We start from the raw sequence: 71,175 nt of genomic DNA, 5'->3' as shown, positions 1-71,175 counted from the left end.
GGCTTTGAAGTCAGAGGTCATCGGTTCAAATCCCGGCTCTGCCACTTGTCAGCTGTGTGACTTTGGACAAGTCACTTCACTTCTCTGGGCCTCAGTTACCTCCTCTGTGAAATGGGGATTAAGACTGTGAGCCACACGTGGGACAACCTGATCACCTTGTAAATTCCCCAGCGCTTAGAACAGTGCTTTGCACATAGTAAGCGCTTAATAAATGCCATTATTATTATTATTATTACTCACTCCCTTGGTGAACTCATTCACTCACACTGCTTCAACTATCATCTCTACACAGATGACACCCAAATCTACATCTTCTCCCCTGTTCTCTCTCCCTCCCTCCAGGCTCGTATCTTCTCCTGCCTTCAGGACATCTCCACCTGGATGTCCATCCACCACCTAAAACTCAACATGTCCAAAACTGAGTTCCTTACCTTCCCTCCCAAACCCTGTCCTCTCCCTGACTTTTCTGTTACAGTGGATGGCATTACCATCTTTCCCGTCTCACAAGCCCACAACCTTAGTGTCATCCTTGACTCTGCTCTCTCATTCGCCCCACACATCCAATCCGTCACCAAAACCTGCCAGTCTCACCTCCACAACATCGCCAAGATCTGCCCTTTCCTCTTCATCCAAACCACTACCTTGTTGGTACAATCTCTCATCCTATCCTGACTGGATTACTGCGTCAGCCTCCTTTCTGATCTCCCATCCTCCTGTTTCTCCCCGCTTCAGTCTATACTTCACTCTGCTGCTCGGATTATCTTCCTACAGTAGTGCTCTGGGCATGTTACTCCCCTCCTCAAAAATTATCCAGTGGTTGCCTATCAACCTTCGCATGAAGCAAAAACTCCTCACTATTATAGGCTTCAAAGCTCTCCATCTCCTTGCCCCTCCTACCTCACTTCCCTTCTCTCCTCCTACAGTCCAGCCCGCACACTCCGCTCCTCTGCAGCTAACCCCTTCAGTGTGCCTCGTTCTCGCTTGTCCCAACGTCGACCCCCGGCCCTCATCCTACCTCTGGCCTGGAATGCCCTCCCTCCTCACATCTGCCAAACTAGCTCTCTTCCCCTTTTCAAAGCTATACTGGGAGCTCACCTCCTCCAGCAGACCTTTCCAGACTGAGCCCCCCTTTTCCTCTCCTCCTCCTCCTCTCCCCATCACCTCTTCTCCCTCTCTCTGCTCTACCCCCTTCACCTTCCCACAGCACTTGTGTATATTTGTACATATTTATTACTCTATTAATGATATGTATATATCTATAATTCTGTTTATTTTGATGGTATTGACGCCTGTCTACTTGTTTTGTTTTGTTGTCTGTCTCCGCCTTCTAGACTGTAAGCCCGTTGCTGGGTAGGGATTGTCTCTATCTGTTGCCGAATTGTACTTTCCAAGTGCTTAGCACAGTGCTCTGCACACAATAAGCGCTCAATAAATACGATTGAATGAATGAATCAAAGGATTTACTCAGAAAAGGTGCATTTTTTAGATCCTGGGGAGTGACCACACAAAATCTATTTTTCACTCTGAGGGTCACTGTTGTGGGAGAAGATATTCACTCTTTTTTGGGTTCTGTGTCATGAGGTCAGAAACCTCAGATCTTAACAGGTCTTAACCTTAGTAGGTCAAACCTTAACCAGAAGTGGCGTGGCTTAGCGGATAGAGCAGAGGCCTGTTCTAGACCCAGCTTTGCTACTTGTTTGCGGTGTGACCTGGGGCAAATCACTTAACTTTTATGTGCCTCAGTTACTTCATCTGTAAAATGGGGATTAAGACTGCGAGATTCATGGAGGACATGGACAGTGTTAAATCTAATTAGCTTCTATCTTAAGCGCTTACAAATAGTACTCAGTGAATACGATTGATTGATCGATACGGTAAAAACAAAAAAATGGACTTCTAGGCGTGTCAGCTTGGGGTTAATTTTTTGGTTGACCAGCAGGGGTCGTAGCAACTCAAACCATAATTATTTTCCAAATTGTAAGGAAGCCGTATTTTTAAATTTTGATCTCCTTTGGAACTAATTTTGATCTCCTTTGGAACTACACACAATTTTTGAAAGTCTGAGAAAATCTAATGATTAACCTTATGCTTGTAGTCCTGTAGTACCGATAAAGCATATAGGAAATCTGTCCATATTTTTCTCTCTCTTTCTCAATTAATGATATTTATTGAATCTTTACTGACCTAAGGGATTGGTCGAGTACAACACGATAGAGTTGATAATAACGGTATTTGTTAAACGCTTACAATGTGTCAGGCACTGTACTAAGCACTGGGATGGCTACAAGCAAATCGAGTTGGCACAGTCTATATAGTAATAATAATGGTATTTGTTAAATGCTGACAACGTGTCAGGCACTGTACTAAGCACTGGGTCGGCTACAGGCAAATTGATTTGGACACAGTCTATATAATAATAATAATGGTATTTCTTAAGTGCTTACTATGTGCAAAGCACTGTTCTAAGCGCTGGGGGGATACAAGGTGATCAGGTTGCCCCATGTGGGGCTCACAATCTTAATCCCCATTTTACAGAAGAGGGAACTAGGCACAGAGAAGTAAAGTGACTTGCCCAAGGTCACATAGCAGACAAGTGGTGGACCTGGGACTAGAACCCATGACCTTCTGACTCCTAGGCCAATGATCTATCCACTAGGCCATGCTGCTTCTTGATAGACTTGTTCTGTGCCCAAAAGAGGCTCGTAGTCTAGAGGGGAAAGACAGACATTAAAATAAATAAATAAAATAATAAATTACAGCTATATACATATTTTTGGTAGTTCTTTTTTGGGTAGTTCTAAACTAAATATTTTTCACGTCATCTGTGGTGTACTTGCTGAACAAAGAACCTCATTGTTTTTACACCCTGCAGCTAGTTTCGGTGACCACTGGAGGTCTTCTGTCCACCACAGATATTGTGGAAATCCAGTACTGTGGAGGAGCGATTGCTTTTTTCTATTCTGCCCGTGTACTGCTTCATCAGAAGCAGGGAATCTTGAAAGGTCATCTCGTCCATTTCCCTGCCTCTGAACATTCCAGAGAGGTAGCTTCCTCCCTTTTACTACAAAATCCACGGAGTGGAGATCTCTGCTCATAGTTTACAGCCCCTCAATCAATGTCAGTCAATCAATGGGATTTATTGAGGACTTACTGTATGTAGAACACTGTACTAAGCACTTTGGAAGAGGGCAAGTGAGTTGGTAGACCTGATCCCTTCCCTCAAGAGCCTTACAATATTGTGTAGTAATAATCATAATAACGATGATAATGGTATTTACTAAGTGCCTACTACATGTCAAGCACTGTGCTAAGTGTTTGGATGGATACAAGATAATCAGAGTGGACACAGTACCAGTCTCACACAGGGCTCATAGGCTAAGAGGGAGAGAGAACAGGTCTTTCATCCCCACAGGTGTTTTGAGGCACAAACATGTTAAATGACTTGCCTAAGTTCTCAGGAGAGAAGAACATGTCTTCTAACTCCCACTAGTCTTTCCACTAGGCTCATGTCCTCATCTTAAAAAATTACATCTCTCCTGCTGTCAATTTCAGTCTTGCAATTAGCCCTGTCCTCAGTAAATTCAGAGACTCTCTGAACTTTTGCATGCCCGAAGACTGTTAAGGAGCACGCCCCTCCATTCCCTCTAGACCCATTTCCTCTAAATCCTGTCCCCTTGCATGATCTATTTCCTTCCAGATGAATCATTTCCACTGTCCCTGCCATGCCCTTCTCTTAATCCTCCATATCCCTCCTTGGTCATAGGCTGGCTGCCCAGAGAGCTACCCAGTGCTGAGTAGAAAGAAAGGATCTTGTCTGAACTGGCCATTGTTGCAACCGTTTGGTGCAGCCTAGCCAGTCAGCAGCATTGCCACCAACACCAAATGGAGTCTGGGCGAGGACAAGGCACGGGACTGAGCCTCACTCCTTGCCCAAATTCTACTTGGTTGGGTTACTATGAGCTCAAGTCTCTTGCTGTGTCATATTGACTGATTTAGAATATGGCCTAGTGGTCCACTCCCTTGGAAAGGGTTTCAGAGGAGACCCAGATTTTATTATTGTTATTAATAATAAACAATATTTTTTATTGTGGTGTATAAAAATTAAAACAATATTTTTATTTATTTATTTATGGTGGACAGAGGACCTCAAGTGGTCACTGAAACTAGCTGCAGGGTGTAAAAACAATGAGGTTCTCTGTTCAGCAAGTACACCACAAGTGACAGGGTATTTAATTATTGTTATTAACAATAACAATAATAACAATACCGGGGTATCTGTCTAGCATTTACTATGTGCCAGGCACTGCACTAAGCACTGTGATAGTTACAAAGAAATCAGGTTGGACATAGTCCCTGTCCCGCATGGGGTTCACAGTCTTATTCCCCATTTTACAGATGAGGTAACTGAGGCACAGAGAAGTGAAGGGACTTGCCCAAGATCACTCAGCAGATTAGTGACAGAGCCGGGATTAGAGCCCAGGTCTTTCTGAGTCCCAGGCCTGTGTTCTCTCCAGTAGGCCATGCTGCTTCCCCAAAATGCATATTTCCTCTCCTTATCAGCTTCCTCACCGCTTCCTGTTGTGAACCATATTTATTCTATAGCTCTCTTCCTTCCTCTCTAGCTGACCTACCCACTCACTGTGCCTTGTTCTCATGCTTTGGCTTTTCATGTGCTCCTTCCTACATATTTCTGGCTCGACCTCTTTAATATTCTCTTTGCTGTCAGCAGCCATCTCTTTCCAAAGCTTCAAAAGACACTGGATTGGCTTTGAGATCTTGAAGCCGCTCTCGCCCCGTCCACACCATAGCCTCATCCGATTTTCTCTGTCGCTTTGCTGATCTTGGCTCAGAGATGCCCTTTCAGAATAAACTTCATGAAGGTTTCCATCATTCTTCTGAAATCACATTGACTGATTCATCATCTGTCCCTGCGAGCTGGGATTCCTTCTGAAAAATGATAGCCAGGACTTGCTGCCGCTACGCTGAGTTGATCCCTGAGTGAAAGAAGTTGCCTTGACTTGATTCCTTTTCTTTATTAAACTTTGATCTACTTAACATTCACACTAGAGTTTCACATGGCTGAGCTTGAAAATTTAATTCAAACTGCATCACCTGCTGAATCCTCTCAACAAGCCTAGCTCAAAAATATTCTTTAGCAACTTAGCTTGTCTCATCCGTCCAGCTGGCAGACAAGCACATGACCTGGGGAGAGAACATTCCTATCAATCAATCAAACAATCAGTGGTATTTGTTGAGCACTACTCTGTGCAGAGCACAGGACTAAGTGCTTGGGAGAGTGCAATACAGTAGTTTGTAGACTAAAATCCCTCCTTGTGTCATGTTTCCTCATTTTGTCTTGTGGCAGGAAAAGGAAATGAAGGTATTTCAGCTTAACCCCATTTAAAAATAACCTCCTTATACGGATGAGGAAACGAAGGCAACGATGAATTTGACTAATGCTGTTAAAAACATTACATCCCCATGTGACCCCTGTCCTGTGCCTCCTAGCCCTAATTTCCCTGGGAGAAGTGTCAATTACAGTTTGTCTTGGAAACACTGAAGCCAAGGCAGCTGCCCCTCCTCCTCGAAATGCTTTCCTGTCTTTGGTGGATGTGGGATTAGAACGCAGGCCTCGTCATTGGCAGAGGCGGAACTGGAATCCAGGTCCCATCATTGGGGCAGAACTAGAACCCAGGCCCCATATTTGGGGGAGGTGGGACTAAACCCCAGGTTTCTTGACTTTTAGTCCAATGGACTCCTGGTGCTTTGCCACACAGACACCACCCAGGAAGCAGAAGGAACCAGGTGTGTGAATGTCAGACCCACCAGAATCAAGTGTCTGCTGTTCCTTTTCAAACTTTCTCCCCTGGCACTTCTCCATTTCTCCTTTTCTCCTGTTAGCCGGTGTTTTCTTTTGAAAAAGCAAGCTCCTCTTTCTACAAGCTCTTCAGTCTTGGCCACTCCCCCTTCATCTGCCTGTTCTGGAACAATGAGTGATTGTCCCCAGGCATCGGGCCTCAGGGCCACGCCTGCCTTGGCCCTGTCCCTTGGGCTGCCATCCATGGGGCTCAGCTAGGCCAAATGACCGGACCCGATCCCCTGGCCCCCTCACAGATTTGGTTGTAAATGGGTCGTCATTCAGGTTTGGGCAGATGATACCTAGCCCTACACTTTGCCCCTCCCCCTATCTGCAATTAATATTGATACCTGTCTCCCCCACCAGACTGTATGCCCCTCTACGGCAGGGATTGTCTACCAACTGTATTGCATTGTATTCTTTGAAGCGCTTAGGACAGTCCCTTGCCCACAGTAAACACTCAGCACATACCATTGACTGATTGACTACCTCCCTTATTTCTGGCCTCATGCTCATTACCAAGACTAATAACTACGGGCAGGGCAGCTTTTGGGCGATGAGTAAATTCCTTTCCTATGCAGCCGCCGCTTTAGATTTTATTATTGGTGCTCTGCCGCTGGCATTTCTATCAGTCAATCAATCAATCAATGAATGGCATTTATTGAGCACCTTTGTTCAGAGCTGTGTACTAAGCACTTGAGAGATTACAATACAGCAGAATTGTTAGACACATTCCCTGCCCACAATGAGTTTACAGTCTAGAGGACATTTCTAGTCGGGTAAATGATCTGCGGTCCCGAAGCGCTGACAAAATCTGAACCAAGGTCACAGTTAACTTGGGAATCAAAGGAGCCTCCCCAAAATCTTTAGTTTTTTAATGCTCACGTATTCTCAGAAAGCTTATTGAAATTAATAACAAGCACAGTAAACTCATTTTTTGATGGTATTTGTTAAGCGCTTATTATGTGCAAAGCACTGTTCTAAGCGCTGGGCACTGTTCTAAGCATTGATCTGTGCTAAGCGCTAGGAAGATACATGATAACCAAATTGGACCCAGTTCCTGATCCCACATAGGACTCATGGTCTAAGAGACAGAGAGCAGAAATCTCATCCACATTTTACATATGAGAAAACTGAGTCACAGAGATGGTAAGTGACTTGCCTAAGGTCATCCAGCAGGCCAGGGGTGGAACTGGGATTAGAACCTGGATCTTCTGACTCCCAGACATTGGGCTCTTTCCACTCCATCACACTATATCTCTTAAATCTTAAAATCCGAGTTTATCATATACCAAATATATTTGGTACTTTCCTATTTCTATCCAATGAACAGTGCTCTGCACATAGTAAGCGCTTAACAAATGCCATCATTGTTATTATTATTATGTATAGGTATACAAATTATTTATTATTCTTCAGAATGATTCCTTGAATTTGTTTATTATTTTTTATTTTCCCAAAGCATTGTCAGCTCAGACTCTGCTTGTAATATTTGCATTATCCTTGACTCACCTCTCTCATTCAACCCACATATTCAATCTGTCACCAAATCCTGTCAGTTCTACTTTCACAACATCACTAAAATCCACCTTTTTCTCTCCATCCAAACTGTTACTATGCTGACCCAGGGGCATTTATCTTGTCTCACCTGGACTCTACTGAATCAATCAATCAATCGTATTTATTGAGCGCTTACTATGTGCAGAGCACTGTACGAATCAGCCTCCCCTCTGATCTCCCTGCATCCTGTCTCTCCCCACTCCAGCCTTACTTCACTCTATTGCCTAGATCATTTTTCTAAAAAAAACAACTACTCAGTCCTGTCTTCCCACTCCCAAACCTCAAGTGGTTCACCTCCGCGTCAAACAGAAACTCCATTCCATTGGCTTTAAAACACTCACCCAGTTCACTCCTTCCTATCTTACCTCCCTGATTTCCTTCTACCACCCAACCCACACACTTTGCTCCTCCAACACCAACCTACTCACTGTACCTCGCTCGATCTTGTCTACCTCACGCAGACCCCCTAGCCCATGTCCTGCCTCTGGTCTGGAACTCCCTCCCCCTTCATAATCCGACAGACCATCACTCTCCCCAGCTTCAAAGCCTTATTAAAATCATATCTCCAAGAGGCCTTTCTCAACTAAGCCCTCTCTTCCCCTGCTTCCTCTCCCTACTGTCATCTATGTGTGCACTTGGATCTGTACCTTTAAGCACTTGGTATTGATCCCCAATTCAGCCCCACAGTACTTATGTACATATTCTTAATTTATTTGTATGCCTGCCGCCGTAAGCTCCTGTGGGCAGGAGATTTGTCTACCAACTCAGTTGTCCCAAGCACTTAGTACAGTGCTTGGCACACAGTAAATACCATTGATTGGTTGATTTTAATCTTCCCCAAATATATGTGACATAAGGAGAGGTGAGCTATAGTATTCCCATTTTATAGATGAGGAAACTGAGACAAAGAAAGGTTGAGTGCCTTGACCCACAGTCGCTCAACGGCAAAGCTGGATTTAAGATCCAGGTCTTCTGACTCCCAGACCACAAGACTGCCTTGCCTCCCCCCGGGGACCTTTAGTGTAATAATAATAATAGTATTATTTAAATGCTGTGCAAAGCAATGTACTAAGCACTGAGAAAGAATATACAGGTGGGGATACAGGGTGTACCTCTGTGGTGTACTTCTGTCTTGTCCCACTCCCACACCCTTCTGCGTCACCCTGACTCACTCACTTTATTCACCACCCCCAACCCTAGCACTGCAGCACTTAAATACAAATACTTTATTTATTTTACATTAATATCTGTCTCCCCCTCTAGACTGTAAGCTTACTGTGGGCAGGGAATATGGGACTGTCTCTATATTTTGCCAACTTGTACTTCCCAAGCGCTTAGTACAGTGCTCTGCACACAGTAAGCGCTCAATAAATACGATTGATTGATTGATCGATTGATGTATTCTCCCAGGAGCTTAGTACAGTGCCCTGCACACAGTAAGTGCTCAATAAATTCAATTGATTGGTTGGGCATTAGACATGATCCCTATCCCTTGTGGGGGAGGGCTCTCAGTCTAGAAGGTTAAGTGACTTATTGCTGGCAAGGCTTTTGCATGTATTTACAGTAGGCATGATGAAGTCATTTTCCTGGCATTAGGAAGTTAACTGGGAGATCTAGGAGTGCCTTTTTAGCTTCTAAGGTCTCTACTGTCCTCTGCTGTGGGCGGTTGCCACTCCTTGCTGTCGCTTCCCTTCCCCACAAGCCTCCACTTCTCAATCAATCTATGGATTTATTGAGTCATACTGTGTGCCGAGCACTGTACTAAGCACTAGGGATCATACAGCCTACTTCTCTCCTCCTCCATGTCCCCTTCCGAGACCTTCATTCTCCAGTTTCAATGTCATAACTTTAGACACTGGAAAATAAGCAAACACACACAGATATAACTAAGGGCAGGTCTGTAGATACCTGGTTATCTCCCTCCCCATCCCTGTCTTTGGCTTCCTCTCTGTGCCTATATAACTCAGTCTCTCTCCCCTTCTATGTTGTACTTCAGGAAATTCATTTTCATTTAGACCAAATTAATGCTTCAAAAATGGTTTTAAACTGGTGGGTCTGTGCATGCCTGTGTTCCCTACATTTTTCTGGCTGGCAGAAACGGAGTGGGGTCAGTGGAGACTTTGACCTTTGCTCCGTTGTTTCCCCAGTTTGCACAGTGCCAACCCAGCCTCATGTGGCAAATCCACGTCTGTGGGGCTGCTGTACGGAGGCACAGGGAGTGGTTTTATAGGCATATGTACACTCCTTGAGACTGGCATGTACACACACACACACACACACACACACACACACACACACACACCACACACGCGCACACACACACAGGGTGATCTTCAAACCAAAGAACTACCACACAGACAATTTGTACAGTATATGGCTAGTACCTGCAGAGAGAACTCCAATCACTACATGTTAGCTCCCCTTTGTGTAAAGAGATCACATTTAAATCCCTCTGGTGGCTGTTCCATTGAAGCTCACACTCCCTTAATCTTGTATTTGATGCTAAACTAAACAGCCCCGTAGGGAGGTATTATGAATAAGCCAGCTGCTATAGAATGCTCATTTTGACAAAGTTGAAGAGCCGTTGATGGATAACACTTAAACAGGACAGTGACTTTTGGTGTTAGGTAAGAAGAAGGTCTAAAATACCCATACAATAAAATGAACTTACACCCTTAAAATGGAATTTATATTTTTTATTATATTACTGTCACCCAGTGTTTACCTATTCTATCAGTCAGACCAGGGTATTTTTGAGTGTCTTCCTAGTACAGAGCACTGCACTAGGTGCCCAATGTCTGCAAAGCACTGTCCTGGGTTCCTGTGTAGAGAAGCAGCGTGGCTCAGTGGAAAGAGCACGGGCTTTGGAGTCAGAGGTCATGGGTTCTAATCCCGGCTCTGCCAATTGTCAGCTGTGTGACTTTGGGCAAGTCACTTCACTTCTCTGTGCCTCAGTTACCTCATCTGTAAAATGAGGATTAGGACTGTGAGCCCCCCGTGGGACAACCTGGTCACCTTGTAACCTCCCCAGCGCTTAGAACAGTGCTTTGCACATAGTAAGCGCTTAATAAATGTCATCATCATCATCATTGTGTGCAGAGCACTGTACTGGATGCTTGTTCTTTGCAGAGGCACTGTACTGGGGACCAGCTGCTGCATGCAGAGTGATGTGCTGGGTGCCCACTGTCTTGCCAAGTGCCATATGGTACGTGTTGCGTGCAAAGTACTTCACTGGGCACTCTTTTGGGCAGAGCACTGTCTGGACACCCACTGTCTGCAGAGCACTCTACTGGGCACCCACTGTACTAAGAATTAGAAGCTTTGAAGCCCAAATGCAGTGCAGTTGAATAGATAGGGCCACTATACCGATATCAGTTTCATTGCCATCAGAAGAATGGATTCACTCATTCATTCAATCGTATTTATTGAGTGCTTACTGTGTGCAGAGCACTGTACTAAGCACTTCGGAAGTACAATTCAGCAATATATAGAGACAATCCCTGCCTAACAACGGACTCACAGTCTAGAAGGGGGGAAACAGAAATCAAAACAAGTAAACAGGCATCAATAGCATGAATATAAATAAATAGAATTACAGATATATACACATTATTAATAAAATGCATAGAATAATAAATACATACATTATATACACAAGTGCTGTGGGGTGGGGAGAGGGATAGAATGGAAGTCCGTTCACTTACCTTGAGCCAAAACCCAAGTGAAATTCCCTTTTCCACTTGGATTGTGGCCCCAGAACCCTCCTTACTTTGTATGGAAAGCAGGAAATCAAAAACCTAAATCAGCAAAAAGACAAAGCTTTATGGGAAGCAAAACTCCAACCCTAATTCCCCAAGACACACATTCTAGCTTTGAGACATGGGCTTCTCCCTCCAAACCAGCACCCTTCAGTTGCTAGCAAAAATTGTCAGTTTTTGTTTTGTATTCTATGAGAAGCAGCATGGCCGAGTGGAAAGAGTACGGGCCTGGGAGTCGGAAGACCCGAGTTCTAGTCCTGATTCTGTCAATTGGCTACTGTGTGACCTTGGGCAAGTAACTAAAATTCTCTGTGCCTCAGTTTCCTCAATTGTAAAATGGGGATTAAATTCTACTCTCTCTGACTTAGACTGTGAGCCCCACGCAAATTCGTGAAGCGTTCCACATTTTTTCCTCCCTTCAAAGCCCTACTGAGAGCTCACCTCCTCCAGGAGGCCTTCCCAGACTGAGCCCCCTCTTTTCCCTCCCCCTACTCCCCCTTCCCCCTGCTTTACCTTCTTTCACTCCCCACAAGACCTGTATATATGTATATATGTTTGTACATATTTATTACTCTATTTATTTATTTATTTTACTTGTACATATCTATTCTATTTATTTTATTTGGTTAATATGTTTTGTTTTGTTGTCTTTCTCCCCCTTCTAGACTGTGAGCCCATTGTTAGGTAGGGACCGTCTCTATATGTTGCCAACTTGTACTTTCCAAGCGCTTAGTACAGTGCTCTGCACACAGTAAGCACTCAATAAATATGATTGAATGAATGAATGAATGAACAGGGATTGTGTTCAACTTGATAAACGTGTATCTATTCCAGCACTTGGCCCATAGTAAATACTTAACAAATACCATTTAAAAAAAAACTCTTGGTGATGTTTCTAGAACAGCATTGTAATAATAATAATGATGGCATTTATTAAGCGCTATGTGCAAAGCACTGTTCTAAGCACTGGGGAGGATACAGGGTGATCAGGTTGTCCCACGTGGTGCTCATAGTCTTCATCCCCATTTTACAGATGAGGTAACTGAGGCCCAGAGAAGTTAAGTGACTTGCCCAAAGTCACACAGCTGACAAACAGTGGAGTGGGGATTAGAACCCATGACCTCTGTCTCCCGAGCCCGTGCTCTTTCCATTGAGCCAAGCTGCTTCTCAGGTTATGGTCTCTGGACTCATGAGCCCGCTGTTGGGTAGGGACCATCTCTATATGTTGCCAACTTGTACTTCCCAAGCGCTTAGTACAGTGTTCTGCACACAGTAAGCACTCAATAAATATGATTGAACAAATGAATGAATGTAACCTCGAATCATCTCACTCATTCAACCCACACACTCAATCTGCCACCAAATCCTGTTGGTTTTACCTTCACTACATAACTAAAATCTACCCTATCCTTTCCACACAAACTGCTACTACGCTGATCCAAGCACGTATCCTCTCCTACCTTGACTACTGCACCTGCCTCCTTGCTGAACTTCCTTCCTCCCGTCGCTCCCCACTCCAGCATTATTTCATTCCATTGTTTGGATCATTCTTCTAAAAAACAGTTCAGTCCATGTCTCCCCACTCTGCAAGAACCTTCAGTGGTTGCCCATCCACTTCCATATCAAAGAGAATATCCTTGCCATCAGCTTTAAAGCACTGGTTCGGCTCTCCCCCTCCTACAGCCCCTCACTGATTTCCTATTACAACGCAACCTGTACATTTTGCTCCTCTGAAAGCAACCTACTCACTGTACTTCGATCTTGTCTATCTCACCACAAACCTCTCTCCCACATCCTGCCTCTGGCCTTGAACTCCTTCCCCCTTCCTATGTGACAGATCACCACACTCTCCCCCTTCAAAGCCTCATGTAAGTCACATCCCCAAGAGCCCTCCCCTCAGCGAACCCTCATTTCCCCTCTTCCTTCTCCCTTCTTGCACTTGAACTTGTACCCTTTAATTCACGCTGTCCTCAGCCCCACGACACCTATGTACATATTTTAATCACTGTCTCCCCCTCTAATTGGAAAGCTCTTTGTGGTCAGGGAATGTGTCCACCAAACAGTGAGTAATCCGTAAATATGACTGATTGATTCAAGCCACACCCAACAGAGGTGCAAACAGAAACCACCCCGGTCCTAGAAGGATGAGAACATGATGGTTGTAGAGGGGTTAATGATGTCATTTCAAATGCTTACTATGTGCTAAGCACTGTGCCTAGCACTGGGGTAGATACAAAAATATTCAGTTCTGATTGCAGCCCTTATCCCACTCAGGGCTTGTAGGTTAACAGGGAGGGCGAGCAGGGATCTTATTTCCATTTTATAGATGAGGAAACAAAAAAAGAGAGGCAACAGACCAGAGAGGTAAAGTAACTTATCCAAGGTCATACAGCTGGCCAGTTTTGGAGCTAGAACTAAAATCTGGGTCTCAGTATTCCTGGTCCCATGCTCCTACCGGGCCATGCTGCCTCCTCAATAAGTACAAGGTTTTCTCTGATACAATCAATCATATTTATTTGAGTGCCTGCTGTGTGCAGAGCACTGTATTAACCACTTGGGAGAGTACAGTGCAACAGAGTTGGTGGACGCATTCCCTGCTCACAACAAGCTTACAGTCTAGAGAGTGAGACAGATATTAATATAAACAAATAAATTACAAATATGTATATAAGTCTTGTGGGGCTGGGAGTTGGGGATGAATAAAGTTAGGGCAACACAGAAGGGAGTGGGAGAAGAGGAAATGAAGACCTAGATGGAGAAGCCCTGTTGAAGGAGATGTGCCTTCAACAAGGCTTTGAAGGTGGGGAGAGCAATAGTCTGTTAAATGCAGAGGGAGGGTGTTTCAGACCAGAGGCACAACTTGGGCAAGAGGTCAGAGGCAAGCTAGACAAATACTGGTCAGCCAGTTACATAGAGGAATAATTAAATCAGTGGTTGAAGACCTTGTGTCCATTCTGCTGAGCACAGCAGAGTTGTACAAGGTTTGGAAGGAGGTTAGTCCCTGAAAACTTTCCTAATGGCACCTCTCTCCTCTCTTATTCTAAGTGCTCTTGGAAACAGGAACATGACAAACAGGGACCTGTTATAAGGTCACACTGCTGCGCTTTTGGAAGGGAGTGAGTCCAGCCTCTTTTCATTTCTCACCTTGCTCTGATCCCTCGAGGCTTTTCAATCCTTCGCCTCTACTTCCTTAGGTTAGTCACTGTATGTTATAGCTTCCGCAGGTGATCTAACTCTACAGGCTGTTTCTCTTTTCTGAGTTTCTCAACTTCTTGTTTGAGGGTTTCCCTTTAAAATAGCCTTCCTGCTTTTGTTCTGCACCTGTGTGGGATATTTCTGTCACGGCCATCTCTTAGACCTCACTGGTCGCTCATTTTAGCCAATTGAGCCCAGGGGGTGGGGCTCCAGCAGGAAGTGGTGGGCCTGCCGTGGGGGCTGGAGGAAAGGTTACTCAAGGAGTGGGGTTCTTCTGTTCAAAGATGACACTGCCAAAACTATGAGCAGGGAAACCATTTCCTAAGCACCCACTGTGGGCAGAGCACCATACTGAGCACAACAGTCTAGAAGGGGAGATACCCCTTGGGCATTAGGCTCAATCTCTGGCCCCCAAAGGACTCCACAATCTAAGAATAAGTGTGTGTGTTGGGGAGGGGGAGGTTGGTGATGGACACATGGGAAAAAATGAAATGATGAACATGCACAAACAGAAAAGATGGCAACCAGCTACATGTGCCTTTGAGAGAAGCACTTGTATGGTGGCGTCTTCTTCAAGTACAAAGGACACCAGTGTGTGCATTTATGCGCATGTGTTTGTATACATTCATATGTATGTACTCAAGCACACACATATGCCTGAGTGAACCCAGTGACAACTGCTAAAACTCCTGCCCCTAACAGGAACTATAGACATCAGGTATTACCACAACCTTCCTCACCCTCCAGCCAACTCCCACCCACCCAAGCCCCTCACACTCTCCCTGCCCGATGTGGACGTCTTGTCTTTGCTCAGATTCTTCCCCAGTTCAGGCTCTGCAAAGGTTAATAATAATCCCCATGTCTGGTCACTTTGAGGGCTTGGTAGCCACTTTCTACACCAGGCCCGGCCAGCAAGCCTGTGGGACCCACCCCAAATTCAGGAACTCTGGGTGACAACCTGGGGCTGAAGGCCCTGCTCCTGAGCCCCCTGGAATCTGGCCAAGGGGGGAAATCCACCACAGTTCTCACCCCTTGTCTGTGTGTGGCTGTGGGCAGTACTCTCCCCTGGTCGTGTCCATTCCTGCCTTCCTGGAGGAAGTAATTGTCCCCTGAGCAAGAGGGAGCCTCAGTCATACAGAGCAGAGAGATATGGGCCAATGCTGACCACTGAAGGCCTGACAATTCCCTCAGAGACCTGCCCTGCACCCCCTGGACTCTGGGTGGCCATGGTGTGCACACGTGTGTGCATGTGTTCATGTGTGAGTGTGTGCGTGTATGATGTTGGGGGATGGACAGATAGGAAGACAGGTGGACATTGCAGCATTAGAGATGGTCAGGAAAAACTTCAAGGACAGAGCCTCCAAGCACAGACTCCTCTTGGCCTCCGGTTTCTCACCGAGAACAGCTCAGGCCTGTGATGGGCTCGATGCCATGGCAAGGCAGGACCCTACCCTCCCTTCCCCAGGAGAAGCGTCCAGAGGTCCAGGCAGCTCTTCTTGCTGAAGGCAGGGCTGGCGACAGTGAGACGGTGCCCCAGGTGAGAGGGCCGTGTCGGCTATGTCTTGCCTGCTGGGCCAAAAGAGATGGTCAGCACTGTCCCACACCTCAGCTGGCCATTCAGGTGGGCATGGCACAAACTCGCTGCTTCACAGGGACTGGGGGTATCCCCACCAGCAAGCCCACACTGGAGTTGGATCTTCCTCAGGGAGGGAGGGTGTGGAACGACAGTGTTGGATGGGGTTGTTCTCTGCCCTCCCTCTGGCCCAGCCCCATCCCTCCAACCTCCTCTTCCCCTACCCTGGGTGATAACGTTCCACACCTTCACACGACACCAGTGCCCGAGATGTTGCTGGGGCCAAGCAAGTTCTCCCAGCTTGTTGGCATCTCTGAACTGCTGGCACCAAGAGCAGAATGCGTAGGAGGCAGCAGTGCTGCCAGGGAAATGCAGCCTCAAACCCAGATCCCCACTGGAAAATGAAGAGAGCGTGCAACCATTTATCAACTGCGCCCCACAGAACATTTGTTGTCTGCCAGAGTGTTTGGGTGCTGGGAGAGGCAGGATGTAGCCTCACAAGGAGAAGCCCCACCCCCTTTTGAGGGAAAGCTCTGTCAGTGTTGGACTAGCCAATCTCCTCCTTCTGAGCCCGTCCCACCTCTGCACGTTCCTCCTCCCGATTTTCCAGGGGGTGATGTCTGGATGCCTGGAAATGGAAGTTTAGAGTTTGCACGTACAAGACAGCCTCTTGGGGAGTCTGGAAGCCTAGCAAAGGGACCAGCTGAGTAGCTGTTTTACAGGTATCTGGACTGACTGCTGATGCCTGGGATCCTCTGCGGGCACCAGACGCCTGGATTTCTAGCCTTGCTGATTGTACAAGGAAGTCGGACTTCTGCCTAGCTAAAGCAACATTCTTCTAGGGTGCAGAGGAGTAAGGGCACCCACCCCTTTACTGCGCCCCACCCAGGTCCTGCTGCTCCAGCCCTTCTACACGGCCCTGGTACAGCTGTTCTAGCCTGCGTGCATCCGGCTCTGCTTCTCCAACCTGCCTGCATCTCCCCAGACAGGCCATTCCAGCCTAAGCGCACCTCCCCGATCCAGTTGTTCCAGCCCGATCGGCCCTCCATCGATTTGGGTCTGTCCATGCCCCCTCTTGAAGCACTGTAGCGGCCTCCACTTGGCCTGGTTCCTTTTGCCCATCAAGTTGAGCGCACGGCCAGGCCATGGGACAGACCTCTAGCTGATAATGGACTTCGGTCTTTTGCCACCCATGACCACTGGGCACTCTCCCCACTGGACAAAAGTGACAGTGAGGGACAAGGGCAGCGGGTGGAAGTCAAGGCTGGGGCTGCTGGGGCTCCAGGGAGGACAGCCAGTGATCCAGGTTCATCTTGCTGGGAATTTCCCCTGTCCCTTTGTGACCGTCCACTGTTTCCACTTCTAGCACTCAATCTCCTTCCACCACGGCCCCCGTTGTTGAGTCCCACAGCAGCTCCGGAGCAAAGCCCCTGAGTATTTTACTGTCTCTCTCCCCTACTAGACCTGGGCTTGGGAGTCGGAGGTCATGGGTTCAAATCCTGGCTCCACCACTTGTCAGCTGTGTGACTTTGGGCAAGTCACTTGACTTCTCTGGGCCTCAGTTACCTCATCTGTAAAATGGGGATGAAGACTGTGAGCCCCCCCGTGGGACAACCTGGTCACCTTGTAACCTCCCCAGCGCTTAGAACAGTGCTTTGCACATAGTAGGCACTTAATAAATGCTATTATTATTATTATTATTATTATTATTATTATTATTATTATTATTATTATATGCTCCTTGAGGGCAGGGATCCTGTCTCCTAACTCTTTTTTTTTTAATGGCATCTGTTAAGTGATTAGTATGTGCCAGGCACTGTACTAAGTGCTGGGGTAATAATAATAATAATGATGGCATTTATTAAGCGCTTACTATGTGCAAAGCACTGTTCTAAGCACTGGGGAGTTTACAAGGTCATCAGGTTGTCCCACCTGGGGCTCACAGTCTTAATCCCCATTTTGCAGATGAGGTAACTGAGGCACAGAGAAGTGACTTGCCCAAAGGCACACAGCTGACAAGTGGCAGATCCGGGATTTGAACTGATGACCTCTGACTCCAAAGCCCGTGCTCTTTCCACTGAGCCGTGCTGCTTCCCCAATAATAATGACATTTATTAAGCACTTACTATGTGCAAAGTACTGTTCTAAGTGCTGGGGAGGTTACAAGGTGATCAAGTTGTCCCACGGGGGGCTCACAGTCTTAGTCCCCCATTTTACAGATGAGGTAACTGAGGCACAGAGAAGGTAAGTGACTTCCCCAAAGTCACACAGCTGACAATTGGCAGAGCCGGGATTTGAACCCTTGACCTCTGACTCCAAAGCCCAGGCTCTTTCCACTGAGCCACGCTGAGACACAAATTGTTCAGGTTGAACACAGTCCATGTCCCCATGGGGCTCACAGTCTTAATTCCCATTTTATAGATGAGGTAACTGAGGCACAGAGAAGTGAAGTGACTTGCCCAAGGTCACAGCAGGCACGTGGCAGGGCAGGGATTAGAACCCAGGCCCTTCTGACTCCCAAGCCTGTGCTCTCTCTACTAGGCCATGCTGCTTCTCATAACTCTATTGTACACTCCCAAGTGCTCGGTGTAGCATTCTGAATACAGCAGACTGTAAGCTCCTTGAAGACAGGGCTCGTGTCTTTTAAATTTAACTGTACACTCCCAAATGCTCAGTACAGAGTTCTGCACGCAGCAGGAGATGCTCAGTCCATACTGTTGATTGATTAAGTGATTGGATGCCGTGGAACCACAAGGAGCTGAGCCGGGCAGGGGTGGAAGTGATCCTTCACTTAAGAATTTCCCCTCAGAACTCTCCCTGCTCCCGGCCCTTCCTCCTCTTACTGGGTTGGGACCATGATGCCCACAGGGAGACCTTGTCACATGGCTGGCTCTTCTCCAGTCGAGCTGTTGGCGCACGGAGGCGGATGGGGATGTTTGCAGCAGGCAGAGGCAGGAGCCTCCTTCCCCAGAGAGGATACGGTGATGTGCTGAGTCCACCACCTTGCTGGACCAGTCCCCTCCCAGCTCCCACACCCCCACTCCCGATCCCAGGTTCCCCTTTATCCCCTCTGCCCCCTCACCATGCCCAGGGCCCACCTGGGGTCAGCGTCGCTACTGCCCCGGAAGGGTGTTTGCTTGGCCGCCAACACGTCGGAAATGAACACAGCTGGCTGTCAGCCAATGAGAAATGGTTGTCCGTTTAATCATTTGACAGGATGTAAGGGTGATCACAACGGTGGTGGGGAGGGGAGCGGGGCAGCAGGGCCCAGATTCCCATCCTGTTCCTGGTGGGCAAAGCCCAGGAATGGGCTATGCTGAGCTGGCAGCTGAGCTGGGAGCTGAGTTGGGAGGCGGGGGGACCCTACTGCCTCCAGACCACGGGGAGGAGGGGAAGGACGAGAAGTCTCTATATACGTATTTATCTCTATTCATATATTATATCCACGGGGTGGCCCAGCCACTGTACCGTTTCCCACAGAGACTTCAGGCTGCTCAGAGATCTTGGTGGCCTGCGGCCTGGCAACCAGGAGAGGGAGTGGAGGGCAGCCTGGGGAGCGGGTCAGCGCCTGGGAGACTCAGAGGATCTGCAGCAGCCGCAGGGTCTGGCAGAGGGAGGTAGGCTCGGCCACCGCCAGGTACTGGCAGCACAGCCAGTCCTCCAGCTCGACGCCGCGCTGACCATCCACCACCCTCTCCGCCAACCTCATCATCATCAGCGCCCGTTTCACATCTACCCAGTTCTGCAGGACGTCCCGCAGGGTCTCTTCCCGGTGGGGCGGCGGGCCCAGCAGGTCTCGGCGGGGGCCCCACAGCAGGCACTGCAGCGCCTGCTTGGCCTCGCCGATGCCGACGCGCTTGGTGGGATCGGCTTCGAGCAGCAGGCTGGCCAGCCGCTGCAGGCCCCGCGAGTAGGGGGAGAGCCGAGGCAAGCCGGGCAGGTCCTTCGGCTGGTAGTCGTGCCCCCGGAGCTGGGGCCTCACCTCGAAGGGGTTGGGCTGGTGGAGGAACTCGTAGATGAGGATCCCGGCCTGGAACTCGTCGAACCTGCGGTACTGCGAGGCCGACACGATCTCGGGGGCCAGCCGGGCCTGGCTCTTCCTGTGCTGCCAGTTGTCCGTGCCGCCCGGCATCTGCTTGGCCTTGAGGAAGTTGCTGATGATGAGCCGGGGGAGAGGCCCCTCGTCGGGGGTGGAGGGGGTGGTGGCATTGGCACAGGAGGGGGTGGCGGAGGTGGCGGTGGCAGCCTCGTCGGCAGAGGGGGAAGAGGGAGTGGTGGAGGCGGAGGGGGAGAGCGAGGCCTCACAGGCGGGGGAGCGCCCGGAGCAGTCAGTCAGCAGCAGGTTCTCCAGGCACAGGTCTCGATGAACGACCCCGTGTGCCTTCAAGTGCTCAAGCCCATTGCACAGCTGCAGAAGCAGGAAGCACACACGCCGCTCGTATGCCTCGGGCCGGGCGCTGTGGGCCGAGTTCGAGGCGCGGACGAAGTTGGCCGCGGTCTGGTGGGGGACCTCTCGGGTGATGACCACCACGCAGTTGTGCTCCTGGGTGGGGGCCCGAGGGGCGGAGGGGGCCTGTGGGGCGACCAACATGCTGGCAGGCACAGAGGCAACAAAGTGGCCGCAGTCCTGCTGGACGTTGAAGTGTGCGGGGCCAGGCGGGCCACAGTAGGAGGCTGTCCCTTTGGACTCTGGCGTCTTGCAGATCTGGAAGACAGAGAAGCAAGATTAGCGCACATTCTCGCTCCAGAACCGTTGGGCCAGGGGCTCGGGGACTGCTGGAGCCTGGAGGACAGGTGGCCAGCCTGACTACTCTGCTAGCCCTCCCTCCCACCTCCTAGGTCTGCCAGACCTCTGCTCTCTCCATTGTTGGAGTCTCCTGAAAACCTACCTTCTCCTCCTCCAGGGAGCCTTCCCTGACTTGGGTACCTCAGCCCAGCTGCGGCAACCCAACACCATCACCTCGGCCTGGATGTGCATGTGCTTCTTAGCTTGTGTGCTCAGTTAATTAGTCACAGTCTGGATCCTGCTCCCTCAGTTTGTAAACAACCGTATATCTGTCCCCACCACTGGATTATAAACTCCTCCCAGCCAGGGAGCACCCTCTGCTGCTGCTACTGCTGCTACCACTAGCCTTGCCCAAGTACTTGCACTGCGCGAGCAGGTGCTCAATAACTGTCACTGACTGATTCAATTAATCAATAAATGTGATCAACTGATTGTGCCAAGTCTCTGACTCCCCTCAGCTGCTGCCCCACAGAGGGCAGAGGCAGCTGACCTTGAACAGATCACCTTCAACCGATCACCCAGCCCTATGGGTCCAGTGGACCTGTTTTGGGGTCTGTCAGCACTTACTCTGTACCAAGCATTATACTAAGCCCTGGGGTAGAACCAAAATAATCAGGTTAGGTCCAATCCTGTCCCACACAGGGCTCGCAGTCTACAAGGCAGGGAGAATAACTACTGAACCCCCATTTTACAGATGGAGGAACTGAGGCACAGTGAAGTTAAGTAGCTTGCTCAAGGTCACAGGGCAGGCAAGTGGCAGAGCTGGCGTGGGAACCATGTCCTCTGACTCCCAAGCCTGAGCTTTTTCCACTAAACCATGATATCTCCCAAGGGATACTGGGGTTGTGGGGGGGGTGGGGGTGATCACATGAGATGGTTGAAGTTATCCCCTCTGGATACAGATGTCAAAGATTGGAATGACCTCAGGTCTTAAAGCGGGTGTCTGGGGAGTGTGGGGGATGGGGCCTGCCCTCCCCAACAGCCTGTCAACCTGCAGAGCACATAGTGTGAGGCCACATGAGGCTATCAAGTAGGGAAGCAGCATGGCCTAGTGGATAAATCCAAGACCTGGAAGCTAAAGGACCTGGGTCCTAATCCCAGCTTTGCCACTTACCTGCTGTGTGACCTTAGCCAAGAATTCTCTGTGCTCAGTTTCCTCAAATGCAAAATGGGGATTCAATACCTGCTCTCCCTCCTACCTTGACTATGAGGCCCATGTGGGACAGGGACTGTATCTGGCCTGATTTACTTGCATCTACCCCAGCGCCTAGAAGAAACCTTGTCACATAGTAAGTGTTTTACAAATACCATTGGAAAAAAATGGCCTCATACTGATAACCAGAGTCCTCAAACAAGGCCTTGTCACTTGGCTTCCCACCTGCTCCCCCAGAGTGGGGCTCATGGCCTCTTACCCCAGAGCCCGTCACACAGATGGAAATGGCCGCAGCAGTGACCAATGCTAATGGACAACAACAGTTGGGATAGGAGGGGTCAGGAAGCCCCTGGACACTGGATCAACACTGGGTCTGCTAGGATCCCTTCTCTATAATGGGGTTGGGGCAGGGGGCTGGGAACCACCCAAAGTGATCACGGTTGTCCCGTTGTGGAAAGGGGAAGCCAGTGTTCAGCCAGGGACAGGGACACCAAGTGTTTAGTACAGTGTTCTGCACGCAGTAAGCACTCAATAAATGATTGATTGACTGACTGATTGACATAGAGGATCAAGGGCCATCTTCGGACGCTTGGCTCGATCACTTGCTGGACTGGCTGCTCAAGGGGGAGCACCAGCATCTGGGCCGATCGTCCCCCAGGAGCAATATTCTGACAGCATGGGGGCTGGACCCTGGGCCCAGACTGGTGCCTGCACTGACTAAAGGGCCCAGCCCTGTGGCCTCGGGTGAAGGACCACTGGCATACTTATCCCAAGCCCGAGAATCCCACAGTCGGGTGCCTGGCTTGTTCACCGTCGGGAGAAAAATGACCACACCGATGATGCCTGGGGGCTTCACATGGCCATCAGGTCACTCCCGCCTCTCCTTCTCTGCTCCCTACTCTGACTCTGGCCACTTTAAATCACCCCATTCATCTCCTCCCTCAGTGCAGCCTTTAAATTGTCTACCTGTTTCCCTCTTAGCTCCTGCCGCTAGCCCCTCCCCTCGCCCCACCCCACCCTAACATTGGTGACATGAAGCCAAAGCAGATGCATCATGAAGTTGAAATGTGGTGACTTTGGAAACCAAATCAGTTTTGTTGGCCAAGGTGAGAAATGTTCTGGGGTCAAGGACAGCCCGTGTACTGTGCCATCACAACGACGGCAGCCGCCTGGCGCTTCCGGGTGGGATGGACCTCCTGATCCCTGCATGGTCGGGGGCTGGGGGTGATGGGATGGGGGCCAGGGAGGGCGGGCTGGGGGCCGGGACATAGGTGGGACAGGGGTCAGGAAAGACAGAAAGGACTGTGGACGCACCTTCACAGCATATGGGCCTGCTGGGTCCTCGGCGCAGCTGGCACAGTAATAAATGGCATCTCCAGAGTCACAGCAGGGCTTGTTGCACGTCAGCTGGAAGAGTGACCAGCTGCTCTCATTGAAGCGCAGCCCTTCCTTCTGGACACGCATGAAGAGGTCCTCACACCTGGAGGCCAGACGGAGCATGGCCTGGCCGTACAGCAACCGGAGCCTGGAGTTCTCGCCTTCTGGACCACCGGGGACACGGGATGACTGCGTGGGGGTGCTCCCGGAAGGCTGGGGGCTGGGGAAACCCGACCACCCCCGGACCTGGAGGCTGCCTCCTCGGCTCAGAGATCCCGCTGACCCTGGGGCTCCCGCTGACCCTGGGGCTGAGGCCCAGAGACCGCTGACCGCGACACTCTTCTCCAAGGACTCGGGGGCGGGGGACTCGGAAGAGGAGGAGGAGGAGCAGGAAGAAGAGGAGGAGGAGGAGGAGGAGGAGGAAGAGAAGAGTGAGGGGCGCTGAGGCCCCGGGCTGGCAGGGAGACGAGAGTGGCCTGCCTCGTGTGAGCAGAAGCTGCTGTCTGAGTGACTGAGAGGCAGCTGGGCATTTGCTGTCCTCCGGCCAGGAGATCCCTGGCCCCAGAAAAAGCCATCGGGTGAAGAGGCCGTTCGACTGACGGTCTTCTTCTGGGGCAGTGGTGGGGGCTCCAGGGTCTGGTTGGCTGGCCTGGCCTCCGGGGGGGCCTCAGCAGGCATGTCTGCAGCCAAGAGATTCTTCCTGCTGGATGCAGGCGAGGGAGTGGGCTCGGATGACTGTGCTGAAACACAGAGAGCGCAGTAGGTTACAGATCACCCCCACGCCCCTGCAAGGCCCACAGAGACATCACCAGGTTATGGAGCTGACCCCTATCCCTACCTTGACTGCCCCCCACACACTCAGACCACCAGGAGCCCTGCCCTCAACCCAGCCCACAGAGGCCACCAGGTTAAGAATTAGGCCCCCCGTCCCCAACCCAGTTCACAGAGAGACCACCAGGTTATGGACCAGGCTCCCTGCCCCAACCTGGCCCACAGAAAGACCACCAGGTTACGGACCGAGGCCCTGTCCTTGATCCGGCCCATGGAGAGACCACCAGGCTATGCCTGCACTGACCCAGCCCACAGAGAGACCACCGGGTTACGGACCAGGAGTCCTGTCCCTACCTTGCGGGCCCCCTCAACACACACGCAGAAATCAACAGGTTACAGACCAGGACAGCAGGCTGGTTGCAGGACAGCAGCCTAGTAAGGTTCTGACTTCAGAGGTGCAAGGACTGAGGAGGGATGCTTGGTGTGGGGAAGGGAGGGGAGAGGATGGGATGGGAAAGGAGGGAAGGAGATTGAAGGAAAGTGGGAGAGAAGGGAAGGAGCTCTGGTAATGGGGGAGTCTTCACTCCAACAGCTCCCCTTGAAGCAAAAGGGTTAAACTGCCTTCCTCCAGACCCTGGTCAGCAGTTGGGGAGGGAAAGTGGAAGTGAAAAGGAAGTGGAAGAAGAGGAAGGTGAAGTAGAAGGAGAAGAAGAAAAGGAAGGGGAAGAGGAAGAAGAGGAAGAAGGAGGAAAAGGGAAAGGAGGAAAGAAAAGGGAAGGAGAAAGGGCAGAGGGCTCAGATCTCTCTCATTTCTCCCTCCCCGCAGGAGAGTAGGATCCGTGGGTCCTGGGCTGTTGGAGGCCCAGGGGCTGGGGAGGTGCTGGGGGACAAGATACTCTCAACAGTCTGGCTCAGAGGCAGCTGGGCTGCAGAGATCAGATGGCGGAAACCCGGGCCATTTCCTGAGTTCACCAATTTTAGTTCACAAAATTAGCCACAGTTGTAAGTTTGAGCAGTTGGGGCACTCTGCCTGCTCTGGGGCAGGCAACAGGTCCTTGCTGATGCTCTGTTCAGCTCTCAGGAGGACTGGGGACCTCCATCTTGCTGGCCCTTTGGCCTTCTGGGACATCACTCTCTAGTCACCATCAGAACACAGTGACCCTGGAGGGAAAAGTCAAGTATGGACGGGCTGGGGGCATTCTGAGGGGGAGGGAGGTGGAGGAAGAGATGGGATAGGAAAGATAAGCTGGTTGCTCGGCATGTGGAGAACCGCAGTTCTGTCTGTTATTCCAGATGCTTAACTCCCTCCTCAAACCCCCATCCCCCAGCAACCCCATCTCTTTCCCCCGGTGACCTGGCCACCTACTTTATTGAGAAAATTGAAACTCTCAGGCAGGATCTCCCTAAAACCTCCCCTGCTCCTCTCTAGTCCCTTCCTCCTCTTGTTCCTTCAACTCTCCCATCTTTCCCAGCAGTATCTCAATAGGAGATCTCCTCCTGCCTTCTCTAAAAATCCACCCCCTCCACCTGTGCATACAACCCCATCCCTTCGTACCTTATCAAAGCACTTACCCCCTCCCATCTTCCCTCCCTATCTTCAACTGTTCACTCTCCAATGGCTTCTTTCCCAACTGTTTTCAAACATGCACGTCTCCCCTATCCTAAAAAAATCCTCCCTTGACCCCATGACTCCTTCCAGTTATCGTCCCATCTCCCTCCTAACACACCTCTCCAAACTCCTTCAGTGAGTTGTCTACCCCGGCTGTCTCAAGTTCCTATCCTCCAATTCTTTCCTTGAACTCCTCCACTCTGGTTTCTGCCCCCTCCACTCCACAAAAACCACCGTATCAAAGATCACAAATGATCTCCTTGCCAAATCAAACAGCCTCTACTCCATCCTAATCTTCCTTGACCTCTCAGCTACCCTTGACACTGTCAACCACCCCCTTCCCCTGGAAACATTATTCTACCTCAACTTCACTGACACTGTCCTTTCCGGGTTCTCTTCCTATCTCTCTGGCTCTCTTTCTCAGTCTCTTTCATGGGCTCCTCCGTCTGCCTCCCACCCCCTAGCTGTGGGTGTTCCTCAACGTTCAGTTCTGGGTCCCCATCTACATCCACTCACTTGGAGAACTCATTTGCTCCCGTGGCTTCAACTTCCACCTCTTTATGGATGATATCCAAATCTACATCTCCAGCCCGGATCTGTCTTCCTCTCTGCAGTCTTGCATTTCCTCCTGCCTTCAAGAAATCTCTACTTGGATGTCCTGCTGTTACCTCTTCCAAAACAGAATTCTCTATCTTCACACCCAAACCCTGTCCTCCGCGTGACTTTCCCATCAGTGGAGATAGCACCACCATCCTTCCTGTCTTACAAGCCTATAACTTTGGTGATATCCTTATCTCATCTCCCTCATTCAACCCACGTATTCAATCTTCCACTAAATCCTGTTGTTTCAACCTTCACAACATCGCTAAAATCCACCCTTTCCTCTCCATCCAAACTGCTACCACCTTAATCCAAGCATTTATCCTATCCGCCTGATTACTTTATCAGCCCCCTGCTGACCTCCCTGCCTCTGACTCTCCCCATTCTAGTCCATACTTCCCTCTGCTGCCTGGATCATTTTTCTACAGAAACATTCAGGCCATGTTTCCCCACTCCTCAAGAACCTCCAATGGTTGCTCATCCACCACCGTATCAAACAGAAACTCCTTACCATGGGCTTTAAAGCACTCAATCACCTTTCCCCCTCCTATCTCACCTCACTACTCTCCTACTACAATCCAGCCTGCACACTTCACTCCTCTAATGCCAACCTACTCACTGTACCTTGATCCTATCTTGCCATCAACCTCTCTCTCCCCTGTCCTGCCTCTGTCCTGGAACAACCTCCCTCTTCATAACCAACAGACAATTATTCTCCTCACCTTCAAAGCCTTACTGAAGCCACATCTCCTCCAAGAGGTCTTCCCTGACTAAGCCCTCATTTCCTTTTTTCCCCACTCCCTTCTACGTCACCCTGATTTTCTCCCTTTATTCACCCCACCCTCCAGTCCTTCAGCACTTCTGTATAAATCTGTAATTTATTTGTTTGTATTAACATCTGTCTTCCCCTCTAGCCTGCAGGTCGATTGTGGGCCGGGAACACATCTATTATATTGTTATACTGTACTCTCCCAAGCGCTAAGTACAGTGCTCTGGACACAGTAAGTGCTCAATAAATATGACTGATTGATTGATTGATTGATCAATCCTGTCTGCACAGCCCAGAACTTCAGGGTTATAAGCTGGCGGCCACTAGAGTCTCTGAAGACACCGCACATGCAGACAAACGTGATGTAAAAGGTGGTATGTCAGGGACTCAGCCCAACGTGACTATGTGGGAATGTGTCTTCCAACTCTACTGTATTGTACATTCCCAAGCACCTAGTACAGTGCCCCGCGCACATTAAGTGCTCAATAAATACCATTGCTGCTGCTGCAGATAGTATCACATGGATCATTTTGCAGAAGACCATCCCATCTGACACTACGCAGCACTAGAGGGCATTCCTCTGCGGATGGTGGGGAGGAATGACACCTGATTCCCCGCTCCACCTTCCTCACTCCAGAGTCCCGGGTCCCCAGGAATGCAGGCGCCACTTCCAAGCCATGGCACTCAGTGGCGGGAGCCGAGGCAGAGGAGGAAGCCTGGCGTCGGAAACGGAAACACCGGATCCAAAGGAACCCAGACAAGGGACAGGTCAGCTGAAAATCAGGCTGTCCAGTGGGAAACCAAGACCTATGGTCCCCCTAGATTAGAGAGGTCAATAAATACAGCCTGACCCAACCCACCTCCAACCGGAAACTACGACTGATAGTTCAGACTAAATGGGTTAGGGAAATGCTGATTCTGGGGCCGGACTTGCTGCTGGCTGGGTCGGGGGTTTTCATTGTTGGGAAGGAGAGTCAGCCAGCTCCGGAGGAAGTGGTGAGTGATGAGCATGTTGTAGGTGGGTGTGTTTGTGGGGTGGTTGGAGGGGAGGTTTGCAGACAGTCTTCAGGGCAGTTTGTTGGGTTGGGTTGGTTGGGGGTGAGGATTCTACAGGAGTCACTTGGGTGCTCTCGACCTTTCCACAAAGCCCCCTGGGTGGTCCCGGCTCTGAGGAAACCTCTCTCAGCCTGAACACATCCAAGCTTGGGTCCGGCTGAAGGTGAGTGATTTTAACAACGTGGCAAAGTTTGAGAAAATCTCATTTGAGCTACTTTTAAAATTGGGAGGCTATGATGAAAAAACTCCAAAACAAAACCCCAACATCCTCACCCATTTCCCTCAATAGAAAGCAATGTGGCTCAGTGGAAAGAGCCCGGGCTTAGGAGTCAGAGGTCATGGGTTCTAATCCCCACTCCGCCACTTGTTAGCTTTGTGACTTTGGGCAAGTCACTTCACTTCTCTGGGCCTCAGTTACCTCATCTGTAAAATGGGGATGAAGACTGTGAGCCCCACGTGGGACAACTTGATCACCCTGTATCCTCCCCAGCACTTAGAACAGTGCTTTGCACAAAGTAAGCGCTTAACAAATGCCATCATCACTATCATCATCATCATCACCTCCTGGCTCTTTCCCATAGCCAGAACTTGCTAACCAGAACTTGCTGTCCAAAATCAATCAATCATATTTATTGAGTGCTTACTATGTGCAGAGCACTGTACTAAGCGTTTGTACTTTGTACTAAGTCCAAAAGTACAAAGGTTTGGCTTTCTCAGGACAGGAAGGTAGTTCTCCCAGACAATGAAACCCAATTTTACCCCTGAAACTTGAGTGGACATGTAACAGCTTCCATACCCTCATAATAATAATAATAATGATGATGATGATGATGATAATGATAATAACAAGTGCTTACTATGTGCCAAACACTGTATTAAGTGCTGGGGTGGGTACAGCAAATCAAGTTGGACACAATCCCTATCTCACATGGGACTCACAGTCACAATCCCCATTTTACAGATCAGGTAACTACGGCACAGAGAAGTGAAGTGACTTGATCAAGGTCACACAGCAGATAAGTAGTGGAGTTGGACAAGCGGTGGAGTGGTGGAGCTCCTACGGGACAGCTTTCATGTAGAATATACCTTGAGAAGGTTGGGACACTGAGGCCTGGGCACAAATTATGACATTTTAGGGACCAAGGTGGAGGGGACCATCCTACCTTTCTTTCTCTCCTCTCAATCAATCAATCAATCAATCAATCAATCGTATTTATTGAGCGCTTACTATGTGCAGAGCACTGTACTAAGCGCTTGGGAAGTACAAATTGGCATCACATAGAGACAGTCCCTACCCGATAGTGGGCTCACAGTCTAAAAGGGGGAGACAGAGAACAGAACCAAACATACCAACAAAATAAAATAAGTAGGATAGAAATGTACAAGTAAAATAAATAAATAAATAAATAAATAAACAGAGTAATAAATATGTACAACCATATATACATATATACAGGTGCTGTGGGGAGGGGAAGGCGGTAAGGCGGGGGGATGGAGAGGGGGACGAGGGGGAGAGGAAAGAAGGGGCTCAATCTGGGAAGGCCTCCTGGAGGAGGTGAGCTCTCAGCAGGGCCTTGAAGGGAGGAAGAGAGCTAGCTTGGCGGATGGGCAGAGGGAGGGCATTCCAGGCCCGGGGGATGACGTGGGCCGGGGGTCGATGGCGGGACAGGCGAGAGCGAGGTACAGTGAGGAGATTAGTGGTGGAGGAGCGGAGGGTGCGGGCTGGGCAGTAGAAGGAGAGAAGGGAGGTGAGGTAGGAGGGGGCCAGGGGATGGAGAGCCTTGAAGCCCAGGGTGAGGAGTTTCTGCCTGATGCGCAGATTGATCGGTAGCCATTGGAGGTTTTTGAGGAGGGGAGTGATATGTCCAGAGCGTTTCTGGACAAAGATAATCCGGGCAGCAGCATGAAGTATGGATTGAAGTGGAGAGAGACACGAGGATGGGAGATCAGAGAGAAGGCTAGTGCAGTAGTCCAGACGGGATAGGATGAGAGCTTGAATTAGCAGGGTAGCGGTTTGGATGGAGAGGAAAGGGCGGATCTTGGCAATGTTGCGGAGCTGAGACCGGCAGGTTTTGGTGACGGCTTGGATGTGAGGGGTGAATGAGAGAGCGGAGTCGAGGATGACACCAAGGTTGCGGGCTTGTGAGACGGGAAGGATGGTAGTGCCGTCAACAGAGATGGGAAAGTCAGGGAGAGGACAAGGTTTGGGAGGGAAGACAAGGAGCTCAGTCTTCGACATGTTGAGCTTTAGGTGGCGGGCGGACATCCAGATGGAGATGTCCTGAAGGCAGGAGGAGATGCGAGCCTGGAGGGAGGGGGAGAGAGCAGGGGCAGAGATGTAGATCTGGGTGTCATCAGCGTAGAGGTGATAGTTGAAGCCGTGGGAGCGAATGAGGTCACCAAGGGAGTGAGTGTAGAGAGTCTCATTCTCCATCGTCAGGGGCCAGCAGAGCTTAGTGAAAGAGCCCGGAACTGGGAGTCGGGAGACCTGGTTTCTAGTCTCAGCTCTGCCCCTGGCCTGTTTGTGTGACCTTGGGCAAGTCATTTAACCTATTTGGGTCTCACTTTCCTTACCTATGTAATGGGGCTAAAATAGATTGTGAGCCCCATGTTGTTGGTTCAGGGACTGTCTGATCTCATTAACCAAGTGCTTAGTATGGTGCTCTGAATGCAGTAAGCACTTAGTAAATACCACTGATTGATTAATTGATTATCTGTATCCACCTCAGTGCTTGGCAGATAGCAAACACTTATTATTATCATTATTACGGGAAGCAGCATGGCGTAATGGAAAGAGCACAAGCCTGGAAGTCAGAGGTCATGCGTTCTAATCCCAGCTCCACCACTCATCTGCTGTGTGACCTTGGGCAAGTCACTTCACTTCTCTGAGCCTCAGTCACCTCATCTGTAAAACGGGGATTGGGACTGTGAGCCCCATGTGAGACAGGGACTGTGTCCAACCCAATGTGCTGGTATCCACCCCAGCGATTAGTACACTGCCTGGCACATAGCAAGCATTTAACAAATACCATAATTATTATTGTCATCATCATCATCATCATCATCAATCAGTCATATTTACTGAGAGTTTACTGTGTGCAAAGCACTGACCTAAGCCCTTGGGAGAGTATGAGCCCACTGTTGGGTAGGGACTGTCTCTATATGTTGCCAACTTGTACTTCCCAAGTGCTTAGTACAGTGCTCTGCACACAGTAAGTGCTCAATAAATGCGATTGATGATGAGAGTATTATCATCATCATCTTCTTCACAAGTCACTGTGAATGAATAGCCTCTAGAATATAGGAATATAGACTTGTACAACATTGTGGAGATTTAGTGTCCATTAGTGGGCAATTTTCACAAAATCACTAAAATCCACCCTCTCCTCTCTATCCAAACTGCTACTATGCTGTTAAAAGCACTTATCATAACCTGCCTTGTCTACTGTAACAGCCTCCTCACTGACCTCCCTGCCTCTTGTTTCTTCCCACTCCAGGCAATACTTCACTCTGCTTATCAGATCATTTTTCTAAAACAATGTTCAGTTCACACCTCCCCACTTCTCAAAAAACCTCCAGTGGTTGTCCACCACCTCCACGTTAAACAGAAACTCCTTACCATCATCTTTAAAGCCACTCAATCAGCTCGCCCCATCCCACATTACCTGGCCAATTTCCTACTACAGTCCAGACTGCCCACTTTGCTACTCTAATGCCAACTTACTTGATCTCATCTATTTCACCGCCAACCCCCTGCCCACAGTTTCTCTCTGGCCTGGAACTCCCTCTCCTCACCTACAAAACCCTTCTAAAATTAATCTCCTCCAAGAGGCTAAGCCCAAACAGCGTGGCCTAATGGGATAGAGCAAGGCCCTGGGAGTCAGAAGGTCACGTGTTTTTTGTTTGTTTGTTTGTTTGTTTTTTAATGGCATTTATTAAGTGCTTACTATGTGCAGAGCACTGTTCTAAACGCTGGGGAATTTACAAGGTGATCAGGTTGCCCCATGTAGGGCTCACAGTCTTAATCCCCATTTTCCAGATGAGGTACCTGAGGCCCAGAGAAGTTAAATGACTTGCCCAAAGTCACACAGCTGACGAGTGGCAGAGGCGGTATTTGAACCCATGACCTCTGACTCCAAAGCCCGGGCTCTTTCCACTGAGCCACGCTGCTTCTCTATTCCCAGATCCTCTACTTATCTGTTGTGTGACCTTGGGCAAATTACTTCACTCCTCTGTGCCTCATTTACCTCATTTGTAGAATGGGGATTAGGACTGTGAGCCCCATGTGGGGCAGGGACTGTGTCCAACCCAATTTGTATCCCCCCACCCCCCCCGGTACTTAGTACAGTGCCTGGCATATAGTAAGCAATTAACAAATACCACAATAATAATAATTATTACTATTACCCGTGAGTCTTAGGCATTACAATCTGCACCCTTTAAGCACTTGGTGTTCAGCCCACCCCAGCCTTACATTCTTCCATTTCCCCTATCTGTAGTTTATGTTAATGTCTGTCTTCCCACATGTCTCCGCCATGTCTGCTGTGTGACCTTGGGCAAGTCACTTTAACTTCTCTGAGCCTCAGTTACCTCATCTGTAAAATGGGGATTAAGACTGTGAGCCCCATGTGGGACAACCTGATCACCTTGTATCCCCCCAGCACTTAGAACAGTGCTTTGCACATAGTAAGCGTTTAACAAATGCCATCATCATCATCATTCCCCTCTAGTCTGTAAGCTCTTTGTGGGCAGGGATTGTGTCTACCTACTCCACTGTATTGTTTAAGGCCAAGCAGTGCTCTGCACCCAGTAAGCTTTCAATAAATACCACTGATTGATTGATTGTAAACTCCTAATGGGCAGGGAACTTGTCTACCAACTCAGTCAATCAATGATATCAATCACATGTACTGAGCACTTACTGCATGCAGAAGACGGCACTGAGCACTTTGGAGAGTATGATAATCACAGGGTTAATAATAATAATGGTATTTGTTAAGTGCTTACTATGTGTCAGGAATTGTTCTAAGTGCTGGGGTAGACACAAGGCTATCAGGTTGTCCCACATGGGGCTCACAGTTTTAATCCCCATTTTACAGATGAGGTAACTGAGGCACAGAGAAGTGAAGTGACTTGCTCAAAGTCACACAGCTGACAAGTGGCAGAGCCGGGACTAGAACCCATGACCTCTGACTCCCAAGCCCATGCTCTTTCCACTAAGCCACGCTGCTTCTCAATAGAGTTGGTAGGTATATTCCCTGCCAACAAGTATCTTATATTCTAGATGGAGAGACAGACATTTACTCTGTAGTACAGTGCTTTGCACACATAAAGTGTTCAATAAATAACATCAATTGATTTGGTTGGGTGTGGCAGGCCAGTCAGGAGTAAATAAGCAGGGTTCTGCACTGGGAGGGGGCAGTGAGCACTGCTTCATGGACGAAGTCTGCAAGTGTGTGAGGGATTCACTCTCACAGACACTCTCATCACTCCCAGATGCCATCAGCAGCCTCCTCTGGAAACTACAAGGGACCACATATCAGCATGAATGGTTTTCCAAATGTCCCAAATCCCAGCTCTTCTCCTGGCCTGCTGGGTGACCCGGGCCATGTCCCTTAACCTCTCTGAGCCTTAGTCCCCTGTAAAATGGGGAGAAGTTCCTTGCCCTCCCTCCCTCTGAGACTGTGAGCCCACAGGGGATGGGGACGGTTTCCGGTCTGATCCCCTTGTCCCCACCTCAGCGCTTATGTATACAATGAGTTTAAGGAAGATTAAATACTGGCGCATATGACTTTCCAGCAGCAAGGCAAAGCCACCTGTCACTGTCAGGTCAGAGGTTTCTCTGCTTTTGTTTATCTTCCAGAAACTCAGACGTAATCCCACTGACTCAAAACTAGGCCCAAACACAGAGGGAGATTTCTCCTGGAACAATTAGAAAAGTATTTTGTCAAATGGAGGAGGAGAAAGAGGAGGAAGGGGAGGAGGGGAAGCAGGAGGAGGAGGAGAAGGAAGAAGAATAGTCTCTACAGGCAGCTCATAAACAGCTCTGAGGTGGAAGGGAAGGGATGGGATCCTGGCTACCAGGGATGAGACTCTCCCCTCTGTCCACACCCAAGTCTCTGCTGTACTGGCTGCTGAGAAGCCAGCCGAGGTCCCTGTGTGGTAGAGAGTCCAATCGTGAGACAGCGCAGGCAGAACTGGCTGTACCTTGAGCTGTGCCATCCCTCAGCGTGACCCCTCAGTTCCTTCCTTCAGTCTCAAAGCACTTACGTACATTTCCGTAATTTATTTATTTATATTAATGTCTGTCTCCCCCTCTAGACTACAAGGTTGTTGCGAGCAGGGAACATGTCAACCAACTCTGTTCTACTGCACTCTCCCAAGCATTTAGTACTGTGCTCTGAACACAGTAAGCACTCAATAAATAAGACTGATTGATTGAGTGATCGATTGACTGGCTGTAGCAGCAACCGCCCGGGCCGCTGCCCACACCGAACAGCCTTCTGCCCTTGGGCAACAACCCTCCCCACATACAGCCTCTCCCTCAGGCAGCCTACCATGCTCAGAGGGCCTCCCATGCCCAGACAGCCGCCAAGATTCAGTTTCCAACACCAAGAGCTTTTAGCGCCCAGATGGTCTCCAACCCTTAGTTTCCAACCCCAGGCAACCCCCAGTGCTCAGGCAGTTGGGAGGCTGCGGGGAGGAATAATAATAATAATAGTAAAAAGCAATAATTGTGGTACTGGTTAAGTGGTTACTATGTGCCAAACACTATACTAAGCGCTGGGAAAGAAACAAGGTTCCACATGGGGTTCACATTCCAAGAACTGAATCCCCATTTTGCAGATGAGGGAACTGAGGCACGGAGAAGTTAAGTGATTTGCCCAAGGTCACACAGCAGGTAAGTGGCAAAGCCGGCATTAGAACCCAGGTCCTCTGACTCCCAGGCTGGTGCTCTTTCCACTAGGCCACACTGTTTCTCCAAATAATCCGCAGCTCCTATCGCATGGACAAAATGACAGGACTGATGAGACTGCTGCTTCCTGCCCCTTGAAGGCCTGGGTCCAGACAGCCCCAAATCTGCCAAACTTCCTGGACACTCTATGGTCCAAGTCCTCTCAATGGGCCACTGGACCACCAGGCCATCCTGCACTGTAGTGCTCTGGGGAGTTTTGGCGCTAATGGCTTTGATCAACAAAATAAACATGCACCCCTCTGCAAAGACAACAGCCTCTCTGGGGGGGTGGGGTGGAAGTAGAGGGTGGCCAAGATAAATGTTCTAAATCCTCAAGTCTGAGATCACAAGGGCTCCCAGCTCCCTCACCTCCTCAAGCTCTGATACCGACAACAACGACAGTAGTAATAATAACAGTACAATTGCTATTTCTACCATTTTGGTGTTTGTTAAGCATTTACTATGTGCTAAGCACTGGGGCAGATTCAAGATAATCAATTGGGAAATGGTCCCTATCCCTCATGGGTCTTGTATTCTGAGGGGGAGGGGCAGGTATTGAATTCCCACTTTATAGAACTAAACTAAAACACAAAGTGATACGTGACTTGCCCAAGGTCACACAGCAAGCAATTGGCAGAGCCAGGATTAGAATCTAAGCACTGACTTCCACGCCTGTGCTCTTTCCAATAAGTCATGCTGCTTCTAGAGCTCTCAGAGGCTCTGAAACTCTTCTCTAAAGCATAGTGTTTCTAGAGGAACAGAACACCCACCCCCACTGGCCAAAGTACCAAGAAAGGAGTATTTTCTCCCTTATAAAAATCGCAATTATGGTATCCTGAAGAGCTTACCATGGGTCAATCTCTGGAGTAGATACAAAATAATGACATCAGATGGAGTCCCTGTCCTACAGTGGTCACACTACACTGTAAGGTAGAGATCAAGTATCATTTCTATTTTATAGATAAGGGAATTGAGGTCCAGAGAGGTACAGTGACTTGCCCAGGAGCCCAAGGCTAGTGGCAGAGCTGGTACTAAAACCCAGTTCTCTCAACTGACAAGCCTGTGTTCTTTCCACTAGGCCACTCTGCCTCTTTTCCTTCAGACTACTGGTAATAGGAGCTCTGTAGGCTACAATACTCTGGGTTTCGGAGTTAGCCATTTCCTGGGGAGGAAGGATGGAGGGAAGGAGGGGGAGGATGTGCACAAAGCAGTTGCAGAAGCAGTTAGAAAGGCAGCTGCAGCTGCAGCTGCAGCTGCCAGGCTGTTCCCTCGTGCATTCTTTGGGGGTGGTGGTAGCGGCAGTGGCAGCAGCAGCTGGAGCAGCAGCTCCCTCTCGCTCTCCTGTCTCCAGTGCTTAGCACATAAGTGCTTAGCAAATACCATTATTATTATTATTATTATCATACTTCAGAAGGATGGGCTTGTGGGCCACCCTCATGTGTGGAAGGTGGGGCTGGGGCCAGGGAAGAGGTAATGCCTGTGCTGCTGCTTGGCAGAGGAAAGAGAGGGTGAATGATCTAGCAGTTTTCAAGTTCACTGAGGGAAAACGGTAGTTAGAAAGGACTTTTAAACCTCTCTATCCGAGCCAAAGAATGACTGCGGAGCAAATGCTAGAGCTAGAGCTAGGGAATAGGGGGCTGCGGGCTGTGGGCTGCCACCTCCCTCACTGCTGCCTGCCCCCAGCCTGGTACTCTCAGCCTCTGGGAACAGAGGAGGAAAAGAGGCCGGAAGGAGGGTGGTAGGAAGAGAGGATCTCCCCACTGCCTTCCTTTCCCTTCTCCCCCTGCCCCAATCCCGTTCATCTTCCCCACTTCTGCCTCTCCCTCTCCTTCCCCTGCCTCTTCTGCCTCTCCCTCAATCCAGAGGTCCTACTGCTTGCATGAAATGGCAAGAGGAATTATCTCTCAGCCTTTCTACATCAAAGAAATTCAACCAGGAACTACTGTCTAGTCTTTCGGGAGACAAATAATTGCCCCAAGTTTCCTCATCCACCAGGGAGAGAACTCATAAGTGCCCACTGGCCCAGAATCCTCAGCAGCCTGGCACCCGCTGGACCCCTGGGAGAGGATTCCCACCAGAGGAATACTGGGAGGGGATTCTTAGAAGGGAATTCCTGTGAGGGAACTCCCATGAAGGGAGCTGGCAGCCAGCCACCTGGAAAGGGCTGGTCAGGTCGTGGGCCCAGGCCCGGGCAGGGGCCCTGCTGACAGGGGTGAGACTGAGAAACGGCAGAATCTGTTTTACCTCCGTCATTGCCCGGCCGGCTGTCAGAGTCCAAGTTGTCGGTGGAGCTGGGGGCGAAGCAGGCGTGGGTTCCTCGGAAGGTGGGGCTGGGGGTCTCCCTCCTCACTCTCTCCAAGTCAGAGCTGCTCTGGTTCATTTTGAGAAGATGCCTGGGAAAGGCAGAAACAAAACTCTGCTTCATTTTGGGCCCAGGGCACAGGAGTTCCCGGAGAGATGTGGGTCCCTCCCCAGTTGCCCCATTTCCCCTCTCCCCATTCTGCACTGCCATACACTAGGAGGGGAGGTCTCAGATTCTAGGCTGAGAGGGGAGGCTTCAGAACCTAGGCCTCCACCCCCTCCTCTGCTCCGTCCTCCCTGGACTCTTCTCCTGTCTTCCATTCCCTCTGCTTTTCCCCCACCCCTCCTTCCCGCCACTGCCTCTTTCTATCCCCTTCATCCATTTCCCCCTCCACGCTCTCCACCCCATCCTCCCCTACCCCTCATTCATTCATTCATTCAATCGTATTTATTGAGCACTTACTGTGTGCAGAGCACTGTACTAAGCGCTTGGGAAGTACAAGTTGGCAACATATAGGGATGGTCCCTACCCAACAACGGGCTCACAGTCTAGAAGGGGGAGACAGACAACAAAACAAAACATGTGGACAGGTGTCAAAATTTCAGAACAAATAGAATTAAAGCTATAAGCACATCATTAACAAAATAAATAGTAAATATGTACAAGTAAAATAGAGTAATAAATCTGTACAAATATATACAAGTGCTGTGGGAAAGGGAAAGAGGCAGGGCTGGGGGGATGGGGAGGAGGAGAGGAAAAAGGAGGCTCAGTCTCGGAAGGCCTCCTGGAGGAGGTGAGCTCTCAGTAGGGCTTTGAAGGAAGGAAGAGAGCTAGCTTGGCAGATGTATGGAGGGAGGGCATTCCAGGCCAGGGGAAGGACGTGGGCTGGGGGTCGATGGTGGGACAGGCGAGAACGAGGCACAGTGAGGAGGTTAGCGGTAGAGGAGCGGAGGGTGTGGGCTGGACTGTAGAAAGAGAGAAGGGAGGTGAGGTAGGAGGGGGCGAGGTGATGGACAGCCTTGAAGCCCAGGGTGAGGAGTTTCTGCCTGATGCGCAGATTGATTGGTAGCCACTGGAGATTCCTGTCGGCAGGGAATGGGATTCCCACCTTAAAGACCATCTCCAAAAATGCCTTTAGCTTCCTAAATATTCAAGTCATCGGGACAAGGAAAACAGGAACCGCTGAGCCTTTCTCTCCTGCCTGCTGTGTGCAGGCAAGAGAAGCACTCCAGGAGGTCCCAGAATGAGCATGACCTTTTGAAAATAGACCTGCAATTCCCAGGTCTGTTCCTCGGCTGGGAGCTGATAGGCAAAGGGCTGTGGGCCGCACGGCCTGCCCAGCGGGAACTCGGAGCTCTATCCACAAAAGAGATAAAGAATTCATCAAAGCCATTTGATAAATGTCAAGTCCCCAGATGCCATTAAAAAATCCGATGCTTGAGAATTCACATAAAATGTCTTATGATGCAGAAACCACCCCTTCTCTCTTTCTCTTTCTGTTTTAAAATAATAATGGTATAAGTGTATACTATGTGCCATCCCTAGGGTTGATGCAAGTTAATCAGGTCAAACACAGTCCCAGCCCCACTTGGGGCTGACAGTCTAAGACGGAGGGTGAACAGGTTTATCCCTGTTTAAAAGCTGAGGAAACTGAGGCCCAGAGAAGTAAGTGACTTGTTCAAGGTCATGACACAGGCAGGGGCAGAGCTGGGAGTAGATCCCAGATCTCCTGACTCCCGGCCCCCGGCTGTCTCTCCCTCAGGCCACTCTTTGAGGAGCAAAGCAGTGCTTCTTACTACCAACAAAAAGGAAATCATAAACACAGCCCAAGAGTTCCCTCCTTCCCCGCAGTCTGACACTAGATTTCCTTCCCTGCTGGTCCACAGACGGAGCCAACTCAGGGGGGAGAGAGAAAGAGAGAAAGAAAGAGAGAGAGGGGAAGTGAGGTTCAGACAAAGACAGACAAGCAGTTCTGCTGGAAGTTCACAGAATCTCTGAGGGTCACTGTGCCAGCAAACATTGTCGGTGCTACTGAGGGATTGCAGGGTGATTCTCCCCTAACCCCCCAACGCCCCCCACCATCACATGGTCCTTCCACAGGCTTCCAGAGTCTTCTCTATCCTTTGCTGGGGCGAAGCTTAGGGGAAAATGTGCAGGAAAAACGTTCCGCAGACTTCTGCACTGGGAGGAAAGTGCCTCCTACCAAAGTACCCCCACTGGCTCTGCAATGACCAAAACCTGCAGTCTTCAAGGAGGCATGAGGAGCTCTTCTCTCGGCCTCAGTTCCCTCATCTGTAAAATGGGGATGAAGACTGTGAGCCCCCCATGGGACAACCTGATCACCTTGTAACCTCCCCAGTGCTTAGAATAGTGGTTTGCACATAGTAAGTGCTTAATAAATGCCATTATTATTATTATATCTAAAACTATCTGCAGGCAGACAATCCACAGCCCCACCCAGGGCCGATGGTTTCACACACGGATTGGCCCACTCACACACGGCCGGTCATCCCACAGCCATCGGTGGGATTTTCCAGCCTCCAGAGCTGACTGGCGAGGAAACCGGAGTCTCCAAATACAGTACGGCGCTTAGAAAAGTGCTACACATGTAGCTATGCTCAACAAATACAATAATCCTAATAATAACAATTATAATTTTATAATAAGTACAACACTGTAGGCCCAGACGGGAACCCAGACACTCTGCTCCCTGACTGACCAGGCACAAATTTGAACACGACCTCTCTGCCCCGATAATCGCACACTCAAACTGGAACTTCTGCTTCCCCACTGACCATGTACAAACTTGAACCAGACCATCTGCCCACTTCATTTACCATGCCTACACTCAAATCCACAGCCCCGGCCCCTCCAAGAGAGTCTCTTATCTCGGTGGTGTAATGCCGAGAGGTATTTTGGAAATGTCCTGAAGGAAACTTTCCAAGGGGAAGAACATTTCCCCTTTTGCTCTTCCAATGAGTAAGTAAGAGAAATCCAGTTGTATTTCAGATGGTTTAAAGAGTGTCGGCCTGAAAATCCAGGAAGCCACCTCCAATCCCCCAGGCAGTCCGGTTCACCTCTTGCAGGAGGCAGGAAGGTCTCTTACCACGCTGAGCTCTGGCCTGCGGTGGGCTCTCTTCAGCTGCATCCGTCTGGGGGGCTTCCTTCAGGGCAGTGTCCGCTGAGCCTGGCCCCAGGCCCCATTGAGGATCGGACACCCTGCTCCAGTGACCCTGCTGTAAAGATCTCACTATAGGGACCACACTGTGGGAAATTTAGACTCCACAGAGCTGCTTTAAAATAAGATGTGGAGAAACAAGAAAGCATCAAGCGACAACTGGCCAAAGTGATGAGGAGGTGGGAGGGGGTCTCAACCATATGAAGGATTTTTCAGGGGAGGGTGCTGGCCAATTGTTCTCTACTTCCACCAATGGCCAAGAAGAGGAAATAGGCAGGAATTAAAGTTGGAGAAATCACATTTGCACGTGAGGAAGGACTTCCTGGCTAGTGAGAGGGCAGAAGTTGGAAGAGGTCAGTGGAAGTAGTGGGGGAAAGGAGAAGGAGGGGGAGGGGTCTCTGTTTGTGGAGACCTCTAGAGAAGGAGCTCCCTCTGCCAGCCAACCTCGGGTGTGGGTCGCAGGCTATGGAGGACCGGGCCAGAGAGTGCAGATGACTCTGTGCAAAGCAGAGGGATGAGATGTTCACAGTATCACTGTCGCCGGCCCCACCTTTAGATGGAGGGACATTGTACACATACCCACACTTCGGAGTTGTCCTGAGCTGGTTATGGCACCCAAGGTTAAGGGCTGGGGCTGGGCCGGGGCAGGGCGGGGTTGTACTAGGGCTGGGTTGGGCTGGGGGTTGGAAGGTCAGGGATTGTCAGGGGACAGTGAGGGGGGGCAGAGGATTCCCTGGCTCCCACAGCTGACCTAGCTCTGCATAGAGCAGCCTCCTGCTGAACCTGAAGGTTTTGCCAATTCAGATCAATCAATGGTATTTATTCAATCATATTTAGTGAGCACTTACTATGTGCAGAGCAACGTACTAAGCTCTTGGTATTGAGCATTTACTATGTGCACAGCATTGTACTAAGCGCTTGGGAGAGTACAATGTAGGAGAATTAGTATATACATTCTCTGCCCATAACGGGGTTACAGACCCAGGTTCCAAAACTATAGCTAGATCCTGGTCCAGAAATCCACATGCAAAAACAAACAATAAATCATCCAGGTCCAGATACGCTCCCTACCACTGCCACCACTATATTGAGATTTGGCTCCAGACCTAAAATCTGGATTCAGATCCAATATCTAGGTCCAGATCCGGAATCCAGGTCCCAAAACATTTTTCCATTGGAAAATTTCTTACAAACTTTAGCGTTCTCAGTGGAGGCTTGGTCATTGCTTCTGCAGCAGGGAGACATGGGCAAACACATTTTCAGGGGCCAATAATCCAAGTACTCAACCAAGTGCTTACTCCAGTGCTTTGTACACAGTCAGCGTTCAATAAATATGAGTGAATGAATGAATGAGTCTTTATTTTGTTAGGGTATGGTACTTATTAAGCGCTTCTTGTGTAGCAGTGCACTCTACAGGGCGATGAGCAGAGCAATCCCTCTTGGACACTTGGAGAGGCTGGACGGTGGCAGTAGCAATGGTCTTTATTAAGCACTTACTGTGTGGGAACCATTCTCTCCCCCCTTCCGCTCCCACCTCCTGGACCCCAAAAGACCCACTGGCAAAGAGAGCATCAGGAAGGCTCCCGGAAGGCTTTGGGCTGGGGGTCCAGGATGAGGCCTCCCACAGACCCCAGCAGCACAACATGGGGAGAAGCTGACATGTACCTACCGGACCACAGGATTCTGGTCCACCCGAGGGTCACCTCAGAGAAGCAAGGATGCGTAGAGGGGCTCAATCCATTGTACTATGCCCTGCAGTCTGTGTCCTGCGACCTGGGCCCTGCAGCCGGCCAGCTGTCCTGCCAGCAGACCTCTGGAGAGCACAGGGGTGAGGGGCGGCAGGCCACAGGAAAAGGCCTGAACAGAGAGCCTTGGCCCTCAGGGTCCTCAGATGGCAGTCCTGGTCCCTCAGCCCTGACTGCCCCTCCCATCCACCATGGATGTGGATGTGGAGGTGGGCAGGGAATGAAGGCCCGGCCGATAAGGAGGGCGGAACCCCATGCCCACAAGGCCAACACCCAGGCGGAAGACCAGGCAGAGAGCTGCCCTCACGTCCTGGGACCGATGGGGCGCGGTCACTCAGAATCCTGAAGAGGACAGGTTTTTCCCAAGAGGAAGCTAGGATTTTCCTGGTGGGTGTGAGCAGAATATGCCCACCAACAGAGCTCAATAAGCTCCTAGTGGAGAAGGACAGCTGCGTGACAGCTGTAGCTAAAGTGAAATGGGTCTCTACCTTACTGCTGGGGTAATTAATCTGTGAAAGAGTGCTTTGTGCCAGCCCTCTTTTCCACCTAGAAGCATGAATAATGATTAACCTACACTCCTTTGATGGTGGCTGACTAAAGGTTTTATTGGGGAGGGGACGGAATAGGGGAGGGAAAGGGAAGGAGGGGCAGGAGAACGAAGCTATCGGTGAAAAGGGAAAGGCAGAGCTGCTAGTTAGTCCATGCCCTCTCCCAGCTTCACCACCTACGATTGCAAAGACGACTAAGAAACCGTGAGCTTCCCTGCTGTGGGCGGTGGATGCAGAGAGCTATTGTGGGTGCAGATGGTGGAAGGCTGTGGCAGGGATACATAGATGACCACCTTTAACCTGGAGGTTTTCACAAAGATCTGGAGAGGCTCATAACCTACTTCAACTTCCTTGAACTCCCTCGAACTGAACAAAAGCAAGGATTTTCCACCTTCAAGGTCCCCTCTATATCTCTCCTCTGTCGTTTCCTGCACCCTTTTCCTACCATCTCCACCTGTCTCTTGTCCCTTATTTCTTCTGCACATCCACAGACAAATTGGACTCTAGACGGTACACTTGTTATGGGTAGGGAAAGTGTCTGCTAATTCTGTTGTATTGTACTCACCCAAGCACATAATATAGTGCTCTGCACATACTAAATGCTCATTAAAAACAATTGATTGATTGACTAGACAAGGCCCTTCTGAAAGCCCATCTCCTCCAGGAGGTCTTCCCAGAGTCATCACTCCTCTTCACGCTATCCAACCTTGGCTTCACAGACTCTGTCCTCTCCTGGTTCTCCTCATCTCTCTGGTCATTCATTCTCAGTTTCTTTTGCAGGCTCCTCCTCCCCCTCCCATCCCCTTACTGTGGGGGTTCCCCAAGGTTCAGTTCTTGGTCCCCTTCTGTTCTCGATCTACACTCACTCCCTTGGTGACCTCATTCGCTCCCATGGCTTCAACTATCATCTCTTGCTGATGACACCCAAATCTACATCTCTGCCCCTGCTCTCTCTCCCTTCCTCCAGGATCGCATCTCCTCCTGCCTTCAGGACATCTCCATCTGTATGTCTGCCCGCCACCTAAAACTCAACATGTCCAAGACTGAACTCCTTGTCTTCCCTCCCAAACCCTGCCCTCTCCCTGACTTTCCCATCACTGTTGACGGCACTACCATCCTTCCCGTCTCACAAGCCTGCAACCTTGGTGTCATCCTCGACTCTGCTCTTTCGTTCACCCCTCACATCCAATCCGTGACCAAAACCTGCTGGTCTCAACTCCGCAACATTGCCAAGATCCGCCCTTTCATCTCCATCCAAACCGCTACCCTGCTCGTTCAAGCTCTCATCCTATCCTGTCTGGACTACTGTATCAGCCTCCTCTCCGATCTCCCATCCTCCTGTCTCTGTCCACTTCAATCCATACTTCACGCCGCTGCCCGGATTGTCTTTGTCCAGAAACGCTCTGGGCATGTTACTCCCCTCCTCAAAAATCTCCAGTGACTACCAATCAACCTACGCATCAGGCAGAAACTCCTCACCCTCGGCTTCAAGGCTCTTCATCACCTCACCCCCTCCTACCTCACCTCCCTCGTGCCTCGTTCTCGCCTGTCCTGCCATCGACCCCCGGCCCACGTCATCCCCCTGGCCTGGAATGCCCTCCCTCCCCACATCCACCAAGCTAGCTCTCTTCCTCCCTTCAAGGCCCTACTGAGAGCTCACCTCCTCCAGGAGGCCTTCCCAGACTGAGCCCTCTCCTTCCTCTCCCCCTCCTCCCCTTCTCCATCCCCCCGCCTTACCTCCTTCCCTTCCCCACAGCACCTGTATATATGTATATATGTTTGTATGTATTTATTACTCTATTTATTTTACTTTTACATATCTATTCTATTTATTTTATTTTGTTAATATGTTTTGTTTTGTTCTCTGTCTCCCCCTTCTAGACTGTGAGCCCACTGTTGGGTAGGGACCATCTCTACATGTTGCCAAGTTGTACTTCCCAAGCGCTTAGTACAGTGCTCTGCACACAGTAAGCGCTCAATAAATACGATTGAATGAATGAATGAATGAATGGTTAGAACAGCGGGTGCTTACATCGTAAGCCCTTACCAAATACCATAAGAGTGATAATAATGATAATGAAAATAGTAATTGCTTCTTCCTACCTGTAATTTATTTCAGGAACTATCTCCCCTGCTAAGCTTCTCTGGTGTCTCCTAACTCTACCATACTCTCCCAAATGTGAAGCACAGTGCTCTGCACATAGAATTGGTTGGTTTGCCCATGTGCTGGGAAATGTCCACAGCCCTCACAGTCTAGAGACCCTGTTTCTCTCCTTTCCTTCCCTTTCACCCCACCCCCACTAGCCCTGCAGGAATGACAGGGGAAGGGAATGGGGCTGGAGAATCCAAGGCTTCATGTCCTGATTCCTTGCTCTTCTGGACCCCCCTGTTGGGAAGCAGGGAGTGGTGGGGACAGTGGGATCCAGGGAGCCAGAAACCAAGAGCCACAGCTGTTTTGTTCTAACAGTATTTACTACACGCTTACTGTTGCTGGGGATGTTGCAGGTAGGGGAAAGCCCAGGGTCAGGATTACTAAGGAGGGCCTGTCAATCCGGGAGCCACCGGGTCAGTGCCCAGGGTGACCCAAGAGGAGGCGAGGCTCGTGGACCAAGGTGCTGCGAGTGACGCCACCATCACCAGCCTTTACACAAGACACCTCAGCAAGACAAAGGTAAAGAAGGACTTCCTCGGATTGATGAAACAGACCCCCGAAACCGTGCCCACTCAGCATTGCCAAAGCCACCGCTGTCATTGCTGCCACCACTGCGGGCAGGATCTCTCGTGGCCTGGCTGGCGTCGGCGGGCAGAACGGCAATTCCAGGGAATCCAGAATTAAACCGGAAAGATCGGAGGAAGGGATTTAAAAGCTGACTAGGGTTCAATACTAATGCTTCCTGTGACAGATCAGGAAAGCAGAAATTGGTCTAAATCCTTCCCGGTATACAGCAGGCATCTGCTTGGGGGAGGGATTTCAACAGCCCTTTTTGCTCCCAAAGGCGGGAAGAATTTAAGTGATCATTTGCATCTAGCCTGGGGCTCAGGGTGAGCCTGCATTGAAGGTGCTTTGTTCTGGCTGTGAAACTGGCAGGCCAGAGTCCTGTAGCCAAGTTTCTTCTCTCCTCTGAATTTGTCAGGGGCCTCCCTTTCTCCCAGACCAACCCAGGTTCCCCCGGGGCCTGAGGCCTGTCAAAGACAAGGAGCCTGTGCTGGGTGGGGAGGCTGCTATTCCAAACTGATTCAGGCCCGGGGAGGGGTGGGGGGAGGGATAGGCAAGATTCTCAATGCGGGGAAACTGGACTGGGTTGGCTGCTACTGAGATGGACGAAGGGTCCCCCACGGGTGCATATAGCGGGGGGGAACATGAGCGAGTGGTGGTTGTGGATCTGTGCCTAGAGAGCCCTTGTCCACCAGACTCTCTGCTTTCTCCATCGCAAATCCAATGCCCCACAGGTCCAGTCCGACACACCCCTGCCTCCCTCCCTCCCTCCATCTCATGCCAGCCCAAGCCACGATACGGGAACCGAGGGAGCTGTTGTAACGGCACTAGAGCGTGGAAAATGTGGCTACTGAGGAAGAGCCCGTTGTTGGGTAAGGACCATCTCTATATATTGCCAACTTGTACTTCCCAAGCGCTTAGTACAGTGCTCTGCACAAAGTAAGCACTCAATAAATACGACTGAATGAACGAAAGGGTGAAAAGCTTGGAAAGTTTGGAAGAATTCACAGAGTAACCCAGTAGGGCATGCCTGGCTTCTCTTCATTCCTGGCAAAATCGTTGATGTTCAGAGAGAAGAATCAGAGCTGTTTCCCCAGCTCTCAGATGTTGAAGTGCATTATCCAACTTCTACTTCCCAAGCACTTAGTACAGTGATCTGCACATAGTAAGTGCTCAATAAATACGATTGAATGAATGAATGAATGAATGAATGATCATGACATTCCCTGCACACTGCTGCTGTCTGCCTTTGCTGCATGACACTGCATGCTCTTGCTGCACATCACTGCATTATTGCTGTACTATGTCATTGCAGCACGCCACTGACTACTACCGCTGCATGCTTTCGTGGCATGTCACTACATGTTGTGACTGCAGGCTATGCCTGCATGTCGTCACTGCCCTCTACAGCCGGAATGCATCTACAGAGTCAGGGAAGGCTCTTCCCACAGTGCCCGTCTGTGCACTGTGCTCTGCAGCATGCAAGACACTGGTTGGCACAAGCTTGAGAAGTCGGACTAGAAGAGCGCCAGAGCCTAAGCTTTCTCAAACGTGGAATTCTACAGGGGCATCCCCCTGTATTTCCACCCCTGGGGATCTCAGCACATTCCAAATCGGCAGAATGAAGCCAGTGGTGAAGAAATGAGTGCAGGATGCCATGACACAATCGCACCTACAAGACAGCACACCTCAAAGGCTTCCTATCACAGAGCCACACGTAGACCCGATTTACCCACAACCGGCTCCCAAAACCCATTGGCCAGTGTCTTGCCTTCCCCGGACCACGTCCCCTCCCCCGACCGGCCTCAGACAGAACAGGCTCCCAGGCCCTCACCAGATGCCCCTCCTCATAATCATCCCTCCTCCTCACCGGACCGTGCCTACCTTGCCTACCAAACCCCACAGTCGGCACCCAGGACCCCATCCCGCATTCATCATCCATCCTCACCGGGTCACGCCTGCTCTAACCGGCCCCAGCAGAATCAGCACCCAAGACCCCTGGTCATCATTCCTTGTGCGTGTACAGTGCCCATCTGTCCTTCGGTCAGCAGTTCCCACCTTACAGAGCATCCCCTACTGAGTGGAGCCTGGAGGTAACTCAGTCTCCCAGGCCTTCTCCCACATCTCTGAAACCCAAAGCCTAGGAATGGAACTACACTTTTGGGACGGGCACATGGAAACGGGATCCAGAATTGGGCTCCCTGAGCCCCAAACCCTCGGGGTGCCACCAAGGCACTGGCCACAGCAGTATTACTGGGAGGCCGTTGGACGGCAGGAGGGGATTGCTTGGAGGAGGCAGGGGTTCAATGAGGCCAAGAAGGTTAGGCCTGTGGGATCTCCCTCAGCTTCTCCCTGGGTTTTTACAAACTGAGACCTGTCCCATCCCCCAACAGAGTTTTGCGCTACTCTCCCTGACCAACCCACAGATATTCCCACCCAGTTCTAAAGCACTACAGCCCATCAGGGTCCCCTCCAGGGAGCGGGGAGACCCAGTGTCCCACAGCTGAAGGAGCCAGACTGCCTGTCTCACTCAGCCCCATCTCTGGCTACACTAGAAAGTCCCTAGCCAGGGCTGAAAAGACCCAAAATGAAGGCTTTCTGTCTTGTTTCCTCCTTGAAGCCAGCCCCTTACCACCCACACTTTACAGCCCCTCCCCACCCCTAGCCCCTAACACCCTAAAGCCCTGGCCCCAAAATGAAATGCTGGCAGCGACGGCCCAGCCGGCAAATACCTGGATTTTGGAGGTGGAGGAGGGGGTGCAAATTCCTCCATTTTGTTCCGATCCCTGGGGAACTCGAAGGCGAAAGACGCCGACTTGCTCATGCCTGTCCCAGCTCCGCCCTGCTGCCCAGAGCAGCCCTCCGCGAGGGGTCGGTGATGGTGCTGGTGGAAACTGGTTGCAGCTGACGTCCGGCCTGAGCTCATCCCCATCTTCATCGGCCAACTTTGGCTCAACAGCTCCTGCTCTGCCTCTGCCTCCTCCTCTATCCGGCCCTGCTGGCTCCAGTCTGTGGACAGGTCCTTGTGCCACGTCTGGTTGGATGGGCAGGAGCTCGACGAGGAAGAGGAGGAAGAGGAGGAGGGTGGGCTGCCTTTGGCAGAGACTCCATTGACATGAGAAGCAGCAGCAGGTGCAGTGGCAGTGGGCTGTGGAGCTCTGGCATCTGGGCATTTGTTGGGGCAGGGCATACGGCTGTGGCTGTCCCTGCCCTCTCTAAGCCGGGCCTGCGGGGAGCCCAGTGCAGAGCCTGGAGGCCCAGTCAGGGCACCCCTGGACAGTTTGGGGGGAATGGCTGGGCGGGCACCAGTAGGGCGGATGCCAGGTGGGCGGGTGCTGAAGGGGCGGGCGCTGGTGGGCCTCTCATGCCCAGGCATCAGGCCACCAGAAGGTTGGAGGTCACTTGAGTTGGGGCCACAGAGCCGAGCGCAGCCAATGTCCCCTTGGCCGCCATCCTGGACTGTGGACCCGCATGTCCACTGCACCCCGACGACCAAGTCTGGGCTGCTCAGGTACATGGTCCGGTGGTCCGCCTCTGCATGAGCCGCTACGATGGTCATCTTGGAGGCTACCTGGGTGGCTGGATCCGGTTCTTGGCAGTTGGTTACGTTCTTGGGGCTTGGGCCGCCCGACGCCTGGTCAGGATGGGCTCGAGGGCTGGCTCCGGCCAGGGGGGCCCTTCTCCTCTTGGTGCTCTCAGCATAGACAGGCTCGGTGGGGGTGGGGTCTTGGAGTGGGGGCTCCCCAGAAGAGGGGCTGGGCTCCTGGGTGGGACGGCAGTAGCCAGGTTCTTGGGGCAGGGTGGAAGGGCTGCTCTTAATGGACCGGCCTTCGGAGAGGCCAGGGCCGGCCTGGTTTGGGACACAGGGGGACTCCCGGGGGCGTCCCGGCAGGCTCCGGCCCGAATTCTGGAGCCACAGACCCCCCTCACCTTCTCCCGGTGTCTGGCCAGTGCACTGGTCCCAGAACTGAGGGGCGGGGCCTCCGCCACCCCCTGACCCACAAGCCCCAATTGTCCAGGCATCACAGGGGCCGGGGGCCCTGGGGCAGCAATCGGCAATGGAGCAATATTCCCCGCCCTCACTCTCACTGCCAGGGGAGCGGGGCTGATCACCCCCGAGTGGCAGGGAAGCATATGCCCCTGAATCCTTTCCCCCACATCCCCCGCAGCCCCGCTCCAATGAGGCTGCCATTTTCTGGCTGAAGCTCTCAGGGGTCACAGCAGGGTTTGGGGAAGGGCGTCCCGGCCCGGACCCCCACAGTCCCTCGTCCCTGGGAAGGCCAACAGTGTGGGAGGAGGGGGAGGCCTTATCCGCCGGACCACGCAGACCCATCACGGAGTAGCCAGCGGGGCAGGGGCGGGCCGGGGGCTGGTGTCCGGCGCTGTCTGAGGGCTCTTGGTAAACCTTCTGGGCATCCGAGGGATTCAGAATGTGACGTTTGCCATGAGCTGGGAACCAGCTGACCTGTGGGGGGGCAACAAAGGGTACAGTTAGTGTTGGGCTGTGCCCCCGGCCCTTGAGCCGGGGTAGGAGGAGAAGGAGAAAGAGAAGGCTGGCCATTCCACTGCTGGATGGCACCTCCCACCTACCTGTGTGTTCTTTCCTCCTCCTTCTCTCTTCTCCCTCGCTCTCTCCCTTGTTCTCGCATACCCAAGCCTCATTCCCACTCACATCTCTCCCCACCATAGATCCATGGCCTCACCAAGAACTTCACCCTCAGGCTCCCTTCTGTCTGAACAGGTCTGTGTTATTATTGTTGTTATTATTATCATCATTTTTATTATTATTATTACCATTGTTATATTTGTTAAGCGCTTGCTGTGTGTCAAGCATAGTTCTAAGCACTAGATTAGATACAAGTTAATCAGGTCAAACCTAGATTAAAAAGGAGGGAGAGCACATGTGTGGGGTTAGGCCAGGTCAGGGGTAAGAGCTGGAAAGGGGCAGGGTAGGGAGAGGGACAAGGCAGCTGCAGGGCAGAGAAAGCATATGCCAGGGAAGTTGCTACATATTCCTGGAGTGTCAGTGTAGGAACCTCCCTGTGCTAGCTGGAGCCATGCTGGAAGAGGAGGAAGAGGAAGAAGAGGAGGAGGAGGAAGAGAAGGAGGAGAAGGAGGGAAAATGTTTGGGGAGGACCAGGGGAGGGGCAGGTCCTCCAGCTGACTCTGCCCCCAGAATCAGAGTCCAGCCACCTGTGGCGTGGGCACAGGCTTGGTGGGGGAAGCTGGAAAGAACCCGGGTCTGGGACCAGGATGACCTACGGCCTTCCAGGGACAGGGGATCAAGGGAGGCTTGGACAAGAGCCCGCTCATAAGAGTCTTCCTCTTACAGGGCTTTGCTAGGCTTCTGGCCTGGCATGAAGGAACAGACGGAAGCCCCAGCCCAGCCACAACAAACGTCTCTGGCCTAGTCACCTGAGGAGGCTCCAGAGGTCTCTGGGCTTCCACCCAGGCATCCGAGGCATCGGCGCTCATCACTGTCGGCTTCACCGCGATGGTCGGCTTTGAGTAGGGGGAGGCGGCGCGCTCAGCGCCGGGGGCTGGGGGAGAGCTTCCAACTCTCCGTGTCAGGTCGTGGTCACTCCTCAGGCCGAAGCAGTTCTGGCAGGAGTTGGGCTTCCAGATATGTTCCACAAAGTCGCTGCACGCGGACATCTTCGCTCGCTCCCGGTTCAGGCAGACTCTGGCCGACTGCATCTTGCCCCGTACAGGGGCTGGAACATCTTGAGCACAGCTGTCGGTGGGCTGTCCCTAGGGTCTGTGGTCTGGCGGGTTCTCCTCAGGAACAGCAGTCCAGCAGCCTGTCCCCCGTTTTGTGGTCCAGTGAGCTGTCCAGGAGTTGGCAGTCCGGCTAGCTGGGGTCAGCCGTTGGGACTCTGGACTGTTTCCTGGAGAGGCAGAACACCAGCACGATCAGTGAGAGTACTAATGGACACATCCCCTTTCTCTTCTTCCTCCTGTCTAAAGTTCAATGCAGTGTCTCTCTCCCCTGATAAACTAAAAGCTCTTGGAGGGGAGGGATCATGTCTACAAACTCTACTGTACTCTCCCAAACACTTAGCACAGTGCTCTGTCCACAGTATGTGCTCAGTAAATACTACTGTTTGATTGGATCTCAATTTTAATCAGAGGAGAGGCAAAAAGAGACTGGTAGTAATGGTATTTTTTCAACACTTACATTGTTCCAAGCATCCAAGAGTACTGGGGTAGGTACAAGATCATCGGATCTGACTCAGTCTCTGTTTCAATTGGGGCTTACAGTCTAGGAGGGAGGGAAAGGTAGGTAGCTAATTCCCATTTTCCAGGTGAGGAAACTGAGGTCCAGAGACTTTAAAGGACTTGCCAAGGTCTCACATCAGGCCAGTGGCAGAGCTGGGATGAGAACCTGGTTCTTGACTCCCAGCCCCAGCGCTCTTTCCACTAGACACCCCCTACCTCTTCTTAGAAGAGAGAAAGGATCACTGCAAGTACATAGTTTGTCCACACCTGGGTCCCAGCTTACCTACAGTCACTCCCTCACTCAGCCCAGAGCCTGGTTTCTGGTCCCAGCTCTACAGTGAGGGTGGGAGACCTAGCAGGGAGGTGGGTTCCTTTAGGCATTGGACGTTATCCTCCCATATGTGTCCTGGCCCCTGTGGGTGGAGGCCTGCTGGGTCTGAGGTCGGGAGCCCGGGAGAGGGGGAGACCCAGGAAATGGGTTTCCAACTATGAGGATGGGTCAGGGGCCAGTTATCCTGGCCAACTAATGGAAAAGGGGTCAGTGTCAGCCTGGATCCCTGCATGCCAGCAACAGCCACAACAAGCCCGTCCCAACCAAGTCAGCACACAGGTCTAAGACCTCTTTAGACAAGGACAGAGCCTTTCTGTTTTGTTTTAATATATTATTTGTTAAGTGCTTTCTATGTGTCAAACTCTGTTCTAAGTGCTGGGGTAGGTATGATACAAGTTAATTAGGTTAGACACAGCCCATGCCCTACATGGGGCTCACAGTCTAAGTAGGAGGGAGAACAGGAGAACTGAGGCACAGAGAAGTAAAGTGACTTGCCTGAGATCACACAGCATATGATCAGCAGAGCACCAGAGCCAGGATTAGAACCCAGGTCCTTTGATTCTCAAGGCTATAACTTTCCATCAGGCCATGATGCTTCTCTTTTCCTCGTGACCTGCTCTACACCTTGGTTGAGAGGGGCCCTCGGAGTCTAGAGCCTCTAGACTGTAAGCACATTGTGGGTAGGGAATGTGTCTGTTTTTATTGTTGTATTGTACTCTCTGAAGCACTTAGCACACTTATTGTGCAGTGCTCTGCACACAGTAAGGGCTCAAAAAATACGACTAAATGAATGAATCAAGTGGAAAGAGTCAAGGAGGCAAGAGAAAACAGAGCCAGGAGCTACACTATTAAACTCAACAACAGGACAAGGAACAACGTGGTCCTGCCATGGCCTTTTCAGCCACACACACTCTCACAAGTGAACTTCACACTGCCAATGGTGTGTTTCACAAGTATACAGAGAGAGGAAGAGTGAAATAGGAGAGGAGGAGAAGGTATGAAAGGAGAAAGGGAGCAGGGAGAGAGAGAGAGAGAAAAAAGGAGGGAGTCAGGGAGAGAGAAAGTTACTTTCAGTGATGTGATACCCAGCACTGCAGTTCTCTAAGGACATAACTGCCTATGAGACTGAAACTGAAATCAGAGGGAGAAGCAATATCATCTGATAAACACTTTTCTCCCAGGGCTGCTGCACCAGCCCTCACAACCCATCTGTACACCCTCCCCTGCCTGCCGGGACAATAGTACTACTACTAATTTTACAGTAGTAGCAGTAGTAGTAATAGCAGTACTAGTACTTATTTAGCATTAACTGCATGAAGCAGATGGGGAAACAATTACAGAGGACACGTGTCCCCTCTCACCACTATCCCCGACCTCCCAGAGAATAGGTGGCCACGCTAAGGAAGACAGCTGAGTTTTCTGTCATCTGGAACCTCCCCCAGTCTCACTGTCTGAGATGCCTCCCTGTCAGTCCTTGTCTCAGGGCTTTGCCAAGGTGGGACAGAGGACTCTCCCTAGGAGCAGTAGCTAGACTGCCAGTTCCCTGAGGGCAAGAATCAAGCTTACTAACTCTACGATACTTTCTCAAGCACTCAACATACACAGGCGGTACACAAAAAAATACTACTGATTGACTGATGTCCTGAGCACCTCGTGGGCAAAATACAGAATTGAGAGCTCTGAGGAGTTCAATTGGGTGGAATGCGCTGACTTTGCACCTGTTAATGATGGGAATTGTCCTCTAGGCATGGGGTGCCCCCATCACACATAACTCCTGACAAGATGGACTGCCTGATCAGAAACCAGGCGGGGATGATTCGGTGAGGTGTATGAGGAGCTAGTCCAGCTGGAGAGTGGGGAGGTCATGTGGTCTAATGTAGAGAGTAAGGGATTGGCATCAGACAACCTGGGGCTCTAGTTCCGGCTCTGCCGCTGGCCTGATGTGTGATCTTGGGCAGATCACTCAGGTTTCTCAAGGTCTCAGTTCCCTCCTCTGTAAAATGGAAATAAGCTGCCTTCTTGCCCTCTGAAACTGTGTACACCTTGTGCATAGGAACTGTGACTGATCTGATTGTGTTGAATCTACACCAGCATTGGACGCCCAGGAAGCACTGAACAAATAGCATAGTTCCTTCCGTTATCCCTCCTACAGCCCTAGGCTGGGGGAAAGTTGGGGGCTGTTACCAGGAGTCTCTTCAGCAACGCAAGCCAGCCCTGCAAGCTGGTTGGACCAAAATGGGACCCTTTGGCCAAGCAGATGTGGACGTTCAGGTGACAGCCAGTCTCCTGCCCCAATGGAGACCTTGGATCAGTGAGTTAATAGCTTTCACCAGCCAAGCTCCTGCCTCAAGGCCCGAGCTACAGCTCCCAAGATACCTGGAGCATGCTAATCACCTCACTTGGGAATCAGCACACTGTCCGTTCCTAGTGCAGCCAGCTCTGGACCCTCCTGCCGCTGGCTCCCACTGGCCTAAGACTGACCACTTGCCACTTCCTTCTTGCCATGTGGCTGATGGTGGCCTATGGCATAGGGGCACCCTACTTCCACCCTGCCTGGTGTTTCTGGTGGGACAGTGCTCTGCACACAGTAAGCGCTCAATAAATACGATTGATTGATTGATTGATTGGAAAAGCAGCATGGCCTAGCAGAAAAAAGCACAGGCCTACGAGTCAGAGGACCTAGGTTTTAATCCATGCTCAGCCACACTTCCTCTGTGTGACCTTGGGCAAATCACTTAACTTCTCTGTGCCTGTTACCTCATCTGTAAAATGTAAGACTGTGAGCCCCATATGGGACAGGGACTGTGTCCAACTTGATTACCTACCCCAGATCTTAGGACAGTGCTTGGCATACAGTAAGTGCTTAACAAGAACCACAATTATTATTATTATCCCTCTCTAGCTCCTGCTCCTATGAACAGGAGTTTGCCCTCTTCAATCAATCCAATCCTATCTATTGAGTGCTTACTGGAGTCGGTAGACACGTTCCCTGCCCACAGCGAGTTGAGTCTCTTCAGACCCAAGCTGGCCGCTGAGGAGAGCTCAAGGAGTGTCTTCCCCCACCCCAAAAGCCTCTGGAAAATCAGGAATGTTGACAGGAAAATGTTTAGCAAGACAGTAGTGTCTGCACCATCACCTCCACCAGCACTACCACCATCATCATCACCACCCACCACACACACCTCCTACCACATCCTGGTTTCTCAGACTTGTCCGTCAATCCCCACAGGCACGAAGACATTACCGTTAGTAGTAATGGTATTTACTGAGGCCCACTTAGGCATTGTGCTGTGTTCAAGGCTTGGTAAAGTTCAAGAGAAAGACTGGACATCTTCCCTGCCCACCAGGAGCTTCCGGTCTATAATCACTGCATCCAACAGGCCGCTTTTCTGGAGCGCCAGCCCAGATAGTCTTAATTAAATGACGGTGAAAGAAAGATACATGCGGCGGGAGCACGGGGAAAGAATCCACTTCCCTTTGGGCATCCCATGGCCTGGGCCGGCTCGCTCAGACAGAACCTGAGGCACCCACCACACACACCTCCTACCACATCCTGGTTTCTCAGACTTGTCTGTCAATCCCCACAGGCATGAAGACATTACTGTTAGTAGTAATGCTATTTACTGAGGCCCACTTAGGCAGTGTGCTGTGTTCAAGGCTTGGTAAAGTTCAGGAGAAAGACTGGACATCTTCCCTGCCCACCAGGAGCTTCCAGTCTATAATCACTGCATCCAACAGGCCGCTTTTCTGGAGCGCCAGCCCAGATAGTCTTAATTAAATGACGGTGAAAGAAAGATACATGCGGCGGGAGCAGGGGGAAAGAATCCACTTCCCTTTGGGCGTCCCATGGCCTGGGCCGGCTCGCTCAGACAGAACCTGAGGCACCCACCACACACACCTCCTACCACATCCTGGTTTCTCAGACTTGTCTGTCAATCCCCACAGGCACGAAGACATTACCGTTAGTAGTAATGCTATTTACGGAGGCCCACTTAGGCAGTGTGCTGTGTTCAAGGCTTGGTAAAGTTCAGGAGAAAGACTGGACATCTTCCCTGCCCACCAGAAGCTTCCGCTCTATAATCACTGCATCCAACAGGCCGCTTTTCTGGAGCGCCAGCCCAGATAGTCTTAATTAAATGACGGTGAAAGAAAGATACATGCGACGGGAGCACGGGGAAAGAATCCACTTCCCTTTGGGCGTCCCATGGCCTGGGCCGGCTCGGCTCGCTCAGACAGAACCTGAGGCTCCTTCCCACCCACATTCCAAACCTCTGAGGAGGAGGAGGGAGAGGAAAGAGGAGGAGGAGGGGGAGGAAGAGGACGAGGAGAGACAGAGCTCACAACTCTGCAAATTTTCTCTGGCTTCCCGGGTGGCTGCCGGTGCCATTAGCCCATTGAATCAGACCTGTGTTGGTGCAGCCGGCGGCGTTGGCCACCACCCCCATGGGCAGAGGGTGCCATCTCCACCAGCAAACTTCTGAAAGAGGGTCAGGAGCGCTGGACTCGGTTGGAGCCGCCGGGTTTATAATGCCAAACTGCCACCAGATCGGGCACGGTTCCCATAAGCAAACCTCTGTCACAAGCCCACCCGAGTGGGATGGGCCAGGGACATGGCCAGCGAGAGAAACTGAGCTACTTTTGTCCCCCGGCTCCTTCCCGCCTGCAGCGGCAGTCTCCTGGATGCCCAGTGGAGTGTAAAAATACAGAGGCAACCCCACACAAACAAAGCCACCCACTGTAAGCGGGTAAATACCAAAAAGGAGCAGAGAATGGAAAACGTTTGCCTACATTTCAACACACCCTGTTTGCTTAAGGATTGTGGAGGCTGAAGGAGTTAAGGAGGAAACGACAACCTTAAACCGGTGTGTCGAGGCGGGGGAAGGGGCGAGTTAAGTCACGACGCTAACAGTTTTTTCGTCCTTCCCGGGGAGGCCGGGCGATCTGATTCTCGGGGTGGGTGGGAGAGGGAGGTAGGGCGGGCCTGGCTGGCCGTCGGGTCCCGGAGGCCCGAGCTCCGGGCTCCAAACCGATCCCCCACGGCGCGGTCAGCCCCGGGTCCACCCCCGTCGAGGTCCGGCCCGGTCCGGGGGGGCTTCGCCACCGCAGCCGGACGGGCCCCCCGGGGAAGGGGGTGACCGTTGGCGCGCTGACCAGTCCGGGGTGACCGTTGGTGCGCTGACCAGCCCGGGGTGACCGTTGGCGCGCTGGGCAATTGGTGTCCGGGGCCCGCGGTGCGGCGGGCGGACGGCCGGTGACCTCTCCGGCCAACTTTTTGCGTGGGCGGCGCTTGCAGCGCTGACCCCGCCGGACAGCGGCCGGTGTCCTCGGCCGCGGGGATGGAGGTGGCTCGAGGACCCGGCTGCCCCGGGGCTCCCTGTCCGAGGGGGCCGGGGGAGGGAGCCCCGCACCGGTCAGCGACGCTGACCCTCCCCGGCCCTCCCGCCCCGCAGCCCACTCACGCGCGGGAGCCGGACGGACGGACGGACGGACGGAGGGTCGCCCGCACAGTGGCCGCAGAGAAGCCCGCAGCCCGCAGCCCGCAGCTCCCGGCGCCGGAGACAAATAGGAGGAGATTTGTCCGGCCGCTTGGGCCTCCCTCTGGCGGAGCCCCGGAGGGGGCCGGAGCGCGGCGGAGAGCGGCTGAGCGCCGGCCGGACGGACGGGCCCGGGGAGGCGGCGGGAAGTCCCGGCCCCCGCGGCGCTACTTTGAGCATTGTTTCATTGTGGCTCCCTCTCGCTGGTGCGGGGCGGGGGGCCGGAGGAGCAGCTGCAGCGCTCGCTCCTCCTCCTCCTCCTCCCCCCCCAGCCCTCCTCCCCTTTCTCACCTCCTCCTCCCCCCCTTCCCCTCTTCCCCCCTTCTCTTTCCCTTCCTCCTGACCCTCTTCCCTCCTGTCCTCCCCCTTCTACCCTTCCTGCTCCTCCCTTTCCCCTCCCCCTCCCCTTCTCACCTCCTCCTCCTTTTTCTCCTGGCCCCCATCACCTCCTCTTCTTCGTTCCTGTCTTCCTCCTCCCTTCCGGCACCTCCACTTCCAACCCCAACCCACCCCCAGTCTATCCCCCCACCCCCCCGCCCTCCCTTATCCCCTTCCTCACTCACCTGGCCACCCCTTCCCCAGAATAAATCCACCTTCCAACTTCTTCACACGCTCACACCTCCCCTAACCCAAACTGTCCCCCATCCTCCACCAATCCCGTAAACCCTCAATTCCCCTTCCTTTCCAAACCACTTCCTTCACACCCAGCCTCTCTCCGTTCCCCTCCCCACTCCATTTCCAATCTTTCCTGTGCCATCTGATACAGACCCCTTTCCCTCCAGTGCCTAAGTACCCTTGGGGACTTTTATCATTTGAGTACTTTCCCTCCTATCTGTTATTTACTTGAGCGCCTGCCTGCTCCCCTAGATTAGACTCCTAGAGGGCAGGGATTGTGCCCACTATCTCCATTGCACTTTCCCCAAGTGCTCTGTATAGTGCCCTGTACAGAGCACTGCTCAAGGTAGGTGCTCAGTACATATTACTGATTGATTGAGGGAGCCCCGATAAATTTCAGTCACACAGAGGAGACAAGGCCCACCAGGAGAAGTGCCTCTCCTCTCTTCAGGACAAAGACTAGGAACCAGTCTGACTCACACCCAGCAAGTCACTGATTAAGATGTTCCAAGTCCACCCGGGGTGGGAGCGGTGACAGTTACACCTCACAGAGCACAGGCATGTGGCTCGTCCCCGTGACATGATGTTGTCAATCAGAGCCTGTGGCAGGACCAGAGAATCCCCTCCCCTTCTCCCTTGACCACTACTGAATTCCTCTCCGGCCTGCACCGGGGCAGGGGGAGTGGGCCGGGAGAATCAGAGCAATACAAGCAGGGATGGGGTCAGACTAGAGTTGACCTTCGCCTGTCCCGTGACCCAGGGTAGGGGCGGAGGGGGGCTACGAGGTAGATGATAAGCTCCCAGAGAGCAGGAGACATGTCTTGCTTCTGCTGCAGTGCTTGGTCCAGGGCCTCGCACTCAGGTGACGCTCAGGGAATAGGCAGAGCAGCAGAGAGGCAGAGCAGCTGGGCAGCCAGTAGCCAGGACACGGCAGATCGTATTACTTGGCAGAGCTAGTGTGGTGATCTAATGGCAGAGGCTGCCTGTGGGTAAATGCATTAGAGTACCACCCCTCCCCAAGACCCCCAAAACGGGCAGCCACATTAGTTCAGGGTTAGCATCTAAAGACTTAAAGGGAAAACTCATTGGGAAGTAGCATCAGCAATGCATCTTTCCTTTTTTATGGTATTTGTTAAGTGCTGATCTAAGCACTGGGATAGATAGAAGATAATCAGATTGTTACAGTCCCTTTCCCACATGGGGTTCACAGTCTTAATAGGAGGGAAAACGGATATTGAATCATCATTTTACAGTTGAGGAAACTGAAGCAGTGTGTCCTAGTGGAAATAGCACTGGCAGTCGGAGAACCTGGGTTCTGATCCTGGCTCTGCCACTTGTCTGCTGTGTAACCGTGGGCAAATCATTTAACTTATCTGTGCCTCAATTTCCACATCTGCAAAATGGGGATTCAGCACTTATTCACCCCCCTTCTTAGACTGTCCGCTCCATCTGATTATCTTGTATCTAAACCAGTGTTTAGCCCAGTGTTTGGCCCAACATTTAGAACGGTGGTTGGCACATAGGAAGTGTTTAACAGATGCCATTATTATTATAGTAAGCGCTTCACAAATATCACAAGTTAACTGACTTGCCCAAGGTGACACAGTAGGCAACTGGCAGACCCCGTGATTAGAACCCAAATTATCTGACTCTCAGGCCCATGCCCTTTCCACTAGGCTATGCTGTTTTCTCTCTTCCAAACCCTCTGCTGGCTTCCCTTAACCTTCAGCATCAAAGAGAAAAAACGCTGCACAATTTGCCTGTAGGCTCTCCACTTCCTGGTCCCACCTCACTTATCTGCTCTGTTCACCTGCTCGCTCTTCCCCAACCTGCTTTCTTCTCTCTTCCCAAGCCAACCTTATAGCAGCGCCTCGCTCTCGATTCTCCGACTTCCGTCCTCTTGCTCCCACTCTTCCCCTCGCCTGGAACTTCATCCTTTCCCACACCAGACAAGCCCAGCTCTCCACACATTCAAATCCCTCCTCGATTCCACCTCCTCCAGCTAGCCTTCCCCGATTCATTTCCCGGTACCCTGATCCACATCACCCTTTCAGCCAGTTCTAGCACTCGAAATCTCCTTTAGTCCTCTTGAAGAGATGTGTAATCAATTATTTATTTTGACTACCCTAGTTGTAAATATTTTCATGTTTTGTCTCCCCCATTACAGAGTTAGCTCCTTGTGGGCAGGGAATGTCTCATTATACTATTCAGCTCGTCCCAAGAGCCTATTACTACGCACTGCATCTAAAGGTTGCTCAGTATATGTCCCTGTTACTGCAGCTGATTGACAGGTGGGTGCCTGCTCATAGGGAAGGAAGAAATGAGAAGGACATCAGGCTAAGCTGTGCAAGCTCCTTGAGGGCAGGAAATTTGTCTTGTAGTAGTAATTACGGTATTTACTGAGTTGCCTCCTGAGCACAATGTAGTGCTCAGTGCTAAGTGCTGGGGAAACAACAAAAGATAGGTGACAGAATCCATGTCAAAAGGAGCTTACTCTCTACAGGGGCAGACAAGCATTACAATAACTACATCTAGGGTATTCAGAAATAATTGGAGGTAAAATTGAAATCAACAAATAGACAAATGCTTGAGGAAAAAAACAAATGAAAAAACTTTGAAATTGCCTGCATCTAACATCTGGGAGAGAGTTTACTTTAAAATGGCCACCTTGGGGCAGAAGAAATGATATTTGCTGTTATTACTCTTCTGCAAGGATGCCACCCCACCCCCTGCCAAGCACGACATATCCTTAGAAAAGCTAAGATAAGCTCATGTGTTCTCATAAACACAGGGTGCTGGATTTTCCTCTCAAACTTCCTCTCAACACAGTACAGTTTATTTTTTAACTGCTGCCACTGCAGCCACAGACAGATCATTTTCCTATTGTCATTCCAGCAAACATATGTTGCCTGGCTTGTCCCCTCGAGCTGCACTCAGCAGGGGTTTAGAGGAGCTCCAGTTTGGCCACCTCTGACCTAGACTATTTAAGCCCTTCTCCCTTCTATCTGGAAGTTATTTCAGGATCTGGAATCAGAGGTCATGGGTTCTAATCCCTATTCCACGGCTTGTCAGCACACGCCTTTGGGCAAGTCACTTAACATCTCTGTGCCTCAGTTCCCTCATCTGTAAAATGGGGATTAAGACTGTGAGCCCCACATGGGACAACCTGATCACCTTGCACCCCCCCCCCCCCGACGCTTAGAAGAGTGCTTCGCACATAGTAAGCACTTAACAAATACCATCATTATTTATTTTCTGCTTCCCCAGATAGATTGTAATCTCCTTCATTCATTCAATCGTATTTATTGAGCACTGACTGAGTGCAGAGCACTTAACTAAGTGCTTGGAAAGTACAATTCGGCAACTGATAATTGAGGGCAGGAATCATGTCTTCCTGTACTGCACCCTCCCAAGCGCTTAGTACAGGGCTCTTCACACAGTAGGCATTTAGTGCAGTGTTTGCACTGGGCAGACACCATTGATAATGGAATAGATTGGAATATATGACTAGCTACTAATGCAGGCTTCTAAGTATTGAATGCAGTCCTCCACATTCAGAAGGTGTTCAATAGCCTCCATGTAGGTAGGAGTTGAATGTTTGGGTCTGCCCAAAGCAAGGGGGTAGGACCAGGTGATGCTTTGATGACAAATGGGATGCAGAAAAGTTGCTACTCACTTGGAGAGGAGCAAGGCTGGGGGAGGAGCTGCTGGGCAGCACTGCCCTGGGTCTTCTTGGAAATTTCCTGGAAGGCTGGCTCCAGCTCAGAGAAAGGGGCAGGCAGGCAGACAGCTCTGTTCCAACAGTGTTCCTCCTTGGGGAGCCAGAGTGTCTTCCACTAGAGGTTCTCAGGATGCCAGGAGTGCGGCCATGGCTCACAGGTCCCCCTCCCCCTAAGGCTTCCACTTCTTTAAAATGGCAGGAACTCATTAGGGCTTCTCCCCACTCCAATCTATACTTTACTTCCCATATTATCTTTCTGTAGAAACATTCAGGACATTTCACCCCCCTCCTCAAAAATCTCCAGTGGTCTATCCACCTCCTTATCAAACAAAAACTCCTCACCATTGGCTTTAAAGCACTGCATCACTTTGCCCCCTCTTACTTCACCTCGCTTCTTTCCTTCTACAACCCAGCCCACACAATTTGCTCCTCTGGTGCTAACCTTCTCACTGGGCCTCGAGCTCACCCGTCTCGCTGCCGGCCCCTGGCCCATGTCCTACCTCTGGCCTGGAATGTCATCCCTCCTCAAATCCACCGGACGATTATTCCCATGCCTTCAAAGCCTTACTGAAGGCACATCTCCTTCAGGAAGCCATCTCTGACTAAGCCACACTTTTCCTCATTTCCTACTCCCTTCTGTATCACCCTGACTTGCTCCCTTTGCTCTCCGCCCCCCCCCCCCCCCCACAGCATTTATGTATATACCTGTACTTTTATTTATTTATGCTGATCTCTGTTTACTCTATTGATGTCTGTCCCTGCCCCCAGACTGTGAGGTCCTTGTGGGCAGGGATTGTCTCTCTTTATTGCTGTATTGTACTTTAACAAGCCCTTAATACAGTGCTCTGCCCACAGTAAGCATTCAATAAATACGATTGAATGAATGAATGAATAAATGGTCAGAGAGTCGAGATGGAGGCACAGTGAGTAGATTGGCATTAAAGGAGTGAAGTGTGCATGTGTCCCATGTGGGGCTCACCATCCAAAAAGGAGAGAGAACAGGTATCCTATCCCCATTTTACAGATGAGGAAATGGAGGCCCAAGAGAGGTTAAGTGACTTATCCAAGGTCACACAGCAGGTCAATGTCCAGACAGTTTAGGTAAAACTTCAGCTGCCTAGCCATTTTGTTTATGTGCATTATGTGCATGAATGTGTACGGATATGACTATGTGTGAATGTGTATAGGTATATGTGTGTGCATGTGTGCTACAGCAGTCAGGTCTTAACTCTGTTTTGTTTTTTTTCTTTTTCAGGGATGAAGAACAAGACCCTGTTGTAAGCTTTTTAGAGTGGGGCTGGCTGGCTGGATGGATTGGTCATTTTTCCTGAGAGCCGGAGGGCAGTCAGGGGAGACAGAGGGGAGGCTGTGGGGAGGTGCAGAGGAAGCAGAGTGTAGCAAGAGCTGGAGAGGAGCAGAGAGAAGTCAGAGGGGAGTTGGAGCCGGAGGGGAGTGGGATGGGAGCTGGAGGGGGAGTTGGAAGGAAGTTGGAACCAGAGGAGAGTCAGAGAGGAGTCAGAGAGGAGCTGGAGCATAAGGGGAGGAGGAGAGGTAGTGGAGGGGAGGAAAAGGGGAACTGGAGCCAGAGGGAAGTCAGAGCCAGAGGGGAACTGAGGGGAGACATAGGGGCAGAGAGATCACAAGGGCAGGTGACTAACCTCATGATATGCCTGGATGGTTACACAAGGGGAGTGGAGAGGACACCAGCTTTTGGGGTGGGGAGATTGCAGCAGCTTCTGCTGCTAGGACCAGTGACCCTCCAGGACCCCGCCTCCAGGCCAGTCCCTTCTCTTCTTCTGCTTCCACACCATTACGATGGCTACAGCTGGGGCCCACCGTTGGCCATGCCTGTAGCCCTCAGCATGGAGGCAGGGACCTGGACAGTAGCCTTGAACTGGGCAGGAGTGGCAGCAGAGGCTCTGACAGAGTAGCGGCCAGTCCGACTCTCCCACACTCCAGACCCGGAGCCCCCCACCACATCCCAGAGAGGAGCAGAGCCTCAGCCCCTGGCATCCTGGGCATTTCCATGGCATAGTGGATAGAGCCCTCATCTGTAAAATGGGGATTGAGATTGTGAGCCCCACATGGGACAGACACTTGCTTGTATCCACCCCAGTGCTTAGTACAGTGCCTGGCACATAGTAAGCACTTAACAAATACCATTATAAAAAAAATAAAATTTCCCCGAGCAGCAAGAAGACACTTATATAAGCGCTTAGCAGTATGGCCTAGTGGAAAGACCCCGGGTCTGTGAGTCAGAGGACGTGGGTTTTAATCCCAGTTCTGCGACTCGTCTGCTGTGTGACATTGGGCAAGTTACTTAACTTCTCTGTGCTTCAGTTATCTCATCTGTAAAATGGAGATTAAGACTGTGAGGCCTTTGTTGAACAGGAACCGTGTCCAACCTGTTTAGCTTGTATCTACCCCAACACTTACAACAGTGCCTGACACATAGCAAGCACCTAACAAAAACCATAAAAAATAAATAAATAAATGCTATAATTAAGACTCACCAGAGTCATGCAACCCAAGCAGGAGCAGGAGCTGAGGGGAGGTGAGAGCTCCCTGGTCACCACACTGATGGCCTCCTAGATGCCTCTTGTCTCCTGGGTAACCAACCCAGGGAGCAGACTGATCAGCCCGCTGGCCATTTAAACAAATTCTCAGGGAGAGAACCAGACCCCAATCCCCTTATAAATAGTTGTATACACAGTGAAACTTCTTAATGATGGTTTATAGGGAGCCGGGCTTTTTAAATGTTGCTCAACAGAAAATCCTCCACTGAGGGAGCACTGTTTGGGGCCAAGACAAAAAGATTAAAAATAATCCTCATAAAAACATTACATGGAGGAGACATGCTAATTAAGGTTTACTGCATACATATGTCAGACAGTTCACTTTTACAAGAAGATCATCAAAGTTTGTTTTAAATCAGTTGGCTCTCTGGCCTACCCACTGACCAAAGGAAATGTGACTTTACAACTGCTACCCTGGAATTGGTTCCCTCCTTTGAGTGTCTCTGGTTGAGAAGGACAGCCTTCCTTAATTGAGCTAGACCATAAGCTCCTTGAGGGCAGAGTTTGTCTGCCAACTCCATTGTACTCTCCCGAGCATTCAGTACAGTGCTCTGCGCCCAGTAGGCAGTCAAAACATCTCTGCCATCAGCCTGGATGAGAGTTAGAGGACCTGTATCCCCATTGTGCCACTGGCCTGCTGGGTGATCCTTGGGAGGTCACTAAGCCTCTTCGGGGCTCATTGTCTTCATTTGTAAAATGGGGATAAGATACAGGTTCTCCTTCCCTCTTGGAATGTGAGTATTTTGGGGGGCAGGGACTGTGTCCAATCTGATTATCCTGCATTTACTTCAGTGTAATTTAGCATGGTACCTGGCACCTAGTAAGTGTTTAATGAATAACATCTTTTTTAATTATGGTATTTGTCAAGTACTTACTATGTGCCAGGCACTGTACTAAGTGCTGGGGTAGATACAAGGTAATCAGGTTGGACACAGTCCCTGTCCCATATGGGGCGCATAGCTTTAATCCTCATTTTAGAGGAAGCAACTAAAGCACAGAGAAGTTAAATGACTTGCCCAAGGTCACACAGCAGACAAGTGGAGGAGCCTGGGTTAGAACCCAAGTTCTCTTACTCCAAGGCCTGTGTTCTTTCCACTAGGCCATGCTACTTCTCTAATACTAACAATTATTGTCATTATTTATAATTCTATTTGTTAAGCACTTGCTCTGCATCAAGCACTGTTCTAAGTGCTGGACTAGATACCAGTTAATCAGGTTGGACACAGTCCTCGTCCCATATGGGGCGCACAGTCTAAGAATAAATGGTGTTAGGACAAAAATGAAATACACAACACGGAGAGGCTTTGGAAAGTAAAAATACCGCATAAAATTCAAGTTCTCACTGGAAATGAACCAACCGGTCATACCAGTAATCATCTGGTCTTTCCTTCCTCGTGCAGGCCTCCTTTGCACCCCCTCCCCTGCCCCCAGCCCTCCTGCCCCCAAGTGAATGTGACCTAACCAGCTTTCTAGTGGCCTTCTCTGAGCAGCCAGCCCACCCCCACCCAGGCCCACACACTAACAGGGGCTGGCCTCCAGCGAAGAGTCTGGCGTGATCCGGTCCTGTCCGGGAGGCCAGGGGGAAGACACTTCTGACCAGTGTGGACCATCGGAGGGCAAACCCAAACACCCTTCCTTTTATGTTCCGAGAACTTTTACTTCTCTTCCCTGAAGCCAGAGGTACAGCTCTCTCTCTCTCTCTCTCTCTCTCTCTCTCTCTCTCTCTCTGTCTCTCTCTCTCTCTCTGTCTCTCTCTCTCTCTCTCTCTCTCTCTCTCTCTCTCTCTCTCTCTCTCTCTCTTCCTCCCGCCCACCCCCAAAACCTTATTTTGCACCTAGCAGTTCAGGTAAAAAACCCACAATTCCAAACCCACCTTCCTGGCTCAACTGGCTCTGCATCCAGGCTGAGCTCACCTTGCCTGATGACGCTCCTTTGTGTGGATTGAGCAGAATTTGTCCCCTGCAGATCTCCAAACTCTCTGTAAGCTCAGGCTCCTCTTCTCCTCCAGAGCCCCGCCCCTGCTGAGTTCTGTGACCATCTCTGTTTTGTTACTCAGTGACCTAAAGGACCTAAGCCTTTCCTGAATCCTTATGGGCATGGAACGCGTCGACTGACTTTGTTACATTGTACTCTCCCAAGCACTTAGTACAATGCTCTGTACACAGTAAGCGCTCAATAAATACAATTGATTGATCGAAAAGATCAAGAAGGTTTACCTGGCTTGCCAATCCTTCCCAGCTTCTCCCAGCCCCTCCCAAGCCCAGAAAGCCCCATCCCTACCTGCCTTTGCAGTGGGCTACAACAATGATTTTGGAGAGATATTGGGGAAGCAGCGTGGTGCAGTGGAAAGAGCCCAGGCTTTGGAGTCAGAGGTCATGGGTTCAAATCCTGGCTCCACCAGTTGTCAGCTGTGTGACTTTGGGCAAGTTACTTAACTTCTTTGGGCCTCAGTTCCCTCATCTGTAAAATGGGGATTAAGACTGTGAGCCCCACATGGGACAACCTGATCACCTTGTAACCTTCCCAGCGCTTAGAACAGTGCTTTGCACATAGTAAGCGCTCAATAAATGCCATTATAAAAAAAAACCCGGGGGAGGTTGGGACTAGGAGGGACACACTCTGACTGTTGTGGCAGGAAATCAACTAATTATTCAAACTGATTTTATTCCACTGCTTATGAATATTGCTGTGCTTGTCTCCACCTGTAGAGTGGAAGCTCTTTGTGCGCAATAGACCAGTCTTTGTGCTTCAGCTGTACTTTCCTTAGCACATAGTATAGTGCATTGCACTACCGTTACAACTACTAAATAGTATATGAAATATTATGACTACTAGTACTACTACTATTTATTGAGTGCCTACTGTGTACAGGGCACTGTATTGAACCCTTGGGAGAGTTAATAGAGTTAATAGACAAACGTCCCTTTCCTTAAGGAACCTCCAGTCTGGTGGGGGAAACAGATGGGGAAAACATCCTGACTGAAGGTTACAGAGAATGGAGCAATGAATGGTTAAGGAAAAATAAACAAGCTGCAATAGAAGCGGAGTCTTACTTTCCCTGGACCAATACCAATGAGGCTTGCTTCTCCCTGGCATCCAAGTTTTAGGAATTTCCACTCATTCCTGGGGCTGTGGCACTGACAAGTGGGCAAGGGAGCGCAGCAGGAGGGAAGGATGGGGGAGAGGAATAGGAAAAGCAGCCCAGCCTAGTAGGTAGAGGTCGGGCCTGGGTTCTAATCCAGACTCTGACACTTATCTGCTGTGTGACCTCGGGTAAGTCACTTTAGTTCTCTGGTACCTTGGGAATTAAGACTGTGAGCCCCATGTGGGACATGGACTGTGTCTGACCTGATTAGCTTGGACCTACCCCAGCACCTACTACAGAGTAGGCACAGAGTCAGCGCCTAACAAAGCCATTAAAAAAAGAGGAGGAAGAGGAGGAAAATGAAGAAGAGGGAGGGGGAAGAGGAGGAGGACTTAGGAGTCGGGAGGAGAGAGAGCCACTGAGGAGCTCTAGGTCTTGCTAAGGAATCCTTAGGATAGGATTCCTGACTCTGACTGGTTCCTCAATTTCTCCCATTCAGTAGCTGTTGGAGCAGAGCAGAGGAGTGTCAGGGAGAAGGGGAGAGGCAGGGGCAGTGAAAGGGAGGAGGAGTGGGAGTAGGAGGGAGGTGATGAGGAGATGGAGGAGGCTGGTGAAGACATAGAGGAAGATTGGGAGGAGACAAAGAAGGAGGGTGAGGAGGAGGAAGAAGGTGAGGAGGTGGTAGAGGAGGAACAAGAAAAGGAGAAGAGGAGGGTGAGCAGGAGGAGGAACGTGAGGAGGTAGTAGAGGAGGAATAAGAGGAAAAGAAGGAAAAAGAAGAGAGTGAGCAGGAGGAATGAGTAGGGTAAAAAAAGGATGTCTGGAGTGGAGGTGGCAACTTGGTGTTGTTTTTACGAAAAGCAATATCTGGACCCCCTTAAAACCAAGCTGGGTAGACCTCCACCCCAAGCGCCATTTTGGTCCTCTGGGGGTTTCCTCTGGCAAGAAATTTGCCCCCTCCCCGACCTCCCCTACCTGCAAAAGGACAAACGAGGACATTTCCTTATCTCATTTGGCTCACTTGCAGCAGCAGCAGCAGCAGCCCTGCTAATTCTCAACCCCCCTGAGTCTCCCAGGGGCCCCTGCTCACCCCCAGATGCTCTCTGCCCCGAGGGGGCCCCTGCTCACCCGGGCCGCCCAGTGCCCCACGGGGGGCTATTGCTTGCTCCTGATCCCCTTGTGCACTGCGGGGGGCTCTGCTCGGCTCCTGCTCCCTGGTGTCTATTGGGGATCCCTGGTGTCGCGTCCCTCCCCAAGCCCATGGTCCAGGGGGTGGGGGGCTGGGGGCCCGCCATCACTGGGATAAAGTGGCTGTTCATTCCAGGCACAGGCCTGCTTTGTCTGCCCTTGGATTCGGCAAACAGGCCATAGTGTCGCGGTCAGCTGGGCCTTGGCACACAGCCTCCATCCACAGGACACCCGGTTCCATGAAGGCTCTGGTTCCTCTCATCCCTAGGAGCTGGGACCTGCAGGCCAGTTCGGTCCAGTTCTCATCTCTTCACAACACCCAGCTCCCATTGCTATGCAACACACAGCACCCTTCGTCATGTAGCACACTACACAGCACACAGCCCCTGGGGCTGCACAACAAACAGCCCCTGGAGCTACACAAAACACAGCGCCTGGGGCTACACAACACACAGCTCCTGGGGCTACACAACACCCAGTCACTGGAATTATTCAACACATGGCTCCCATAGCTCCACATCACGAAGCCCTTGGAGCTGCACAACATACAGCCACTGGAGCTACCCAATTATGAAACTCAAGGCCTAATTCCTGTAGCACAGTGCATGGTTCTCGCAGCTACACAATGCACAGTTCCCATAGCTACAGGAGGCACAATTCCCGTAGCTCACACTACACAGTTGCTTCAGCTTCAGAGAAGCAGCTTGGCTCAGAGAAGCAGTGTGGCTCAGTGGAAAGAGCGCGGGCTTGGGAGTCAGACATCATGGGTCCTGACTCCGCCACTTATCAGCTGTGTGACTTTGGGCAAGACACTTCTCTGTGCCTCAGTTACCTCATCTGGAAAATGGGGATTAAGACTGTGAGCCCCATAATAATAATAATAATAATGATGATGGCATTTATTAAGTGCTTATTATGTGCAAAGCACTGTTCTAAGTGCTGGGGGGATACAAGGTGATCAGGTTGTCCCACGGGGTCTCACAAGTCAATCCCCATTTTACAGATGAGGTAGCTGAGGCACAGAGAAATGACAGGGAAGTGACACAGCTGACAATTGCGGAGCCGGGATTTGAACCCATGGCCACTGATTCCAGAGCCCGTGCTCTTTCCACAGTGCTCTGCACAAAGTAAGCACTCAATAAATATGATTGAATGAATGAATGCCCAGAGCGTTTCTATACAAAAATAATCCAGGCAGCAGAGTGAAATATAGACTGAAGTAGGGATAGACAGCAGGAAGGGAGATCAGAGAGGAGGCTGATGCTTATCCCCTCTCCCCTCCCTTCCCTTCTCTTTTTCCCCCTGGGTTGTTGTGGGGGAGTCCAAATTTAAAAACCCATCCGGGTGAGGATTTTAGAGGACTCTGTGGACTTTAACTAGATTGTGAACCAGATTATACATTCACCATCTGGTTTCCTTAGATTGAAAGATCACTAGATCCTGGAGTGTAGGCATCATGTCTTCTAACTTTATTGTACTCTCCAGAGCACTCAGTACAGTGCTTTGTGCATAGCAGACTGGAAGTTTCTTGAGAGCAGGGATTGTATCTACTATTCATTCATTCAATCATATTTATTGAGTGCTTACAGTGTGCAGAGTGCTGTACTAAGTGCTTGGGAAGTACAAGTCGGCAACATATAGAGATGGTCCCTACCCAACAACGGGCTCACAGTCTAGAAGGGGAAGACAGACAATAAAAAAAACAAATCATCTGCTAATTTCTAGTGTTTTTTCTTGAACACTAGTTCAGTACTGACCCAATAGGTTCTCAATAAATACTGTTCATTGATTGATTGATTAACTTTGCAGTGCTAACCTTCTCACAGTGCCCCGATCTCACCTGTGATCTTGTGCCTGTCTCACCGCCAATCCCTAGCCCATGTCCTACCTCTGGCCTGGAGCATGCCCTCCCTCCTCAAATCCTACAGACAATTACTTTCCCCACCTTCAAAGCCTTACTGAAGGCATAACTCATCCAAGGCCTTCCCAGACTAAGCCCTACTTTTCCTCATCTCCCACTCCCTTCTGCATCACCCTGACTTGCTCCCTTTGCTCTTCCCCACTTCCAGCCATAAATCACTTATCTACATATCTGTAATTTTATTTATTTGTATTGATGCTGTCTCCCCCACTCTAGACTGTAAGCCTGTTGTGGGCAGGGAATGTGACTGTTTATTGCTGTATTATACGTTCCCAAGTGCTTAGTACAGTGCTCTGCACACAGTAAGTGCTCAATAAATACAGTTGAATGAATGAATGAATGAATGAATAAACTCCATGAGCACAGTTAACAGGGGTAGTTCCTTGTGGTCAGGGAGCCTACGTCTTCCTACAGGTCTGGGAGCTCAGTTTGGATCGACAATGTCCCACCCACCCATCAGCGGCCAGAGCCCTGGCT

The 71,175-nt window shown here is 50.8% G+C and overlaps 1 protein-coding gene across 6 annotated transcripts; it reads right to left on the bottom strand.

The window, feature by feature from the left end:
• Window positions 1-19,125: 19,125 nt before the first annotated feature.
• On the bottom strand, window positions 19,126-66,635 carry PRAG1 (PEAK1 related, kinase-activating pseudokinase 1). Of its 6 annotated transcripts, none has more exons than XM_038759504.1 (6): window positions 66,418-66,635; window positions 50,924-51,396; window positions 48,241-49,973; window positions 37,264-37,412; window positions 23,197-23,999; window positions 19,126-20,648 (listed from the first exon to the last, which is right to left on the bottom strand). In XM_038759504.1, the coding sequence occupies exons 2-6, from the start codon at window positions 51,203-51,205 to the stop codon at window positions 19,521-19,523; spliced, it is 4,095 nt and encodes a 1,364-aa protein (XP_038615432.1). In that variant the 5' UTR covers window positions 51,206-51,396; window positions 66,418-66,635; the 3' UTR covers window positions 19,126-19,520. The 6 variants fall into 6 exon arrangements, with proteins under 6 accessions (XP_038615432.1, XP_038615430.1, XP_038615428.1 ...); XM_038759502.1 differs by lacking the exon at window positions 66,418-66,635 and adding an exon at window positions 61,884-62,229; XM_038759500.1 differs by lacking the exon at window positions 66,418-66,635 and adding an exon at window positions 57,518-57,601.
• Between the last annotated feature and the right edge of the window lie 4,540 nt (window positions 66,636-71,175).

This window comes from Tachyglossus aculeatus, chromosome 17 (assembly GCF_015852505.1).
Source record: "Tachyglossus aculeatus isolate mTacAcu1 chromosome 17, mTacAcu1.pri, whole genome shotgun sequence".
NCBI classification, from domain to species: Eukaryota; Metazoa; Chordata; class Mammalia; order Monotremata; family Tachyglossidae; genus Tachyglossus; species Tachyglossus aculeatus.
Note: the sequence above shows the minus strand (reverse complement) of the source record. Positions and strands in the feature narration are given on the sequence as shown.

Excerpts from the sequence above, each read along its gene's own strand:
- PRAG1 (XM_038759504.1), bottom strand. The coding sequence starts at position 51,205 with ATGCAGTCGGCCAGAGTCTGCCTGAACCGGGAGCGAGCGAAGATGTCC. Across the intron at positions 37,413-48,240 it reads CCTCCACCTCCAAAATCCAG|GCATCTTCTCAAAATGAACC; the intron begins GTATTTGCCGGC and ends TGCCTTTCCCAG. Across the intron at positions 24,000-37,263 it reads CCGGCCGGGCAATGACGGAG|CACAGTCATCCGAGCCCACT; the intron begins GTAAAACAGATT and ends TCTGTGTTTCAG.